Raw genomic sequence first — 72089 nt, 5'->3', positions numbered from 1 at the left:
AAATACGATGCACAACGTCGTAAAAACAACTTATTTGAGATGTCGGACGTTTTTCTTTCTTGTAGATCTCAATCTTCACTTTCTCAATCATAGAATCCCACATCTCATAGACCAAGTGTAAACATGGCTTGTCAGTGTCACAATCTCTAATAATCTCATATATAGGTCGAGTGAAACTAAGAATATATGTTACTTTATCCCACCAATCATCATTCAAAATATATTCTTTCACAGAGTTTGCTTTCTCAATGTCATCTAATCTATAAGAAGACCATTCTTCGCTTATGACCATAGCTTGAAGACCCCTTTTGATAAGTTTCAATCTCTTAAGCATCACAATGATGGAGGCAAAGCGAGTGTCAGCAACAGAAAGCAACCTAAGAGGAGTAAACTTGGTGAAAATCGAGAGCCTCATGTTATGGTTCATGATGAAATTTTTTATTGCAAACGCCTCTTCATGAACTTCTTTTATCCAACGACACTGTTCATATGTTAGTTCATTTGTTTTCACATTCCTTGGTGAACAAATGTTCTTCAAAGCAAGATTAAGTGTATGAACAACACATGGTGTCCAATAGATGTGAGGAAACTGAATCTCTATAATCTCTCCAGCCGCCTTACAATTTGCTGCATTATCGGTAATGATTTGCACAACATTTTCATGACCAATTTCATTGATGACTTTCTTAATCAATTCTGCAATAAAAAATCTATCTTTCACTTCCCCAAAACAATTCACTGCCTTTAGAAACAAAGGACCATTGCCTGAGGTAGCCATGAAGTTAATTAGAGGTTTTCTTGTAGGATCACTCTAGCCATCACTCACAATAGTCACACCTTTTTCTTTCCATGTAGACCTAAGTGGCTCCAATAGCTTGTGAACATTATCTTTTTCTTTTTATAGTAATGTTGTTCTTAGCTTATTATAACTAGGAGGTACATAACCATCAATTTCGTTGTTAGCAGCAAACTGAAAAGCCCTGACATAGTGTGGATTTCTTGCAAGATTAAAAGGTAAACCTCTAGTATAAAACATTCTAGCTATTTCTTGATCCAGTTGGTCCCTAATTTCAACACCAAAAGCTCTTTCAATAGGTGTTGAAATACCTTTTCTTTTCTTAAATCCAACACCAGCTTCACATGGCAACTGTAATTCTTTTGCTTGTGACTCGGTTTTCTTCTTTTCATACTCATCTTCTAATTGTGTCATGTTAAGTTTGTCAGCTGTTGTTGCTTTCTTGCAAATAGAAATCCCGGTACCTATATTAAACAACATAAAAACATTGACATTCTCAATTACACAACATGAAAAAAAAAATAAGATCATCATTAACATTGTAAATTCAATTACATTACATTAATCAAAACAAGAAAGTGAATCAAAACCTCTTATTTCTTTACCATTGTGCATGAATAAATAATTAAATAGTTCTCTTGAATAACATGAATCAATAGTGCAACAAATACATGAATCAAAACAAAAATCACAACCTCTTATTTCATTACAATTGTTAATGAATCAATAGTTCAATACTTCAATACAATAACATGAATCAAAAAATGCAAAAAAATACATGAATCAAAATAAAAATCGCAGCCTCTAATTTTATTTATTTACAATTTTTCATGAATCAATACAATAAGTCAATAACATAAATCAAAAATTGAAAATTACATAGACACACACACACTAATTTGAATAATAGATTACCTTTTATGCCAAGCAAAAGTGCTCTAACTCTAGAATATGATCCTTGTCGGGTTTCACTGCAAAGATTACACTTGAACTTCCAACATCCTCCTGCTCCAGTAAGTTTATCGAGCTTAGTCACAAAGTCCCACAATGGAGGTTGATCAACTGATGTAGATGATCCTTGTGTTTCTTGTTCTTGAGAAGAAGCCATATAATCGAATTAGAGAATAGAGAGTGGTGAATGTGTGAATGAGTTTTGATTCTTTTGAATTTATTTTTTCCTATTCTTGTCTTCTTGATCGATGACAAAAGACTGAAAGAGGCAGTAAATTAAACTAAAAAATCGATCAACAAGGAAAAGTTGGAAAACCCAACAGCGATCGGCAAAGCAATCTGCAATTACCCTTGTAAACTTTAATCGACTAATTATAGGGTTATTGTAGGGTAATACGTAATAGCAAGTAGCAACCAACATGTAAGCCCATTACTCTATCACCAATTCACCACGTAATAAAAGCCCATGCAAAAAAAAAGGAAACGTGAACGATATATACTTGCGAGAAACATTTCTTGGATTGTCGATACTTGCCAGAAACGTTTCCCGGCTGTTTCTCCAGTGTTTCTGTTTCCTGGACTTTTCTGATACGGGAGCGGCTACTTCTTGGGCGTTTCCATACATCGTAGATGAAGATACTGGCTCCGTGGTAATTATTTGGATTTAATTTGAACGAAAAAGAGGTGGAAGGGCTAAATATGTCATAATTAAGATATTGGGGGATAAAGGGGTAACATAGGGAGCTGAATTGTAAAGATTTTATAAGATGGGGTTTGTTTGGTAATTTATGGGACTTAATTTGTAAGGGATTTCCATGGATTGGGTTGAAAGGGTAAATATTGGATTACATTTGAAAAAAAAAGGGCATGGAGGGACTGTTGTTTCCATTATGGCAAACTTCTAAGTGGAGTCGGGTATAAAGATCTAAGGAACCCTAACCCTAAAGAGAAGTTGTAGCCGTCATCTCCATACTTAGGCCTCCCTCACCGGTGCCACCTCTCCACCACTGTTCCCTCCCTAGCCGCCGCTGCAAACCGTTTCATCTTCCTCGCCGACGACGACCAAGTGGGAGATGAAGTTCGTGATGTTCGCCATTCCCTTTCTTCTTCTGTTACAGCCACCACCTTAGAAGCCATCCATGTCGTTGTTCTGATCAAACTAAGCCGCCTAGCGGCCACCTTGGCACTAAAGTGCCGCCACCGCAACCTGTTGCTGGAGACAATGTGCATTATCAGAGAGTCACCGAGATCAGTGAAGCAAACCTTGTTTGTTGTTGTGCGAGTGGGGAAACGATGTTACAACGCTGCTGCTGCCTCTCCGGGTGTTCTGCCGCCGCTGCCGCCACAGGTGGGTGGTTGTGTTACTATTTTGGGCAATGGTTGTAGTGTGTGTTTATTGTAGTGTGTGTGTGTGTGGCTGTATTTCTTTTGTTAGAGTGTTCTTGTTTAGCCGGAAAATCAAGATCAGCCGCCACCACCACCGTGAGGTGGTGGCTGCCGCCACGTGCCACCGTCAGGCACCACTAGGGTGGTCGTGTATGTGTTTATGTTAGTTAGTGTGTGTGTTTAGTTTGTATTAAAGCATTGTAATTGTAATTAGCAAAAGGAATAATGAAAAGAACGAAACCACCACCGTGAGGTGGTGGCCGCCGTCGTGAGCCGCCATTGACCACCACTACCTGAGGTGGTAGTGGGTGGTGCCCCACTAGCAAAACCCTAATTGACCTAATGAAACCCTAATGGGCTTAAAGATTCAGCTTTGGGCCTATTAGGCCATGATTGGGTGGGAAACCCTAATTAGGGTTTAGAAAACCCTAATATTGGATTATGGGCCTTGGACTTATTGGGATCTACATTTGGGCCATTGGAATTTGACTATGTATTAAGCCCAATTACACCATATGATGTGTCTAGTAGATTAGTGGACTTATTGGATTAAGTCCTAAGTGGGTTAAGTGAGAAACACATAACCCTAATTATCATTTTATGTGAAACCGTAATTTTGCTTGGGCCTTAAGTTGGGTGTTGATATTGGGCTTTGGTGATTAGGCTAATAATAGCCCATTCAAGAACAATCATATGGACTGGAATAATTTAATGGGCTTAAGGGTAAGGCCAATGTAAGGAGTTTGGGCCCAATTTGGAAAATTGGGCCATAGATGGGCTATAGTTTGGGCCTTGATGATTGTGACAACCATCAAATTTCGGTCAAGTCAAAGTCAACTAAAGTCAGCAAGTCAAACCGTTTGACTCAATTTGCCCATGAGTACTAAAATTCACACTATGAAACTTCTACATAACTTCTATTCTAATGAGAAATCATAAAGCAAAAAGTGCGAACATCTAGATCTCCTTAACCTAAAACTGTAGTACGTGGTGAGCCAAACCGATAAAACAATGATGCATACTCATCGGGAGTGTGTAAGATCCTTAAACAAGGCTTAACAGGGTTTACGAACCATGCATTGCGATGCCGGACACTCACAATTGTCACACATGGATCCTCTCTCAATCGTTTTCACTCTATCTCTCTCTATGTCAAATCTATCCCAAATCTCTCCAAGTATGTGAAATCTCTCTCAAATATCTCTCTGTATTAGAAATCTCTCCAAGAATGTCGAATCTCTCCCAAATCCCTCTAAGTATGTGAAATCTCTCTCAAATATCTCTCTGTATGAGAAATCTCTCCAAGAATGTCAAATCTCTCCCAAATCTCTCGAAGTATGTGAAAACTCTCGCAAATATCTCTGTGTATGAGAAATCTCTCCAAGAATGTCAAATCTCTCCCAAATCTCTCCAAGTATGTGAAAACTCTCGCAAATATCTCTGTGTATGAGAAATCTCTCCAAGAATGTCAAATCTCTCCCAAATCTCTCTCAAAAGTTTTCCGTAACTTTTTGGAATCATTCGGGTCATTCCGACCCTTAACCGGGTCAAAAACGGCTTAAAACGGGGTAAAAACGAGAAAACGGGACCTTAGGAACCGAAACCCTTCTTAAGGAGCCGAAGCTCCTTAAGGCCGAGACTAAGAACCAAAAAGGGCCTAGGACCGAAGACCGAGCCTCTGTTGGCTAATGCACGCGAGGACCGAGCCTCGGTCTCTGTCGCTTCTCACTTTCTGTTCGCTTCCTCTGTTCGCCTCTCGCTCTGCTTCTTCTCTCCCCTCTGTCTCTACTCCACCGCTCTGTCTCTTCTCTCCTCTCTGTCTCTACTTCGCGCCCCTCTGTTCTCCTCCCTCCTCTCGGTTCCTTCCCTTCTCTCTTCTTCCCTCTCGGTTTCTGCCTCCCTCTCTCTCGGTTCAGCATCAGAAGGCCGAGCCTCGGCTAGAATTCGTAAATTTGTCACTTTTAGCCCATTTTTGATATTTTTAACATTTTAAGCCCGTTTTTCGTGATTTTAAAGCGGGATTTTCTCCAGAAATTATATTTTAACATAATAAACTCTAAATATTCATAATTTAAACATATTTTGATGAAAATCATTATTTAAATAATAAAAATCAAATGGGTGAATTATTAAAGGTGGAGTGTTGACTTTGCCTTATCCAATGTCACAAGCAACCACCCCACACCCACTCTTTGACTAACCACACCTCCCCACCTTACCTAAGTCACTTCAATTTCCCTTACACTCAATTTACACTCATTCCCACGTTTTTAGAGCTGGAACAAACATCCTCTCTCCTCATTTTCTCTTATTTGCCCTCATTTCACTAAGTATCAAACACCACTTTCTCTCAAACTTTTCCCACTCCAATTTCGAGATTCAAGGCTGATTTTCAAGTGTTCTTCCACTCTTAGTAAGTATAATTCATCCTCCTTATGATTATTTCACTTCATTCTACTCAAATCATGAATATCTTACACAAACTCCATCATATTAGCGTTAGAGCTTCGAATCTTCAAGTGTTCTTGGGTTGAACACTTCTCTTCTTCAACACTTATCTACTGAAATCACTCAAGGTGAGTTCATACCCCTACATTTTCATGTTTTCTCAAGTTTTCAAGGGGGGGGGGGGGGGAATACAAGTTAAAACACCAAGAACATAACTAAATTCTTCTAACAGCCTTCATCAGAAAAGTTCAACTCCATTCACGGACTGTTTTGGGCATCTTAAACATTTTTGTTTTCAAAACTGTACAAGGTGAAAATAGTTCAAGTTTGTAGCTTTAAAATGACTACTTGCACATCTCCATACGATTTTTCTACAATTTATGGTGATTTTTACAAAACTGCCTATCATTTCAAACAACAATCCGGACCAGTCTGTGATTATGGACTTTTTCACCCAAGTTAGAGGTCATTAAAAATCGTGATAAAAATTATGAGTAAACTAGACACATTTTGTGAACTCTCAGAATTTACGGATCTAGTTTTCGACTTCGTATGATTTTTCTATGATTTTTCCAAAACAGGGCAGAATGGCTAAATCTAGCCGACAGCATGTAAATATCATAACACTTTGTAATATGTTGAGCAAAGTGTATAATCATAAGTTCTAATTATTGAATGTGTTTCTTTGTTAGTTTACCATCATGAACTGAAACTAAGTCATTCATAATAAATATTATTCATTCATTTTAGAACACGTATATTAAACTGTAAAAAGTATAGTTTGATAAATTCATAACACTAATACATTTCCATAAAAGAGTTTATACATATTACATACATTTTAGATAAACTATAACAGGTATAGTTTATGATACATCACTCAACGCACTCGTACAAAAAGGGTACATTCATACATGAAAGATTTATATTCACACACATTTCACGTAAACTCGTTAACCTATATTGTGAGACTCTCTCTCTCTCTCTCTCTCTCTCTCTCCCCGTACGTCCGAGTGCGGGATATAATTCCTGGTAGTTATAATCAGAATCTCCTTGAGGGAGAACGTGATACTTGTATATAGATCTATATTGGGTTTGACACCCTACACCTTGCTACTAGCTACAGTTGGACCTGCAGGTCTACGGGTGACAAATGTCATTTTATTTTTCGCGACACCTGAGAACGTCGTGGCAGGTTCACATAGTCATAGTATGATTATAGCGACTCACATAGGGATATAGCAATCCATAAGTTTACGGGATTTTATTTTTAAAACCTAAATGAGTTTTATGTCGATTTAAAATCACTTTTTAACTCTATGAGTACAGATATTACTGTACACTTTTGGTTTTGGTAGTTACAACTACACATCATTTGAAACCACATTTATACTTTTAAGTATGGTCAATACTTGTTATTTCTCGGTCCCCTAATTTAGGACTACATATATATAAAGTATTAACGAACATGAGAACATACAGAAATTTCATTTAATTCAAACGCATCCATGTCCATTTAAGTGCATAACATTTTCTATTGATAAGAAAGGTTACTTATACATTTTGGTCTTCAGTCATAAGACTACATTACGCAGATTTTAAAGAAAATATCGGATTTTCTGGATACATATTCTAACGCTTTTACAAGGAAAACGATTTACTTTTCCAACGAAATCTCTTATGAACTCACCAACCTTTGTGTTGACACTTTTCAAAACTACTTGTATTCTCAGGAATTCAGTGAAAACAGGAAATCAACAACGTTTTGAGGATGGGACGATAAATCGTCAAACAGTTCATTTTGTATTATAATGTAATTGATGTGAATCATGTAAACATGTGCTTTGATGTAACGTTTTCAATTATATTTGTGTTGGTTGTATTTACTTTGAGCACTATTATACTCATTGTTGTGATACTCTACATGAAGTCCTCCACCCCCGGACGTTTCCGCCATCCTTGGTTTGGGGGTGTGACAATGATTATGAGATTTTGGACCCTCAGAATGTCAAGTATTGGACCAAGAATAAATGGTTGTGCCTTAGGGCAAGACCATGTAGATACTTGGGCCCAATTGGGAAAATTGGGCTATAGATGGGCTATGGTCGGGCCTTGGTTCATTATTAGGCCTTTGGGATTGGGCCTTGGGCTTGGATCAAGCTAAGATAGGTGTAAAGCACTCTTTTACCCCAAGCATGGACTTATGATTATATGTGATTGAACCCAATTATTTATTGGGTGTTAATTTGATGTTGACAGATTTGGGAATCTGTCATCCAGCAGTTAGGGTTTTGTCAGCGGGACTTCAGCAGTGTGAGGTGAGTTTTCCTCCACTAGGAACGGGTCTAAGGCACCAATGTCGGCCCGTTGAAGTAGTTATAGTACGTCGGGTTAAGTCCGATGTCGGGGTTAGCTCGATGCCGTTTATATGTTTCCGGACTTCGGTCCGATGCCGGGGCGGTCCCGAGAAGTAGTTATGTATGCTTAATGTCTTTGAGATTCATGCATGTTATGTGTTATGTGTTACGGGGCATGCCCGATGTATGTTAGTTTATATGCTATGTGTTATGTGTTTCGGGGCAAGCCCGATGTATGCTAGTTTATATGTTATATGTTATATGTTCCGGGCTTCAGTCCGATGCTGGGGTAAGCCCGATGCAGGTTATGTGATTATGTTATGTGTTTATGATGTATGTTATGCTGTGTATGTGCCAACGTAAGCCCGATGTTGGGGTGAGCCTGATGCCCGATGTGGCCGGATGCCGGGGTGAGCCCAATGCCGGGCAGGAGTCCGATGTCGGGTAAGCCGATGTCGGGTTTGTCCCGATGCAGTTGGGAGTAGTCCCAGAGTTATGCTATTTGTTATATGTTATGTGTATGGTTTGTGGTAGTCTTAGGGAGCTCACTAAGCTGTGTGCTTACAGTTTTCAATTTTTGTTTGAGGTGTTTAAGTTTTCAAAAGAGGAGCTCGGGAAAATTGCATTGCACACACCATTTGTTCAACATGGGATGTTTATACTCTGATATATTTGACAGACGTTATTATGTTCATGAGATATACGATTTATGATTATATATGTTGAAAGATAAATATGGTTTTATTAATGATTTCAAACGAAATTGTTGGACCGTGTTTTTGGGATTTCATCTAACATGAAATAAATGAGTTCATTTTAAATATTATAAGATATCAAATGGTACTTTACTTTCGAATGTGTAAACTGTCAAACGAATCAAACAGCTCAAACTACAACAATGAAATTTTGTATTAAGCAGTTATGAACAAAACAAACATTACAAACTTAGAGTACATGTTCACCTGTTTCCGAAAATATAAAGAACGTTCAAAACAGAGTTTGTATGCAAAAGATACGATAATTTTAAGAAAACAGACAGTAAAACACTATTTTGCTTTAAATGCGTAAAACCGAATCGATCTCTTTAGACACTTCCACACATCTTATGGAAATTTCAAGAGGGTTTTTTGACTCAAGCTATGACCTAATACTTAATTTCATAGTCAAAATATATTTTTAGCGGAAATATTTGCAAAAGTCGAAAAATCGAGCATTACAGACTATTTAGACACAAAACTTTAAACGCGACTTTCCGGAATTACGTAACCCAAAAAATTAATCTGTTCGTCTGGAATCCTTGAATTAAATTATATCATTCACCATCTTGGAAACAATATTATGTGTCGGGATTGTTAGCACACAAATCTAGGTGTGTTTTTGGTCATTTATGAGAAATGTGACATTATTTAAATATTGCGCAGCCACATTTCTTCTTTCCATGACCAACCCCACGTCCACCATACCTCTTCTTTTCTTCTTCCTCTTGAGTGCAAGCCTTCCCTAATAGTACAAGTATGGATGCATTGTGTGTTAGACTAATTTCCAAAGTATGGCTTGCATGGGCATGGGCATGGGCATGGGCATGGGCATGTGAGGAGAGTATTACACTATAAATAAAAGCTTTGGACACTTCAATATTTATCACAATAGCAGCTCACTCTCTTCTCTACTCCTTGTTTTTCTTCTTCTTCAGTTTTCTTTTTTTTTCTTGGCTAGAACAACCACCAAAAACCACCACCTGCTACCTTCATTCTTCCTTGCTACCGAGAGCCACCACCACCACGACCGATTCTTCTTTATTTATTTTTCGTTCATGATCACCCAAAAGGTCAAGAGACCAATTTTTTTTTTTTTTTTTTTTCGTACGATCGGTGACAGAAGGTAATTTCTCAAACTCAAAAAGACACCAAACTTTCATTTGAAATTAATTATTAGGCCCTCTCTTGGATTTTGTCTTACATAACTAGTCCTAATCTTCAAAACTTGATTCAAAACAAATCAAAAGGCCCCTCCCTTGTGATTTGATTGCAAATATAGTCCCATCTCATTTTTTTTTTCCGGTCGTTCGATCTTCTTCCAGAAGGTATTCTCTAACTTCAAGCTTCCGTTCTAAATTAATTCTTTTAACCCTCCTTTGAGATTTATTGACAAATTAAGTCTCCTCGTTTGATATTGCCATACAAAATCAGTCCCCTTTCCATTTGTTTAATTTAGTAAATCAGTCGTATAATTTACTTAAGTTACAAAATAGCCTCACACTTGTTAAACAATACAAAACTCTCCCTTTGGTTAATTAAGTAAAAAAATTAGTTCTGGTGGTTTATTTTAAAGATGTAAAGTCGCAGTTACACTCGTCAAGCTTCTCAAAATAAACCGAACACATAAACTACTTAGCATAAATTAGTTCTGGTGGTTAATTTTTGGGGGAGAATACATGTACTACTTATGCTAGATAATACAAAAATGCACATAAAGTATTATTTATGTAAAAACTATAACTACTCTATAAATTATTGGTTTAATTTTATATGTTACGAACACATAAACTAGTTTTAAAATTCAATTTTCTCATATGTTAAAATAATACCATTTTAAAAATAACATATGCCTTTTATCACAAAACCTTATGATTTTTACGTAATATTGCGTGTCATAAAATGCACGTCATAAAACTTTGTAGTGTTCCTAAGGATCTGAGCTATACATTCATATATACAAAGTTTATACAAGAAACATACTTAGTCTATAAAAGCTAGTGCCTTATACTATATATGCATACCAATTATGCTTGACTTTTATAAACTCTATACGATTCATTATGCCTAGAACTTGTCCACTTTTAAGTTAGGGATATTCATACCTTACTTAAGGGCTTTATAGTGAATCACTATTCATTAGCTAAAGTCTAAACACTTATCATACCCACACCACTACAACCGTTAATCTTTGGAGCGAGATACATATGTATAGATCTAAACTAGGTTGACATCCCCATCTGCGTTTCTAGCTACAACCTCGAACAACCAATCAAAGCGGGTGATAAGTGTCTACAATCATTACTACGGCGTTCAATGAGGCATTGTAGCAGGGTACATTCAGTCACATAGATCGGTTATAGAACTCACCATAAACATGAAATCGAATCTATGTCTCTCTATTTCTCTCTCTCTCTCTCTCTCTCTCTCTCTCTCTATTTCTCTCTTACTACAACTTATAAACTTGATTCTTTCAAAACCATTTAAAAGCATGGATTTATTTAGACCAAGACACCTTTTGTTTTTTTATAGTTTATTTGAATATGGTTTACGTATAAAGAAAATACTTTTGAATGCTTTTAGAAGTATCATTACTACTATTGACAGAAAACCTGTAACTCTCACCAACCTTGTGTTGACCCTCAAAACTACAATTATTCTTAGGGAATCGGTAATCAATCAAATTCAGACGATGGATAGTAATGGATTTCAGGCAATTTAGTTTACTACTTTTTGATATGTCTACCTACCTATTTAAGGCAATTCATATATTATACTATTATCTGTAAGAACCATGTATTCAAACATCAAGATGGAATACAAATGGTGTTTTATTTACTATTGTACTTGTGCTATATATTCAGTTTATATGTGATACATGAAGTTAGTCGCATAACCCGACATGTTTTGCTGCCTCGGCTGGGGGTGTGATAGAGTGGTATCAGAGCTAAATTTGCTATAAAGAACTCGTATCCTCGAAAGAGGAATACAAATATAACAACTAGCTTCTAGTAAAAGTATTATTAATATTAATTAAACTACTTCTCGACTACTTACGGTACGGGGAAACTAGTTTGAAGGGCCGATTTGGTTGCTACATTTAGAATGACTTAATTGCTAAAATGATCCTGCCCTCCAGTGTTTCTTGTCTTGCCCTCGTATTTGCTTAGTAGTCTCGAAGTACAAAACAAAAATTAATAATACTACAAACCTCACCAACACTAATATATAAGAATTTATATATACTCTGACATGCGGTGAGAACACTTAATAAAAATTCGAAACATCCCTTCAACTGAAACTACCAACTCAACCATTTAGGTTAAACGACTCAACTAAGACTAGTACTGTACATAATCCATACCACAAATAAACTTGGAATGCGCACTTATGTTATTTATGGTGAGGCTGGTGCACAACCAACCTTGAGCTAGGAGTTTGACAGACTAGAAATGTTGAAATTTTTAGAGATTCAAGAATGCTCTCAAGATTCATTGCAGATACCTAGTACCTTAGAAACCTTATATCAACACCAAAATAACTTATACATTTTAAAACATAGAAATACTTAAAAACTTAGGATAACATTCAAATTTTCGTAGTTCACCTAAATCCGAAGAACCAATAACTCTGCTACCTTTGTAGTAAACAAACCCATAAGTTATCTGTCAATCATTCAATAGTCTCCAAACTTCTCTGTTCCAAAGATGACAAAAATTTCAATTCTCTTTATTATCTGAAATCATAAGGATTTCAACTCCCTCCCTATCATTTGGAAATCTAGAGGATTTCCGAATGAATCACTTTTCCCTTAGCTTTTCGAAATCGGTAGGATTTTAGGAATCAATCTCACTCTATAATTTGGAAACCTATGTGATTCTAAAAATTATAATAATACATTATCATACAATAAAACTCCTACATACTTGTTTATGATTAAGTAGTATAAACAACTTAAGTGTGTCTTTTTTAAATGTTTACGATAAAAGCCTCTCGAAGGAATCCGCGAGTTCACCCACCACCAACATTTCAAATGGACTCAACACTAATGAAAATCCTGATTGCACAATGGATCGCCACAACCTGTAGCACCTGGTTCCTGGTATGTGAAATTTATCTAAGTGTTTTACATTATTATCCTTGGACTCGGCAAGTTGTAGGCATGACTCGCCGAGTAGGGAAGGGACATGGAGCACGTTTAAGTTGGCGACTCGGCGAGTCCATATTCTGGACTCGGTGAGTCCCTGCTGTCTGATGAAACCCTAATTCCAAGGGTTTGCACCCTATTTAAACCAACCTTATGCGCCCCAACCTAGCTCCCTTCACCCTCAGAGCTCCCAACACCGTCCAAACCCTTATTTCTTGAGAGATTGAAGTGCTTTGGTGTGTTTCTTGAAGATTTTGAGAGAAAAGAAGAGTAGATCAAGAAGAGAAGAAGGAAGCCAGACATCCTTATGTTATTTCAGTGATTTCCTTGAGGTATAACTCAGTTTCCCTCTGTTTTCATGCTTATATTCCTTTGTAGCTCCATTAAAGTCCTTCTTGAGCCATTTCCAAGCTTTTTTTCGAGTTAGGGTTTGAAATAAGTTGATTAACCCTTGGATCTAGGCATGATTGAACTCCAGGAGCTCAGATCTACTGCCTTTATGGAGCCATATTGAATGAAAGCCCTAGATCTACTCTTTTAGTGCATTTTGAACCCTAAAACCTTCATTGGTGTTTATTTACACGTAGAGTTGGAAACTTTACGTGTCAATCAGGCCCTAGAAACCTAGATCTATGTATAACATGAGCTGGATTCAAGCAAAATCGAGTATATAGTTTTTGCATGTGAAAGACTCGGCAAGTCGTTCATCGGATTCGGCGAGTCGAGTCTCGAGTCCCCAAGTTTTCCCCATTTTCGTGTTTGGTGGGTGGAGTAGTGAGTCATGGGATGTGACTCAGTGAGTCGGAAGCCAGACTCACTCATGAAGGAACTCGATGAGTTAATGCCCTGACTCGGCGAGTTCAAGGCAATCTTCTTACCTCATGCACAGACTCGGCAAGTTGTTCATACAACTCGGCGAGTCTCAGCATAGAATGTTCTTCGGATGAAGATGAACTCGACGAGTTGTTCATACAACTCGGCGAGTAGTATGAAGGACTATTAGGCATCCGTTTAGAAGAAAAACTCGTCGGGTCAATGCCTAAATCAACGAGTAGAGACGGGATTATGGTCAATCGAATGGGTAGGGACTCGACGAGTTGGCGAGCCAACTCGGCGAGTTAAGTTTGACTTTGACTCCTGGTTTGGTTAGGGGTAAATGGTCATTTTACCCTAAGGTCGGTTAGCAGTATTTGACTGAGTGTTTGGTGGGAATTACAGCCGGAGGATTTCTGGAGCAGCAGCAGCATACAGACCGTTCCCACGCAGATCAGCAGCTACTACGAGGTGAGTTACCTTCCAGTAACGGTGGGTCTATGGCCACAATGTCGGCCCACCAGTAGGAGTTGTATGTTAGATGATTGTCTTTGTGATATCATCTAGGTTTGCTACTACCTGATATGTTTATATGTTGGCATGATATGTATATGTGATAGTAGTAGAGTTCGGTTGTTAGGACCGAAGGGTAGGTCAGACACCCCAAATATGTCTGACAGTATGCGATGATATGTTTATCTGCTGGCATGATATGTTATATGTGATAGTGGTAGTAGGAGGGGAATAGTCCCCAAGTTCGGTCCTTAGGACCGAAGGGTAGATCGGACACCCCAGATATGTCTTATAATGTGTTATGTTATGATATATGTGATAGTAGCAGTAGGGGTGAAATAGTCCCCGAGGATCGGTTGTTTGGACCGATGGGTAGTCAGCACCCCAGACATGGGTAGTCGCACCCCAAAACGGCTTGACACGGGTAGGTCGGCACCCCAGAATGGTCGTACCGGGTAGGTCAGGCACCCAAGAATTGCCTGGCAGTATGTATGATATGTGATTGTATGGTATGTGGTATGATGGGGGAACTCACTAAGCTTTGTGCTTACAGTTTTCGGTTTTGGTTTCAGGTACCTTTTCTTCGAAGGGGAAGGAGCTGGTGTGGTAGCGGCACATCACATACACGCTTTGTATTCCACATTATGAGATCTTCCTGGGGATTTGTACTCTAACATTATTATGTTTTAATAAACCGGTTTCCAGACACGCGACATCTTTTATGAAATGATATGATCGGTGAATGGTTTATTCTAATGTTTTGCTAAGTATATGTTTTAAAAATGAAATTTTTGGCTTGTATTTTTGGGACGTTACAAGTTGGTATCCGAGCCCTGGTTTGAGGGATTCGGACACACCTTCGGGGGTGTCTGAACTCAAATTGAGGGATTAAAAGATTTTTAAAAAGAAGAATATTTTCTAAAAGGTTAAGTAAAGAGTTTTAAGAAGGAATAAAGTGTGTGATATGCGCGACCAGTCGAGCTCAAGTAAGTATTCCCCAATGTACCCATACAAGTTTATATATGTTTATCAGTTCCAGTAGAACAGCATGCTAGAATAGGACTAAGGATCTAGGAGTGATGCCTTATGTGCCTGCTTTATGTGCTTCAGTATATGAAAATTGCATGCTAGGATTGAGTAGATAGCAGTAGGATAGCCTGTTTAGGTTATGCCTAATAGCATGCGCTTAGCATTGTATGCTAGTACAGTTTCCCATTATGAGGATAGAATTGCTTGAGTAGTCTCCTATGTCTGAATGTTGCTTGATTTGTGCTTTTTGGGACTGTAAGTAATGGGAGTTAGCCATTAGGTGAATGAGTCACGTCACATGCAAACAGGGTTGAATAATCTCAGAGTGCTAGACTTGGCCCTATTGCGCAGCTCTTGTCTGAGTCTAACCGTTGTAGGGACGAGTCTTTTACTTGAAAGATTATTTGAGCCTCGCCACATGTGATGGTATTCAGGTGATGGCTACTTGGCATCACAAGGAGGCTTTCAGCAGCTGAGTACTGGATCGGGTATAGTTATAGGATTCCCTAGGGCAAGCCTAGGATGAGTATAGCAGTGATCAGCGGTAGTGAAAGGGACCTGGTGGATTCAAGGTAGTCCTTGGAGAAGCTACGGATAGATGTGGAAGGTAGTATGGGCCCGTACTACTGAAAGCAGTGGATCCGTACCCGAACCGAGGAAGGCCAAGATAAGACCAGGGAACTTGTAGTTGGTGTGATCCCTCCAGAGGTATCAGTATTGCTAATGATATTGTTTATGCATTTCATAATGGTGGTACTATGCTCGAGGCCAGCAGTTGGCAGTTCAGGAGAGGGATCGGGTTCGAGATCAGGTTCCGAGCTAGTAGATGAGGGGCTACGCAAGTTCATCGCGTCAGAGATCACCAGAGGCATCCTTGAGTCAACCCCCATTATCTTGGGGTCAATCAAGGAAGGGATAGTTGAGCTGATGGAGGAGTGCCTTAGGGCATTCAGGAGAGACATGGCATCTGGCCAGTCGGGATCTCGCACACTATCCTTTAAGGACTTTAGGGGCAGTGGTGCGCCGGATTTTCATGGGGCGAAGGACCCCATAGCTTCCAGGTGATGGATTGCAGACATTGAGTCTCCACAGTTGACTAGCTTTTTCCCTGAGGGGTCGAAGGTGAGATTTGCAGCAGGATGTTTGAGAGATCGACTAGGGATTGGTGGGAGTCCGTTGGTGACTCATTGGGAGCCTCGACTTTCGAGGCTATGACCTGGTCGGACTTTGTGACTAGGTTCAGGGTAGAGTTTGTGCCGGCTGTCGAGCTTCAGCAGCTGGCCAGGGAGTTCTTGGATACGAGGCAAACGACGGAGAATGTGGTGGAGATCACCACTAAGTTCCGGGAGAGGGCATTGTTGGTGCCCCAGTATGCGGGTGATGAGGACATGAGGAGGACCCGCTACCATGACATGCTCCGAGCTGATATTCGAGAGCATGTTAGTTTTTCAGCTTGCCTTACTCTGGACTCTATGATTGTCAGGGCGAGGGAGAGGGAGATAGATCTGGAGCACATCCGGAAGAGGAAGACAAAGGAGGGACGGGTAGGATGGGCTTCGGGGAAGAAGCCCAAAGGACTAGATGGTAGGCCGAAAGGCCGGTCAGGACTGAGCGGCTGCAAGAAATGCGGCAGGCCTCATGAGGGGGCATGTAGGCTGGGATCGTCGGGCTGCTATAAGTGCGGCAAGAAGGGGAATTTCAGAAGGGATTGTAACACCTCTGCACCTGTGATACAGATGTCTGAGTTCCTGTGTTTCCACTACAACCAGAGGGGCCACAAGAAGGCCAATTGCCCCCAGTTGACAGCATCAGTGCTGGTTAAGGCGCCAGCTCCAGCTACCCTGCGGATTACAGATGGCCGGCAGGGCAAGGCAGAGGCTCCAGTGGTGAGGAGCCGAGCATTTCAGCTGACTACCGAGGAGGCACGCACCGCACCCGATGTGGTGACGGGTATGATTCTTTCCCTCTATTTTATTTTTATGATGTTATGATATTTATATGTGCTCTATGTAAACGCGTTAGGATCGTTCCATGTGAACGGTATGCCTGTTCAGGTGTTGTTTGACTCAGGTGCCACCCGATCATTTGTTTCCCTTGTGCTTAGCAAGAGGTTTACTGAGTCATCGGGCGTGTTGGATTGCTCTTTAGAGGTAGAAATTGCGGATGATCGATCGGTGTGAGCGTCCGCAGTATTCAGGGATTGTGTTCTAAAGTTATTTGAACATCGCTATTTGGTGGATTTGGTTCCCATCCCTTTGCGGGGGAACAATGTGATTATAGGAATGGATTGGTTGAGCCCTAATAGGGCGGTGATAGATTGCGCACAGCAGCTAGTGCGGATCAGGACCCTAATTGGGGGAGAGTTGGTGGTCCACGGCGAGAGGCCACAGCGTGGACCCACATTATGTTCAACAGCAAGAGCTAGGCACTACCTTCAGCAGGGTTGTGCGGGATATGTCGCATACGTTATGGATACCCAGGAGGCGGGTAAGACGACGGTGAGCGAGGTTCCAGTGGTGCGAGACTACACTGATGTTGTAACGCCCGTAGATCCGGCTAGTCAATTAGAGACGTTAAGCGTCAAAAATGACTTTTTGATGGAAGACTATTTTGAAGTAATAATCTTAATTAAGTTATATTATATGTTACACAGTTTCCGTGCATATAAGGAACACTGAAATCCGAGTTATAACGAAGAAGTTATGACCTGTCGAAGTTTCGCGACAGAACCGGTGCGACCCAGCGCGACATAAATAGTGAATTTAAGGTAGATAGATATCTATCCTTAGTGATCTAAACGAGAAATGAATATCTCATCGATATTAGTGCAACGACGGAAAGACGGACGGAATCGGAGTTCAGATGAAGGAGTTATGAATTTCGAACGGAGTGTTCCTGTCCCGGCCTACTAAAAATAATATATAAGTAATATACTTATAATATATGAAAAATAAAGTCAAAACTAGCCAATGGAGTCTAAACGAGAGTTGTAGAGCATAATCTCACCTCCGCGGCAATATAAAGAACGTCGAAAACGGAGTTCGTATGCGGAAGTTATGAATTTCTGAAGTTCGGGGCGCGAAACCCCAAAACTGTCAGAGACCACGACGTGGCAAGTGTCCTGACACCTCCGGGAGGCCCCCAGATGCAACTTGGGATGAGGCATGCAGTGACGATCAAGCCCACGACATGGCAAAAGGATCCCACGACGTGGCAAGGGCCAAATTTGCCCTATAAATAGATTTGAAGGGCCAGCCGTTTAGGGTTGCTATTCTCTCTCTTCTCTCTCCTGTTTTACATCGATTTGCGTGCCAAAAGTGCCCCGAAGCCCCGGTAATATTCCCGAGTCCCGAAGCAAGTCCCGAGATCCCGAAGATCCCGAGAAGTGCGGTTTCCGAGCCGAAGCTCTGCCCGTGAGAAGTTCGATTTTTGTAGAGATCTTCCAGATCTGCTGAAGAATACTACTTCTACAAGGCGTAGTGTTGTCCGATCATCTTCTGATCAAGTGAGTGTATAATCCCTTTCATAAACACGATTATAATACAAGTATTGTTTGAATGTATTAAGTATATGTTTTGGGTGAGTGTGTGGTCACATTCTTCTAATACATAAATATTAAGTATTTGTTATGAAATACGTGCTATGTGTTTATATATTGTTTGTTTATTTGAGATTGAGTATGGAATGGATGAACTATATAGGGTTTAATGAGTTAAACTGTATGTATATTTTCTATCTACGAATATGTTGGGTAGGACATGAGTAGATGAGATCCGTGAGTATGGATCAGATCAAGAGGTTAGTTTTAGATCCGTGAGTATGGATTTGATAAAGAGATTGGATTTAGATCCGAGAGTATGGAATAGGAAAAGAGATAAACTTGTTATTAATCCGGGAGTATGGATTAAGACATAGTAAATTGTCCCTAGTCCGGGAGTATGGATTGGGCACAGTTTAGATCCGGGAGTATGGATCAGAACAGGATTTAGGTATAGTAAATTGTCCCTAGTTTGGGAGTATGGATTAGGCACAGTTTTAGATCCGGGAGTATGGATCAGACCAATAGGTAAATTTGTCATTAATCCGGGAGTATGGATTAAGACATAGTAAATTGTCCCTAGTCCGGGAGTATGGATTGGGCACAGTTTTAGATCCGGGAGTATGGATCAAACCAAGAGATTAGTTTAGATCTGGGAGTATGGATCAGACCAAGAGATTAGTTTAGATCCGGGAGTATGGATTAGACCAAGAGGTTAGTTTTAGGTCCAAGAGTATGGATCAGGTGGAGAGATTAGTTTAGATCCGTGAGTAGGGATCAGATAAAGAGGAAAAGTTTAGATACGAGAGTTTAGATCGTGGCGTTGTGAGGATCGTTGGGGTGGGATAAGAGTTGCTTTTATATGGTGAAATTATATAATTTTGGTTGTTCTGTATATATTTATATGATATAACATTGTGGGATGAAAACCCTATATGCTCACCAAGCTCCCAAGCCTGACCCACTCAATTTAATTGTATCACAGGTATCGATACGAAGCTGCTTTGCACTGAGAGATTAAAGGAGATGTAAATCACTAGAGTAAATGAATGTATGTTCTGTTTATGCTTATGTGTCTGTATCGGAACATGACATCCCGAGGTTTTATTATTTAATGAAAATACATTCTCTTTGAGAAATGTTTTGATAAGTTTTTATCATATCTTGTTTTGGGAACAAATTCCGCAACCGTTTTCTTTAAACGATTACTCTGGTTTATAAAACAAAGCATAAACAAATCGGTCTTTTCTGGCCGAGAAATTGGGGATGTCACAGATGTGTTCCCGGAGGAGCTTCCTGGAATACCTCCGGAGTGTCAGGTAGAGTTCAAGATCGACCTAGTTCCTAGTGCGGCTCCGATAGCCAGGGCACCCTATCGTTTGGCTCCTCCTGAGATGCAGGAGTTGTCTACGCAACGGCAGGAGCTGCTAGACAAGGGATTTATTCGACCGAGCAGTTCACCCTGGGGAGCCCCGATCCTGTTTGTGAAGAAGAAGGACGAGTCGCATCGGATGTGTATACATTACCGGGAGCTGAATAAGGTAACGGTGAAGAACCATTACCCACTCCCAAGGATTGATGACCTCTTTGATCAGTTACAGGGAGCATCTTGGTTCTCCAAGATCGATTTGCATTCAGGTTATCATCAGATGAGGGTCAGAGAGGAGGATGTACAGAAGACCACGTTTCGAACGCGATATGGCCATTATGAGTTCGTGGTGATGCCGTTTGGGCTCACCAATGCTCCTGCCACGTTCATGGACCTCATGAACCACGTGTGTAGACCGATGCTGGATCGGTCTATGATAGTTTTCATTGGTGACATCTTGGTTTATTCCAAGATGCAGGAGGAGCACGAGGAGCATCTGAGAGTGGTTTTGGAGACCTTAAGGAGGGAGAGCTTGTATGCCAAGTTCTCCAAATGTGAGTTTTGGTTATGCGAGGTGCAGTTTCTTGGGCACCTCGTCAACCAGAATGGGATTTCAGTAGTCCCGGCCAAGGTGGAGTCCGTGATGAGATGGGAGGTTCCGAAGTCTCCAACCGAGATTTGGAGACTCCTAGGATTAGCAGGCTACTATCGGAGATTCATTCAGGATTTCTCCAAGATAGTCGTACCCCTGACACGGTTGACTAGGAAAGCTGTGGTCTTTCAATGGGGGCCTAAGCAGCAGGCAGCGTTCGAGATTCTGAGGCGGAGATTGTGCGAGGCGCCAATCTTAGCCTGCCCGAGGGCGTAGAGGATTTTGTAGTATACTGTGATGCGTCTATCTCAGGCTTAGGCGTAGTATTGATGTAGAGGGGGCATGTCGTTGCTTATGCCTCGAGGCAGCTGAAGCCTCACGAGGTGAACTACCCGACGCATGATTCAGAGTTGGGGGCGGTGGTCTTCGCCCTCAACATTTGGCGGTATTACCTCTATGGGGTTCGATGTACCATTTACACAGACCACAAGAGTTTGAGGTACCTCATGGACCAGCCGAATCTAAACATGAGGCAGTGTCGGTGGTTGGACGTGGTGAAGGATTATGATTGTGAGATCCTTTATCACCCGGGGAAGGCCAATGTGGTGGCCGATGTGCTTAGCCGTAAGGCAGCACCGATCAGGGATGTATGTATGAGGATGACGGTGGTGACTCCACTGTTAGAGCAGATTCAGGAAGCTCAGCAGGAGGCTATGAAGGAGGAACATTGGAAGAGCGAGTGAATAGTGGGTCAAGTCACCTCCTTCGATTATGATAGCCGAGGATTATTGACACTACACTGTAGGGTGTGGGTGCCGTATCATGGAGGTGTGCACCAGATCTTGATGGAGGAGGCGCACAAATTCCGATTCTCCATTCATCCAGGGGCGACGAAGATGTATAGGGATCTTCGTCTAGATTATTGGTGACCTTGCATGAAGCGGGATGCAGATTGGTACATCGAGCGATGCTTGACCTTCAGGAAGGTCAAGGCCGAGCACTAGAGACCGCACGACAAGATGCAGCCGTTGGATATTCCATTGTGGAAATGGGAGGATATTACGATGGATTTTATCACAAAGCTTCCCTGGATGGCGCGAGGAGTAGATTCAATTTGGGTCATTGTGGATCGGTTGACCAAGAGCGCCCATTTTATTCCGATACAGGAGAGTATCTCGGCCGAAAAGTTGGTCGATATCTATATCAGGGAGATAGTGTCGTGGCATGGGGTGCTGGTGTCAGTGATATCAGACCGAGATGTGCAGTTCACTTCTAGGTTTTGGAAGAAGTTTCATGATGAATTGGGCACTCGTCTGCATTTTAGCACCGCCTTTCGCCCGCAAACGGAGGGTCAGAGTGAGTAGACCATCCAGACGTTGGAGGATATGTTGCGGGCATGCGTGCTAGACTTTGGTGGTAGTTGGGATACCTATCTTCCCTTGGCTGAGTTCTCGTACAACAACAGCTACCACGCGAGTATCAACCACCCTCCATTCAAGATGTTGTACGGATGGAGGTGCAGGACCACGATATGTTGGGGGTGAAGTTGGCCAGAGGGTCATGGGGAGCACTGAGGTGGTGCTCAAGATGACCGAGAGAATCCAGCAGGTTCGAAGCAGGCTGCAGACTGTGCAGAGTCGGCAGAAAAGTTACACCGACAAGCGTCGGTCAGACGTGGAGTTCCAAGTCGGGGATATGGTTCTCCTGAAGGTGTCGCCTTGGAAGGGCGTCATTCGATTCAGGAAGCAGGACAAGTTGGGCCTGAGATACATTGGTCCGTTCAGGGTTGTAGCCCGGGTGGGCAAGGTAGCATATAGGCTGGATCTGCCATCCGAACTCAGTCAGATCCCCAGGACCTTCCATGTCTCCTAGTTGTAGAAGTGCCTAGTGGATGATTCAGCGGAGGTGCCACTAAAGGATATACAGGTTGATGACAGCCTGAATTACATTGAGCACCCAGTCGCAATCCTCGACCGGAAGTTGAAGGATCTGAGGAACAAGAGCGTGGAATTAATAAAGGTGCAGTGGCAGCACCGAAAGGGTTCAGAATGGACTTGGGAGCTAGTGGAAGAAATGATGGAGCATTACCCCGAGATGTTTCAGGATCGAGCAGCAGACTTCGAGTACGAAGTCTAAAATAAGTGGGGGAGATTTGTAGCACCTGGTTCCTGGTATGTGAAATTTGTCTAAGTGTTTCGCATTATTAGCCTTGGACTCGGCGAATTGTAGGCTCGACTCGCCGAGTAGGGACGGGACATGGAGCACGTTTAAGTTGGCGACTCGGCAAGTCCATATTCTGGACTCGACGATTCCCCGCTCTCTGATGAAACCCTAATTCCAAGGGTTTGCACCCTATTTAAACCAACCTTATGCGCCCCAACCTAGCCCCCTTCACCCTCAGAGCTCCCAACACCGTCCAAACCCTTATTTCTTGAAAGATTGAAGTGCTTTGGTGTGTTTCTTGAAGATTTTGAGAGAAAAGAAGACTAGATCAAGAAGAGAAGATGGAGGCTAGACATCCTTGTGTTATTTCAGTGATTTCCTTGAGGTATAACTCAGTTTCCCTCTGTTTTCATGCTTATATTCCTTTGTAGCTCCATTAAAGTCCTTCTTGAGCCATTTCCAAGCTTTTTTTCGAGTTAGGGTTTGAAATAAGTTGATTAACCCTTGGATCTAGGCATGATTGAACTCCAGGAGCTCAGATCTACTGCCTTTATGGAGCCATATTGAATGAAGGCCCTAGATCTACTCTTTTAGTGCATTTTGAACCCTAAAACCTTCATTGGTGTTTATTTACACGTAAAGTTGGAAACTTTACGTGTCAATCAGGCCCTAGAAACCCAGATCTATGTATGGCATGAGCTGGATTCAAGAAAAATCGAGTATATAGTTTTTGCATGTGAAAGACTCGGCGAGTCGTTCATCGGACTCGGCGAGTCGAGTCGCGAGTCCCCAAATTTTCCCCCTTTTCGTGTTTGCTGGGTGGAGTAGTGAGTCATAGGATGTGACTCAGTGAGTCGGAATCCAGACTCACTCTTGAAGGAACTCGGCGAGTCAATGCCCTGACTCGGCGAGTTCAAGGCAATCTTCTTGCCTCAAGAACAGGCTCGGCAAGTTGTTCATACAACTCGGCGAGTCTCAGCATAGAATGTTCTTCGGATGAAGATGAACTCGATGAGTTGTTCATACAACTCGGCGAGTAGTATGAAGGACTATTAGGCATCCGTTTAGAAGAAAAACTTGCCGGGTCAATGCCTAAATCAACGAGTAGAGACGGGATTATGGTCAATCGAATGGGTAGGGACTCGACGAGTTGGCGAGCCAACTCGGCGAGTCGGGTCAACTGGAAGTTAAGTTTGACTTTGACTCTTGGTTTGGTTAGGGGTAAATGGTCATTTTACCCTAAGGTCGGTTAGCAGTATTTGACTGAGTGTTTGGTGGGAATTGCAGCCGGAGGATTTCCGAAACAGCAGCAGCAGACAGACCGTTCCCACGCAGATCAGCAGCTACTAAGAGGTGAGTTACCTTCCAGTAGCGGTGGGTCTATGGCCACAATGTCAGCCCACTAGTAGGATTTGTATGTTAGATGATTGTCTTTGTGATATCATCTAGGTTTGCTACTACCTGATATGTTTATATGCTGGCATGATATGTATATGTGAGAGTAGTAGAGTTCGGTTGTTAGGACCGAAGGGTAGGTCATACACCCCAGATATGTCTGACAGTATGCGATGATATGTTTATCTGCTGGCATGATATGTTATATGTGATAGTGGTAGTAGGAGGGGAATAGTCCCCAAGTTCGGTCCTTAGGACCGAAGGGTAGATCGGACACCCCAGATATGTCTTATAATGTGTTATGTTATGATATATGTGATAGTAGCAGTAGGGGTGAAATAGTCCCCGAGGATCGGTTGTTTGGACCGATGGGTAGTCAGCACTCCAGAATGGCTTGACATGGGTAGTCGCACCCCAAAATGGCTTGACACGGGTAGGTCGGCACCCCAGAATGGTCGTACCGGCTAGGTCGGGCACCCAAGAATTGCATGGCAGTATGTATGATATGTGATTGTATGGTATGTGGTATGATTGGGGAACTCACTAAGCTTCGTGCTTACAGTTTTCGGTTTTGGTTTCAGGTACCTCTTCTTTGAAGGGGAAGGAGCTGGCGCGGTAGCGACACATCACATACACACTTTGTATTCCGCATTATGAGATCTTCCTGGGGATTTGTACTCTGACATTATTATGTTTTTATAAACCGGTTTCCAGACACGCGACATCTTTTATGAAATGTTATGATCAGTGAATGTTTTATTCTAATGTTTTGCTAAGTATATGTTTTAAAAATGAAATTTTTGGCTCGTATTTTTGGGACGTTACACAACCTTAGCGACATATGAGGCTTACGGGAACGAATCTTCTGTGAATAGTGGAAATGATGGCAGTATTCCAGTATTTAACAAAAACTACCCCAGATCCTATTCATACATGGATTTCTTAACTTACCAACCCAAATCCTTCTTCGGTACGGAAGGAGACATTGGTCTATCTCGTTGGATAGAGTTGATTGAGGCAATGTTCCGCATCAGGTCTTGTACTAATGACTGCCTTGTTAAGTATGCCACTTGTACGCTAATGGATTCTACCATGACTATGTAGAATAACCATACCAAGTTTATAGGAATCTATACAGCCAGTGCTATTTCTTGAGAATCCCTGAAATAGATGTTGATCGATGAGTATTGTCCTCGACAATAATTTCAGGCCCTAAAAAAAGAACTGTTGAACCTTACTATGAAAGAGTCGGAGGTGACTGCTTACACATCCCGACTTAACTACCTCGCCAACTTCTGCCTGGGTATAGCGAACTCGAAATACAAAAATATTGAAAGGTATATTTGGGTGCTAACTCCCCAATTCAAGGTCTGGTTATTGCATTCAGACCCACTACCTTCGATAGTGCTTGACAATTGGCCTATCATTTGACTGAACAATATCTCCGTCCGAGTACCAGAACCCAACAGACGGAGTAGAAATGGGCGAAGGATATGAAACGAAAGTACCACGAGAAATTTATAGGGAACTTCAAACTCCTCCAGCCCAAATAAGAACCTATGTTTGTCTATGTATAAAACTCCCACTCCATAGAAGTCCTACTCTGGGAATTTACCCCATTGTACCAAGTGCAATTATCACCATGTTGGGAATTCCATGGGCTGCAACAATTGTAACTTAGGAAGTCACACCACTAAGTTCTACAAAAACACCTTGACCACAGCTTCAAGACAAATGTGTAACTACTTCAAGCGCAACCAACTAGGACAGTTCAAGAAGGATTTCCCTAAGCTAAAGGATCAGGGTGGCAAAGGAACAACATAATGATTGATGCAGGAGATGCTCACCAGGAACCAGCTATGGTTACTAGTACGTTTCATATTAACAATATTTATACTTTCGTATGATTTGATACTGATAAATATATAAGAATTATTGACCATAATTTTAGAAACACGATGAAACATAAATTCTGCTAAGTATATAAAACTTACATAATAGAAATGGAAATCAGCCCAATTAGAAAACACTTTAAAAATACTCACCAATTTCCTTCTTGATAGATTATTTTATTTTCTCATTTTTATTAGTTTATGAACAAATTACTGAGATCGTCCCTGTGGTTTTATGAAAATTACGTGTTTGGTCCTAACTTTTTTTTTTTGCACTCAGACGATCCCAACAATTTTAGTTTGTTGCGTTCTTCATCCCTTACCAAGGTGAAAAGACTCTTTTTCCCTTTCTAATATATTTTACCTTATTATTATTATTATTATTGATTGTATGTTTATTAATAATAAAAACAATAATTAGGTCCACTTTATAACCCAAACCCCCCCCCCCCCCCCCCTAACCAGTTAACCCCACCTACTTCTTTCATCACCAACAACTATTACCGACAACCTCCAATCGCCGGACAGCATCTCCGACCACTTCTTTTTTCCGATCATCACCATCATTCCCACCGTCACCCACCATACATGAAGATGAACAACTCCAATCGTCGGACACAATCTCCGACCACCTCTTCTTTCCGATCATCACCATCATTCTTTCCGATCATAACCAAAACTTACAACTCTTTTGGAGTCCATTTATCAAGAAAGAGAATCCATATACTGATAGAAGAAATCGATTTCATGAAGAGTATATAGAGACGTGAAACTGTAAGGAAAGAAAAAAATGGAAAAGGGTGTGTGGGGGTTGGTTTTGGTAGTGTTAGCTCCGGTGGATGGCGACGTAGATGGGTGAGGTCACCGGCATAGGGAAACGAGAGGAACGATGGTGCAGAGGGAGGAGCAAGGAGGGAGGAGATGCAATCGATGGTCAGACCTCTCGATGGATCAGATGGGGGCGACGAGAAGAAAATGGACTGATTAACTAGATATCCTTCCGTCTTCATCCCTAAACCTCTGTAACTCATCTTCTTCCATCTACCACATCTTCTTCACCCACTGACTTTAAGAAACATTTCCTTCAGGCAGATCTACGCCATCTCCACCGTTTCCATGAAATGCTTCTGATCTGCTTGTTCTCTGGACCACAACAACAATGGTGGTGACTGCTGAAGGATTCAAACTGGTGGGGAGTACCAGATCCAGATCTGAAACCCCCTGGTCTTTTCTCCGCTGCAACAACAGTGACGGTTGCAGATGCTAGCCGGAAGTAGAACCAAATCTAGATCTGTTGGTGGTGTTCAATTGTGGTTTTCGATGCCAATATAAATTGAAACATGTGGTGGTGGAAGTCCAGTTTCTAAAGATCGTTGGTGGTGGATTTGATTTTTCTAGATATGAGTCTCGGTGGTTGTTGGTGGTCTCCGGTGACTAGTGGTGGTGCCGGGTGGCATTCATAGTGGTGGGAGTGAGAGGAGACTAGGTCCCACATATCTATAAATTGTTTAATTAGTTTTTTTTTTAATTTATAAATGACAAACAAAAAATTAATAAAGAAAATACAAAGGGCAATATGGTCTTTTTATTTCTATGAAGGACGAAAAATGCAATAAAATCATAACCTAGGGACGGTCTGAGTGAAAAAAAAAAAAAAAAAAAAAACTTAAAAAAAAAAAAACTTAGGGATCTAACTAGTAGTTTTGACCAAACCATAGGGACGATTTCAGTAATTTGTTCTTAGTTTATTTTAGTATTTTTAGCTCTTTTTATTAATATTGCATTGTATATTATTTATTTTCTTTATCATTGATCGTGTCGTGTACTTTCTATTTTGCATGAGATATTTTGTAGGGTTTTGGAGCTCATTGCGGTTGCAGTTTGACTGAAGTTGGGCTTGGTGCACTTTTCGATACATTATTGGGCTTTACGGATCCATCAATGGAGATTTGGGTTTAAAAAGTTGAAGATTTGAATGAAGTGAGCTTTTGAAGATAGGTCATCGATTCTTATTTTGTGCATGAACTATCCATATTTAAAGCGTGAAGGTGATTGGCCAAATTCAAATCTTGTGAGTCATGGAGGGGACCAAGGAAATATTGGGTAGTGGGGTGTGTGGTGGAGAAAAATGAGGCAATAGCATTCTAGCAATATCTGTGAGGGTGGAATCTCAGTTGCGCAACACTTGTGCGAGGACCCGTGCAACTGCACATTTTTGGACATTTTGGTCATTTTGTTTACCAATTAGCTTGGGGTGTTGGATCATTCAGATACACTTCAATTTTCCACCATTAAAGACCTGGATAAGCAATTTTTAGAGCTTGATACTCATTTCTTCTCATCTTTCTAAGTAACTGGTAGTTTCTTGATGCAATTATACTTTTGTGGTTATTATTTTGTTGCCATGAGTAGCTAGTTTATCTATTTTGGTTAACTTCAGCTGAAAACCCTTGGATCTTTTTGGGTTTTGAAGGATTCATGCTTAATTGTCATTTATATTATGTTTATGATCCTAGTTCACATATCTTATGCTTGTTTAATGCTTTGATTATGAGCTTGGTACTTGAATGAGCAATTGTTGCTTTATTTCTTTTGCTTAGCATTGAATCATTGAATTTACATATAACAAGTGCTTTATGATGGTATAAATCATCTCTGGCTTATGAATCATAACTCATTTATGGATGTGTAAGCATTAACATCCTCTAGGAATTTGAGATTCCTTCATTCTTAAGGCTAATCAACTTCTTGGGTTTAATTGCTTCGATTGAATCCTTGATTTTGATTAAGAAGGTGTGTTATGGGCTTCCCCAACCTCCATACTATCTATGACGAATCTTGGCATATCATGCTTCATGATTGTTATGACCATTTTGGGATGAATGATAAGCTTCAAATTGAATCCTAATGATAGACACAAAAATGTTCATTGTGTTGAATTGCCTTGGTTAACCAATTCTCTCCAATATTTGAGCATCTCACCATCTTGCTTAATTGCAAGCTTTTTAGTAATTCAAGTATTTTATTTTTCAAGCAATCACAACACCCCCTTTTAGTTTAATTATAGTTAGTTAGTTTATTTACACTAGTTCTATTGGAATTCATTGGTGATTCAATTCAACAATTTCCCAGAGGATCGATACTCCTTTTTACCATTATATTACGTTTTATTTGCAAACAAAGGGTGTAATTTTATTGGTGGACTTGACATCCCACCAAGTTTTGGGGCTGTTGCCGGGGAAATTGGTTATTGTTATTTGATTGTTTATGCCTAGGTCTACAAGAACCGATGAACTACTCTACATTCCGGAGATTGAAAAAAAGAATCAAAAAGGTTGAAAAAGTTAGCCAAACAAGCAAAGCAACAACAAACCGTTCAAGCTTCTTCCTCTTATCCACTAATCAACATAGAAGATCAAGTTCATACTTTAAGTGATATTGACACCGAACAAAGTTCTCCAATTGTTGGTCATTCCTTTAAAGAAATTCCGTTTGAAAACTACATAGCCATGAATCACACTCCACCTCACCATCCCAAACCGAATCCAAACAATCAAGATGCCAATACCTTACCCCAACAACCAAGACAACAACACCAAGAACCTCTCATAGATATGACACCTTGGAATCAACCCCCTCTTCACCCAAATCAACCCAATTATCAACAACCTCTACCACAAAACCACAAGTTCTACCAAAACAACCAACCTCAACACAATGTTTTTCAAGTTCAACAACAACAAGCACATCACCCACTGCAACCGTATTACCAACAAACTCCAATATACCAACACCAAATGTACCCACAACAACCACCTTATAATCAATATCTGTGACATCCCCAAAATCACGGCCAGAAAAGACCGGTTTTGTTTATACTTTATTTCAAAATCAGAGTTATCTTTTAATAAAAGGGTTGCGGAATTTGTCCCAAAACAACAATATGATAAAGATTTATCAAAAGCATTTCCATAGAAATGTATTTCATTAAAAGACTCGGGATGTCATGTTCGTACAGATCAAAAGTATAAACAGTACAATATAAGCCTTACTACATTATTTCATATCTACAGGCCTATATCCGTAATCCCTCGTCCAAAACATCACACCTATGCTCATGCGCCACTACCTGTAATACATAAAGCTGAGTGGGTCAGGCTTGGGAGCCTGGTGAGCACATAGGGTTTTCAACCCACAATAAATAAGTTTATTAATTTCATCAATCAACAATAACCCGATTACCCGTTCCCGTTATCCTCACTTTACATCCCTAAACACCTATCATAAGGGACCTAGCCTAAGGATCATCATCGGGACGGACACTACTGCTAAGGGGATTCCTCAGCAATAAATGTCCTAATAGGCAACCATGTGGGGGATGGAGTACACCGGTGAACACATCGTTCACAACACCTACAGGTTGCGAGCCTGCTAGTGTTCCACTGGACTGTCTAGAAGAGTCCGTGGTCGTCATCTATACTCCGCTAGATGACTGGATCAACAACAACAACATCGAGGCCTCTCATCATTTTATCACACATCACCTATTACATCTACCCATGTTTTACCCCAACATTTTCGTAGATATAAAATACATATACAGTTTAAATCATTGAAAACATGTATAACAACGTTCATCTAGCATAGATAGCAAGTATTCAGATAATATGCACACATAACACGCAATTTATATAAAATACTTCATATCTATGTGTAAGTTGAAAGTAACTATGCACTCACTTGAAAAGGTGGTGATTCCGAACTCAGACAACGATTCGCTTCTTAAATAGAATTTTCTTCGACGAAACCTAGTATTATTACCACTAGAGTTTAGTCTATTATTCGCCGAGACTAATTAATAGTCTAGCTATTATTATTATTATTATATAAGCGTAAAAAAAATACTTATATAACCCATAATAATAGCCCAAGTATTTATTATAAGTTCATAATAACAATACTAATTTTAAATATAAGCTATATTAAAATAAGGTAAGCATAACTTACTTACAAGGGGGTTTTAGCTAGGAGTCGGGCTCTGCAGGGACAGAACTTCGTCGTTGAATCTTTCTAAGAAAGATTCGTGCAGCGCTTCAGCGCTCACCTTACTATACTAAACTACAGAAAGAGAAGTCGAATCACGAGGGACCGAAATGCTCGGGGGATAAGGAGAGAAAAACTCTTGAATCAAGAGAATGGTGCAAGAAATATGAGAGCCCAAGGCTCTTATTTACACTAATTGAATTTTCAAAAACTACCCTCCATAATTACTTAATGACCTTTTAGTTATATAAACAACTAAACACCCCTCTATAATACTATTTTAAATGGATTTAATGATATTTGTACTAAACTAATGTCGAAAGAACTCAATATTAGTCTTATAATGACCGCATCATCGATACCTTTCTAATGATATATACATATGTATATATATGTGTCCGTATACATGATTTATACTTTATTTTAATACGTAAATATGCTATTATAATTTGTAACTCGTTCATACGAACTCAGTTTTTGACGTTATTTATATCCACGCGTAGGTGGAGACGTACTCTACAACTTTCGTTTAGACTCCGTCGGCTAATTTTGACTTTATTTTTAAAGTTATATTTTTAACAGGCCGGGACAGGATTGGTCTGTTTAAAATCTCATAACTTCTTCATACGAAGTCAGATTTGGGCGTTCTTTTTATCGATGTTCTTAGTTTAACATATTCTACGACTTTTGTTTAGATCGCTAAGGCTAAATCTCGCTCTATCGTAAATTCACTATTCACGCTTCCCGGTATCGTGCCGGTTCTGTCGTGAAACTTCGACGGGTCATAACTTCTTCGTTATAACTCGGATTTCGGCGTTCCTTATATGCACGGAAACCTTGAGACATACTCTACAACTTTATGTAGAGATATCGGGATTATCTCACACTTTAATTTTGACGCTCAGTTTTATTCTTTATTAATTATACATTTATAATTAAATAATAAACACATAAACACACATAATTCACATAATACTCAAATATTTCATCTTTATTACTTCAAAAAGAGTTACAAGAGTTGACCTAGACTATTACATTGACAAAAATGCTTAGCCCTAAAACCCGGGCATTTCAATTCTCTCCCCCTTAGGATGATTCCGTCCCGGAATCATGCATCAACAAACAGATGTGGATAACGACTCATCATGTCATCCTCTGTTTCCCAAGTGAGATTCGGCCCATTCGAATGTTTCCATCGGACTAGCACTAAGTCGACCATCTTGCGTCGTAACTTCTTAGTCTTACAGTCAACAATTGCCTCAGGCTCTTCGATCAGCCTTTTATTTTCATCCATCCTTAACTTTGAGATTGGAATTATGTCGGGAACATCTCCCGTGAATTTCCTCAAATAACACACATGGAAGGTGTTATGAATACCATTGAGTTCTTCGGGAAATTCCAGCTTGTAAGCTTGGCTCCCAATCTTCTGAAGAACTTTGAACGGTCCAATAAACCTTGGACTCAACTTTCCTCGTTTCCCAAATCGTATAAGTCCCTTCCACGGTGAGACTTTAAGCAAAACGGAATCCCCAACTTCGAAAGTTATCGGTCGTCTTTTCTTGTCAGCATAGCTCTTCTGACGATCCTGTGCTGCTAACATCCTTTCCCTAATCACCTTCAACTTCTCAGCAGTCTCATGGACCATCTCGGGGCCCATAAACTGCTTCTCTCCGGCTTCAAGCCAACAAGACGGCGTACGACACTTCTATCCATACAAGGCTTGATAAGGAGCCATCTTGATGCTCGAGTGATAACTATTGTTGTAGGAAAATTCTACCAGAGGTAAGTAGTACTTAAACACAGCATATCTTCCAGCGTCTGAATCGTTCTTTCGCTCTGACCATCAGTTTGCGGATGGTAAGCAGTACTTAAACACAACTTTGTACCCAACTCCTCTTGTAGACTCCTCCAAAACCGTGATGTGAAACGACTATCACGATCTGATACAATCGTAAGAGGGACACCGTGAAGTCTTACAATTTCCTTCACGTAAGCATTTGCGAGCTTATCCATAGACCACTTCTCGTTGGCTGCTATGAAGTGTGCACTTTTGGTGAGACGATCCACCACTACCCAAATCATGTCGTGTCCGCTCTTCATCCTGGGTAGTTTAGTCACAAAATCCATGGTGATGTCTTCCCATTTACCCATGGGTACAGGTAAAGGTTCTAAACTCCCATACGGTTTCTGATGTTGTGCCTTAACCCTCGCACATGCTACGCACTCAGCCACATACTTCGCAACATCGAGCTTCATCGTCGGCCACTAGTAGTAGGGTTTTAGGTCCCTATACATTTTAGTGCTACCAGGATGAATCAAGTACATGGTCTTGTGTGCTTCTTCCATTAGAAGATCTCTTATTCCTCCCGTCTTAGGTACCCAAATTCGATCTTGGAATACCTTCAGTCCTCGACTGTTCGTACCGAACACTAACGTTTTTCCCAAACGTTCTTCCTTTCGGTCATTCTTTTCTAAGGCTTCTTCTTGAGCTTTCCTAATACTTTCCACAATCCTCGAGACGACTTCAATTCTTAACGCTCTTGGCCTTTTTCTTTCAAGATTGACTTTCCGACTGAGAGCATCAGCAACAATATTTGCTTTACCTGGGTGGTAAAGTATCTCACAGTCGTAGTCCTTGAGAAGTTCTAGCCAGCGTCATTGCCTCATGTTCAACTCCTTCTGATTAAAGAGATATTGGAGGCTCTTATGATCAGTGAAGAGCTTGCACTTCCTGCCGTAGAGGTAATGCCTCCATATCTTTAAGGCAAATACTACCGCTGCCAACTCCAGATCATGAGTGGGGTAGTTCTTTTCGTGCTCTTTCAATTGTCGAGATGCGTATGCTATGACCTTTTCTCTTTGGGTCAGAACACAACCCAACCCGACTCCAGATGCATCACTATAAACTGCAAAATCTTCGACTCCATCGGGTAGAGAAAGTATCGGTGCTTCACATAACTTCTTCTTTAGCTTCTCGAACGCCTCATCGTGTTTCTCACTCCATGTATACGTAGATCCTTTATGGGTCAAAGCTGTTAACGGAGCAGCTATCGAAGAAAAGCCTTGGATAAATCGTCGGTAATATCCGGCTAATCCTAGAAAGCTTCAAATCTCCGTGGGACTCTTCGGACGTTCCCACTTCATTACAGCCTCGATCTTGGCGGGGTCAACCATTATTCCTTCTTGGTTAACAACATGACCCAAGAATTGGACTTCCCGTATCCAAAAGTCGCATTTGGAGAACTTTGCAAAAAGCTTCTCCTTCTTTAACACCTCCAACACTTCTCGTAGATGCTTGCCATGCTCTTCCTGGCTTTTCGAGTAGATGAGAATGTCGTCGATGAACACTATCACCGATTTATCGAGGAATGGTTTACAAACCCTATTCATCAAATCCATGAATGCTGCAGGAGCATTGGTTAGTCCGAATGACATAACCAAGAACTCGTAGTGTCCGTATCTTGTTCTGAATGCAGTCTTCTCAATATCCTGCTCTCTCACCTTCAACTGATGATATCCTGACCTAAGATCGATCTTTGAGAAGTAGCTCGAACCTTGCAGCTGATCGAATAGGTCATCAATCCTCAGCAATGGATACTTGTTCTTCACCGTTGCCTTATTCAGCTCTCGGTAGTCTATGCACATCCTCATGCTTCCGTCCTTCTTCTTCACGAATAATACCGGAGCTCCCCAGGGTGATGAACTAGGTCGAATGAAACCGCTGTCCAACAGCTCCTGAAGTTGCGTCATGAGCTCCTTCATCTCCGTCGGTGCTAATCGGTAAGGTGCCTTTGCTATCGGTGTTGTTCCTGGTAATAAGTCTATACGAAACTCCACTTGCCTATCAGGTGGTAATCCGGGAAGATCTTCGGGAAAGACTTCCGGATAATCGCACACAACCGGTATATTCTGCACCTCTTTCTTTTCCTTCTTAGCATCGATTACGAATGCCAAGTACGATGCACATCCCTTGGACAAACATTTCCTGGCTTTCATCAGGGAGATGATTCCAGAATTCACTATGCGTTTGTCCCCGTACACCATATATGATTCCTTTCCGGGTGGGTTTATCCTAACTATCTTCTTTCGACATAATATCTCGGCATCGTTGGCGCTAAGCCAATCCATACCCAAAACGATGTCAAAACCGTTTAACTCTATGGGTAATAGTTCCTCATGGAATTCGTTTTCGTTTAAGTCAATGACGATGTTCCTAATACGATTACTAACAGGTACGAATTTGCCACTGGCAACTTCTACAATTAGGGCGCTATCAAGTTTTTCTACAGGTAATGCTAATTTCGCACTAAATTTATGCGACACAAAGGAGTAGTTGGCTCCGGAATCAAACAGTATATTTGCAGGAAAACCATTTACAAGAAAGGTACCTGAAGCGACGTCTGCTGCCTCCTTTGCAGCCTCGAGCGTCATCTGGAAGGCTCTCGCCTTCGGCTTTGGTGGTATGTTGGGTCTTCCTGCCTCCTTCTTCTTTGGGCAGTCCTTCAAAATGTGCCCTTCTTCATTACATCCATAACAGGCCTTCTGGTTAAGGGTGCATTCATTGGCATAGTGCCCAGGCTTTCCGCATTTGTAACAAGTGACCCCTCCATCACACTTCCCAAAGTGCTTCTTCTTGCACTTGTCACACCACTTTGCTTCTGATCCTCCTCCTCTCGAACCAGGTTTCGAGAATCTACTCTTCTTGTTGGACTTCGAGGATCCATCGAACTTCCGTTTCTCACCGATCTCAGCCCTTTCCAGACCTCTTTCCTTTTGTTGGGTCTCCACATTCTTAGCTGCTCGAACAACTGATTTCAGAGTGGTTGCCATCTTGACTGTTGGGCCAAAGTCAGCCGGAATTCGTTTCCGTTTAAGTCAACGATGATGTTCCTAATACGATTACTAACAGGTACGAATTTGCCACTGGCAACTTCTACAATTAGGGCGCTATCAAGTTTTTCTACAGGTAATGCTAATTTCGCACTAAATTTATGTGACACAAAGGAGTAGTTGGCTCCGGAATCAAACAGTATATTTGCAGGCAAACCATTTACAAGAAAGGTACCTGAAGCGACGTCTGCTGCCTCCTTTTCAGCCTCGAGCGTCATCTGGAAGGCTCTCGCCTTCGGCTTTGGTGGTATGTTGGGTCTTCCTGCCTCCTTCTTCTTTGGGCAGTCCTTCAAAATGTTCCCTTCTTCATTACACCCATAACAGGCCTTCTGGTTAAGGGTGCATTCATTGGCATAGTGCCCAGGCTTTCCGCATTTGTAACAAGTGACCCCTCCATCACACTTCCCAAAGTGCTTCTTCTTGCACTTGTCACACCACTTTGCTTCTGATCCTCCTCCTCTCGAACCAGGTTTCGAGAATCTACTCTTCTTGTTGGACTTCGAGGATCCATCGAACTTCCGTTTCTCACCGATCTCAGCCCTTTCCAGACCTCTTTCCTTTTGTTGGGTCTCCACATTCTTAGCTGCTCGAACAGCTGATTTCAAAGTGGTTGCCATCTTGACTGTTGGGCCAAAGTCAGCCGGCAGTCCGTTTGCGAATTTCTCAATTTTAGAAAGTTCGGTTGGCACTAGGTATGGAAACAACTTCATCTTTTCCATAAATGCAGCAGCATAGTAATCGATGCTCATTCTCCCCTTCTTCAAATTTTGGAACTCATTGTTCAAATCAATCAGGTCTATCTCTGAACAGTACTGCGCCTTTAGTTGTTCCAAGAACTCATCCCATGACATTTTCAGGGCTTCTCCTCGTGGCATCGTATCTGCCAATAGCTTCCACCAACTCAAGACTCCAGTTTTCAATTGTCTCACAGTGAAGACAGTCTTCTGCTTTTCGTTGCAGTCGCAGCTCTCAAACACCATCTCCATCTCGGAGATCCAGTCCATAATCTCAACAGGCTTTGGGCTTCCTGAGAGACTTGGTGGTTTTGCACCCAAGAAATTTTTGTACATCCGCCCATCCTTGTTGTTTCTCCCTTCTGGGCCATCCCTTTGTTCACCTTGAGTCCCTATTTGACTCACTTGACGGCTATAGTTCCCTTCCTCAGATGGATCGGGAACTGGCTCCGTCGGTTCAACATGTATGGTAGGTTCATCCCTATTCTCGCGGAGCATCCGTCTCATTTCTTCCCATTGTTCAGCTAGCATAGCCTGAATCATGGCTTGAACTCCAGCCATGGTAACTGGCTCAGGTGCAACTTCTTCAACAATAGGTATTTGCTGAACCACTGGGGGTTGGTTCCTACCTCCATTCGCGTTCACGTTTCCGCTACGGGTCCTTGCCATCTTGATCTATACACCGAATAAGGTGAATTTAGATCTTTATTTAGGAGAGACGTTTTAAATCGTCCTTATCACTCCGAAACGTTTACATGCTAGTTCTAATATCGTAGTCGTACATTTAGAATCCTAAACACATAAGTTTTCCAGATCCGGTCGGCAACAGACCATAGATCCGAACAAAATAACGGCATATCATGCATAAAGCATTTAGCACATAAAAGCATTTTAGGCACAATTCCTAAAATAAGCTAGTGCTCACATCTCACAATCATCGCTTAGCATTCTAAGTTTAAGTCTAGAAATCCTACAAATTCCTAGTTCGCTTAAACTAATGCTCTGATACCAACTGTGACATCCCCAAAATCACGGCCAGAAAAGACCGGTTTTGTTTATACTTTATTTCAAAATCAGAGTTATCTTTTAATAAAAGGGTTGCGGAATTTGTCCCAAAACAACAATATGATAAAGATTTATCAAAAGCATTTCCATAGAAATGTATTTCATTAAAAGACTCGGGATGTCATGTTCGTACAGATCAAAAGTATAAACAGTACAATATAAGCCTTACTACATTATTTCATATCTACAGGCCTATATCCGTAATCCCTCGTCCAAAACATCACACCTATGCTCATGCGCCACTACCTGTAATACATAAAGCTGAGTGGGTCAGGCTTGGGAGCCTGGTGAGCACATAGGGTTTTCAACCCACAATAAATAAGTTTATTAATTTCATCAATCAACAATAACCCGATTACCCGTTCCCGTTATCCTCACTTTACATCCCTAAACACCTATCATAAGGGACCTAGCCTAAGGATCATCATCGGGACGGACACTACTGCTAAGGGGATTCCTCAGCAATAAATGTCCTAATAGGCAACCATGTGGGGGATGGAGTACACCGGTGAACACATCGTTCACAACACCTACAGGTTGCGAGCCTGCTAGTGTTCCACTGGACTGTCTAGAAGAGTCCGTGGTCTTCATCTATACTCCGCTAGATGACTGGATCAACAACAACAACATCGAGGCCTCTCATCATTTTATCACACATCACCTATTACATCTACCCATGTTTTACCCCAACATTTTCGTAGATATAAAATACATATACAGTTTAAATCATTGAAAACATGTATAACAACGTTCATCTAGCATAGATAGCAAGTATTCAGATAATATGCACACATAACACGCAATTTATATAAAATACTTCATATCTATGTGTAAGTTGAAAGTAACTATGCACTCACTTGAAAAGGTGGTGATTCCGAACTCAGACAGCGATTCGCTTCTTAAATAGAATTTTCTTCGACGAAACCTAGTATTATTACCACTAGAGTTTAGTCTATTATTCGCCGAGACTAATTAATAGTCTAGCTATTATTATTATTATTATATAAGCGTAAAAAAAATACTTATATAACCCATAATAATAGCCCAAGTATTTATTATAAGTTCATAATAACAATACTAATTTTAAATATAAGCTATATTAAAATAAGGTAAGCATAACTTACTTACAAGGGGGTTTTAGCTAGGAGTCGGGCTCTGCAGGGACAGAACTTCGTCGTTGAATCTTTCTAAGAAAGATTCGTGCAGCGCTTCAGCGCTCACCTTACTATACTAAACTACAGAAAGAGAAGTCGAATCACGAGGGACCGAAATGCTCGGGGGATAAGGAGAGAAAAACTCTTGAATCAAGAGAATGGTGCAAGAAATATGAGAGCCCAAGGCTCTTATTTACACTAATTGAATTTTCAAAAACTACCCTCCATAATTACTTAATGACCTTTTAGTTATATAAACAACTAAACACCCCTCTATAATACTATTTTAAATGGATTTAATGATATTTGTACTAAACTAATGTCGAAAGAACTCAATATTAGTCTTATAATGACCGCATCATCGATACCTTTCTAATGATATATACATATGTATATATATGTGTCCGTATACATGATTTATACTTTATTTTAATACGTAAATATGCTATTATAATTTGTAACTCGTTCATACGAACTCAGTTTTTGACGTTCTTTATATCCACGCGTAGGTGGAGACGTACTCTACAACTTTCGTTTAGACTCCGTCGGCTAATTTTGACTTTATTTTTAAAGTTATATTTTTAACAGGCCGGGACAGGATTGGTCTGTTTAAAATCTCATAACTTCTTCATACGAAGTCAGATTTGGGCGTTCTTTTTATCGATGTTCTTAGTTTAACATATTCTACGACTTTTGTTTAGATCGCTAAGGCTAAATCTCGCTCTATCGTAAATTCACTATTCACGCTTCCCGGTATCGTGCCGGTTCTGTCGTGAAACTTCGACGGGTCATAACTTCTTCGTTATAACTCGGATTTCGGCGTTCCTTATATGCACGGAAACCTTGAGACATACTCTAAAACTTTATGTAGAGATATCGGGATTATCTCACACTTTAACTTTGACGCTCAGTTTTATTCTTTATTAATTATACATTTATAATTAAATAATAAACACATAAACACACATAATTCACATAATACTCAAATATTTCATCTTTATTACTTCAAAAAGAGTTACAAGAGCTGACCTAGACTATTACATTGACAAAAATGCTTAGCCCTAAAACCCGGGCGTTACAATATCCTAACTACCAACCTTATCCACCACAAATGTACAATCACCAACAATACCCATACCCACCATACCAACAACCTCCCAATTACATGCAACAATATCCCAATAACCCCAATCCACCCAATCTCCCTCAAGAGTTGACACTTAGACAAATGATGGAGATGGATGTTACTCACATACCTCTTGGTATTATTTATCCTGCAAACCGCCGAGGAGTTGAATTCAAGTCAAGTTTCGTACATCAACTCGCCAAGTTCCATGGTTTGGATAGAGAAGATCCTTAAAAGCATTTAAAGTCCTTTCATATGACATGTGTTAGCATGTTGCCCGAACATGTGACATTGGATGATTTCAAGTTAACCGCCTTCCCGCTCCCCTTAGAAGATAAAGCTAGAGAGTGGTTATTCAACTTACCACCGAGATCTATTCATATATATGAAGAGTTACTCAAAGACTTCGATAGAAAGTTCTATCCCACTCCCTAGATAACAAGTCAAAGAAGTGACATTTTGGGGATTCATCAAGGGGAGAATGAGACTTTTCATGATTTTTGGGATTGATTCAACAACTTGTGTACAAGTTGCCCGCAACACAATATACCCGAAAAATTACTTCTTCAAAAATTTTATGAGGGTATGAATGAAAATATCAAAGGATGATTGATGCTTCAAGTGGTGGTGACATATTCAACAAGACACCTCACGAGATACACTCACTTTTTGGAACCATTTGTCAAAATCAAAGAAACTTTGGGACTCGAAATGAAATGAAGAGAAATTCCCCACAAGTTGTTGGTGAAGTTACCAAAACCCAACACTTGGAATCAAAGTTCTTGGATTTGACTAATGTGTTAAGTCAAATGGTGGTGGGAAGTGGTCAGCAATTGATGGTGTGTGGTATTTGTGCAAATACGAGGAATTATATAAATAAGTGTCCCACACTTGGAAGTGAACATGAGGATTTTAACGAAATGGGAGGATATCAAGGTCAACCAAGACCCATGGGATTTCAAAACACATACAACCCAAAAAGGAGGAACAACCCCAATAACCCATACCGACCAAAGAAAAACCCACCAAATGTTATGATGAGACCTTAATTTTCCCAATACCCATCCCAAAAACCTCCATATCCACAACTTACCCAACCACAATATGCAACTCCACCAACATCTCACCTCCCTCCAAATTATCAACAACCTCAAAAACATAGCCAATCAAGTGGTAACCATCAAATGAATCTTCAAGAACTTCTTACTTCTCTTGATCAAAGCCAAAGCCAATTTCAACAAGAGACCAAGAACATCTTCTCCAACATTCAAGCACAAATTGGAGACTTGGCCACTGCTCTCAACAAGATGGAACAAAGAGGTAAACTTCCATCTCAAACCAAGATGTATCCCAATGTGAATGCAATAACCTTGAAAAGTTGGAAAACACTTGGAGAAAGCTATCCAAAAAGAATTTCAAGAGAAGAAGAAGATGATGAGGTTATTATTGTTGAACCTTCAATGGTTGTAGTTCCTCCAAAGGAACCAGTTGTGCTAAACATTGATCAACCTGAATCTTCCAACAAGACCATCAAGCCATTGGTCATACCTCCAACCTTCCCTTCCCGATTAGTCGCTTCAAAGAAAAAAGAGGAAGAAAATGAATTCTATGAGACTTTCCGCAAGGTCCAAATGAACATTCCACTACTGAATGTTATTAAGCAAATTCCAAGTTATGCAAAATTCCTCAAGGATTTTTTGCACTAAGAAGAGGAAATTCAAGGCAAATGAAAAGATTCAAGTCAATGAAACGTGTATGTAATTATCCAAAAGAAGCTACATCCCAAATGCAAGGATCCAGGAATATTTGCTATACCTTGTACCATTGTTAATTTGCCTACAGAAAGTTCCATGTTAGATGTTGAAGCCTCGATCAATGTGATGCCATATTCGGTTTTTCAATCTCTTAATGTTTGACCTTTGGAAGAAACGGGAGTAATCATTCAATTAGCGGACAAGTCAAGTGTGTCTTTAAGAGGAGTGTTGGAGGATGTGTTAGTACAAGTTAATCAACTTGTTTTTCCCGCAGGTTTTTATGTCATTGATCTTGAAGAGAAGACTCCTTCCAAATCATCTATGATCCTCCTTGGAAGACCTTTCATGAGTATCGCTCACACGATTATTGACGTCCATAATGGGAAGATCACCTTGGAGTTTGATGGAGAGACCATTCACTTCAACATCTTTGAAGCAATGAGGTACCCTAGCAATATTTCTCCATTGTATCGGGTTGATGTAATTGAGCCAATAACCAAAATGTGTTTGATTTGTCTCATGGGGATACTTTGGAGATGATACTCAACATGAACCTTGATTGTGAAAGTTTGAAGAAAACACTAGAAATGTTTACATTGGACTCCGAAGTTGAACAGATTGTGAAGACTATGGAAGTAACAAAGTCAACAAGGAAATATGTCTCTCAAGTTGCATTATTTCATTCTCCAAACAAGATTCCCCATTCCATAATCCACCCACCTACACATCCTCCAATGATAGAAGTGGTCAAGAAGAAGATAATTAAAATGTTTAAAAGGTGCAAAGAGAAGAAAAAGGCACTTCATGACAAGCACATAACCGAAAAACACTTTACTCCGAGTCAAAAAGTTCTTCTTTATCATTCACAACTAAAGTTATTCCCGGGAAAATTGCGATCTCGACGACACAGACCTTTCATTGTTATAAAAGTGTTTGATCATTGTGCGGTTGAAATCAAGAGTTTGGAAACGAATCAAATATTCAAAGTGAATGGACACCATTTGAAACCATTTTATAAAGGATTTGAAATGGGAGAATTCGACAACATAACATTGGAAACTCCGATTTATGAAGGTTGAAGGAAGCGGGACTTTGTCTTGGCAAAAACGTTAAATAATTGCATTGTGAATAAATAATCTCCACTTGAAGTTTGGATTTTCTAGGCTTGAAGTTGGTCAAAAATAAGCATTTTGAGTTTTACCAATGATCTTGGTAAAGTATGGAAGAAAATTGGAGCTTGTGGAGCGAAAAATTACAAACAGTGTCAAAAATCTGCAACTTGTGCGGGTACCCGCGCAAACGTTGCGGGACCTAGCCCCAGTAGTGCAAATCCGAGCTCAAAAAATTCCTCCAACATGAGATGTAATCTGATGTGCATGCGAGTCCAGAACCCCACCCACACAACGATCTGCGAGACAACCACTTAACTGCATAGAGATCTGCTAAGGTATATGCCACTTCATCAGAAAATTTCGAGTCATTTCATATGCTTCCTTTGTGTGACCAAGCTTTCATTCATGTGTATTTAGGCGGCCAAGACCTCCACCCACACATCATTTTACGACCCATGTGTTGCTTCCGTACCGTCCTCGCAAGCCTCCTCTACCATGATCCTGGTATGATCATTCCTTATTCTCATCCTAAGCATTGAGGAAAATGCTTATTTTTGTTTAACTTTGGCTGAAAACCATTGGATATTTGTGGGATTTGAAGGATTCATGCTTAATTGTCATTTATCTTATGTTTATGATTCTAGTTCGTATTTCTTATGCTTGTAAAATCCTGTTTCGGATTGTTTTGCAATTCAAAGCTTGTGGGTCGTAATCTGAGTATGAGAAGGTTTTGAGATTTTGAAGGAAAAGGTATAGGCCTTCTTGGATATGGATAAGGTGGATTGTGTGAGAAAAGGGTTCAAGTTGTGCTTTAGATCCGAAGGGTATAGACAAAGGTGTTGGTTTGGGCTTTTCATGTATTTTGGATCCGATTTCAAGTGGGCTTTAGGATAAATAAAGTTGATAGAAGTGTAGAGCTTCTCGTTACCTTTCCGCAGATATAAGGATCGTTGGAAAAATATTTATAACGAAGAAGTTATGGTCTTCGGAAGTTTTGTGGTTTCTGGCTTAGCCGAGTACGTTGGGCGTACACAAAGCGTACGTTGGGCGTACACAAAGCGTATGCTGGGCGTAATAGTGAAGAAGGTAGTACGATGGGTGTACTGACCAAGATGGTAGTGAATGTTCTTCAGAGTACACTGGGCATACCATACGTACGCTGGGCGTATGCCAATCAGACCAAAACCCTATTTTATGGTTGTAGACACTATTTAAGCTCCTTATCTCATAACCTAACCCTAGTATCTTTAGCCTCCATCCTTCTAAACCATAGAAATCGACTCTTAGCCTCCATTATAGTGATTCTTGAGCTTTTTGGTGATTTAGTGAGTTTTTGGTGCATATTGTGGAAGAAGGAGTTCCTTGACGAAGCGTTGCTTGGCTTGGAGCTTAAGGATCCAAGCCCTAATCATATGGATCTAGCTCCAAAAATCATAAAGGTTGAATCTTGGTGGCTTTCTCATGTGGATCTAGTGTAGTGGTGATAGTTCTTGTTTTGGGTCCATTTTTAGAGTTTTATGTCCCAAGCTTGAAGCTTTATGAGTTTGATGAACTCCAAAGTTTAATACCTATTCTTTTAGGGGTTTTTAGTCGTTTGGATTCATAAAAATGAGATCTTGGTCGTCAAGATCTCTCCATGTATGAGATATGTGGACTTTTGTGAGTAAAGGATTAGAGTTTATGAGTTTTAGACTTGTCCAGCCATGCAAAGGCTTAAAGTTACTGACTTTATGGGGTAAGAGCCTTTAGGGAGTCCAGATCTGTGATATGAGCCAAGGTCTTAACTGATTAAGACCAAAAGAGTAGAAAGAGTAAAACTGGACGCACGCTGAGGGTAAACCTAGTACGCCCCACGTACTAGGTTGGTGTCCCCGGTCAGGATTCGTGTACGCTAGTGTACGCTTAGCATACCCAGGGAGGTACGCCCCGCGTAACCCCACTAATGACTTTTTGGGCTAAGTCTTATTTTGGGCCTTAAGTGTTGGGCCTGGAGTTTGGGCTTGTTGTGCTAGAGATTTGGACTAGAGGAATATGTATATGTGCCTTGGGCCCTTGTGTTGGGCTTGCCTCTTGGACTTGAGAGTTGGGCCTAGAGAGAGATTGTTTATTATTGGGTCGTGGTGGGCCCAATGGGTTTTGAGTTATTCATGGGCTAGTTAGTGGACTACCTTTAGACCTAAAGAGTGAGAATTTGGACTTAGATATTAATGGGGTAATTGTCGATTTAGGTCCAGTGTTAAAGGCCGAAGCAGCAACATCATCTATAGGAGCTGTTCATCATGCGAGGTGAGTCTTCTCACTATATATACCTAGAGTGATAACCAGAGTAGTGTGACCAGAGGGTCTTATGTTTTTATTTGAGTACTGTGATATTTTGCATTATGTCTATGTGATTTATGCTATGTATTATTAAGATTTTACAGAGTTAGGATCGAAAGGTCCACAGAGTTAGGACCGGAAGGTCCATTAGAGTTTCAAGGGCCAATATATTTTTTTTGGGCTAGGCATTAATGCATGGATGGTTTAGGGTTGTTATTAATGTGTTTTGGACATCTTTTGTGCTTGTTTGACTTTTCGGTCAGGCTTTGACCGAAAACCTGTTTTCAGTCTGATGTGTGTTACTATATATTGTTGTCAGGTTGTCAGAGGTAGTGGTCACTTCCAGTAGGTTTTCGGTCCATCCAAGTGGTATCCGACATTTCATAGTTCAATTGTATGCAAGATTGGTTGTTTAATCTGCTTCTTATTCATTTCTATTACAGTTGACTGATCATTAGATAGATCCCACATATTTGGGACTTGACAATTCGTATCAGAGCACTTCTAGTGTCAATCAATTGTGTTTTCTGTTTTCAGCTCATCAACAATCTCATGATCTTCATTTTCGGTTCATTGGCAAGTTCGAATCTACTCGAGTTTGAAGACAGGATCGTTGTTTGCTTTATCAAAATCAAGATTTGCATCAGATTTAAGTTTGTGATGGAACTCTAATAGTTATCGGTTGTATCTACACACACCGAAAACTCTTTGTCATTTTTGTTCTGTTCTGATCTGTGTATTTGGGAGCATTTTTGGAAGTTATGGCTGTGTGAAAAATAGTAATCGGATCAAGAATCAACGTTTTCACTGAAAAATCTTTAGTTTTCGATTCATCTTCAGAAACCGAAAACTATTTTTTTGTTGTTCATTCTTCAGAAACCCAAAATCCAAGCATATTCAGAAACCGAAAACTCTTCATCAACCTTAGGAAACCGAAAAATCACTGGATCCTAGTTTTCGGTCTAACTTTTCCACCGAAAACCTGTCTTTGATCATTTTTATTTTCTTTCTTTCAATTTAATTTTCTTAAAAATAAAAAAAATAAATAAATAAATAATAAAAAATAAAAAAAACAAATGGATTCTCAAAGCATGACAGTACATCAGGAACTTGACACCATCATGGGAACAACTTCTCGGATTTCCCGACTCTTAAATGTCGAAGGCTTTCCAGAATGGAAATACTGGATCAAGAAGTTTATTAAAATGAAAGACTTCAAGATTTGGCACAGTATACTTAGGGGACCAATTCGAATTACTACTATAGTGGATGACACAATTGTCGACAAATGGGTTGAAAATTATACGGATGAGGATTTTGAAAAAGTCGAAGACTAGGAGAAAGCCTTTGCTACGCTTACAATGGCATTATCTCCAGAAATCACTCAGGGTTTCCGTGAGTATACATCTGCAAAAGCACTTTGGGAAGTATTAATAGAAGCTTATGAGGGTAATGAGGATATGAAGCAGAGTCGTCAGGACATGCTTCGAAAAAAGTTCAACATGTTCAACGATGTCCTGGGCGAAACTCTTGAGAACCAGCTCCAGAGGTTTATTACTCTCACTACAGAAATGAGTTTTGCAGGTGTTTCGGTAACAAGATCAGAAATCAACAAGATGTTGTTAAACTCCCTTCCAAAATCCTGGGATATGAATGTCTCAGTGATCAACAAAACAAAAGACGTAAACAGGCTGAGTCTGGCACAAACTATGGCTATCATCAAGGCTTATGATCTTGATGACAAGCAGAGGGAGATTAATCATGTTAATTCTTATTCCACTGCAAATCTAGGGATCCAAGCCACAAACAACAATTCTTTTTCAAGCTTCACTGTTGCGCAAGCTCCTCAAGTTACCCCAACTCCACATGTTCCACAAGTTCAACCTTTCATGACTCATCAATCGATTCAAACTACATCCTATGTTATCCCTTCCATGCAACAAGTTCAAGTCTCTCAACCTCAGATTATTTCTCAACAAGTTAATCCCAATGTTGGCTCATCTAATGTTGTACCTCCTAAGTCTCATGGTTTCAGTTCTCAGATGTCAACCATGAAAGAAAAATAAGAAAATATGGCTCTTGCCACGGGTTTGGTAAATTGCTACAATACTTTTGTGGCTGGAGAACTCTCCCCACAACTTTTGTTTGCCGACCTTGATCAGATTCATCCTGAAGATGTAGAAGAGATGGATATAGCCTGGCAAATGTCCATGGTTGTGTTCAGGGCAAAGCAGTTTTCTAAGAAAACTGGCAAAAACAACTTGAGTGTGAATTCTGACAAAAAGGTCGGATTCAACAAAGGCAAACTTCGCTACTACAATAGCCATGAGCCAGGGCACTTTTCTAGGGAATGTACAAAGCCTGACAGAAGGGAAAATGCTAATCGAAACGTGGTGCCAGTTACCTATGTCCACAGCAACAGCAGAGGATCCTCATCAACCAATCAACCTGCGAATGTGGAAATGGTGGCTCAATCCTTTGATTGGGAAGATCAAATTCAGGCCCTGAATATTTCAAGACCTGAAAATATTTATTTGGCACAGATCGAGGATTGCAACGAGAAAGAGGCAGAGGTAGATTCCGAAGAAGATATGGTGAACCTTCAGTTTTCCTTCATGGTGCAAACCACTTCTGAGCCATCTAAGCCCGAGGTAAGTGAATCTGGTTGCTCTCCATCTTGTGCTAAAACTATGAAATGTTTGCGAGAATCAATAGATTCAATCAAGAGAGAGAACAATGACTTAAAATATGAGGGATACACACTTAGGAAAAACCAAAAGCCCTTAAAGACTCAACTAGAAAATAAAATAAAGGACTTTAGGAAATTACAAGAGGATTACAGCAACAAATGTGAGAACTATGACCATATCAAACGAAAATTTGAAGTTGTGACCGATGAACTTGACTCATTGAAAACACGTTTTGAAAATGATGAATTCAACTTTAAAAAATTTGATGGGTCAAGCGAAGTTATTGCGAAAATAATAGAAAATAAAATGCAGTGGAAGGATGTCACTTGTGGAAACCAAAAGAAAGTAGGACTAGGTTTTGAGAGTGTCCCTCCTCCTTATAATCACAATTATACCGCTATTCCATTATCTCAGGAAGAAATAGATCAAGAACCTTTTCTTGTATATGGAAAACCTGGTTCTGAACAAGTTACATGTTCAAACGATAAAGTTTTGGATACTAACGTTTCAAATTTGAGTGCAGATTAGTCCATAGCTCAGGGGGAGCAGAGAGATGAAAAGCCTGATGTTCTTAATTCTAATAATGATGATGTGTCAAAGTTTGGTGTCAATCTATGTAATGAGTCTGCATTAAATTCGAATTTAAACAATTTTGTGTCTGGTGGTATTGTTTTTTCTGATGATAAGATTGCAACTGGTAATGCTTTATTTGATAATGTATCTTTGTCTGATTCAAGTGCTTCTACACCTTCCGCATTTGCTTCAAAATCCTGTGATTGTTCTTGCAAATGTGAAAATGTTAGAAATAAAAATAAAAGAAAGAAATTTGTCAAAAGAAGTGACAAAACCAATGATAATAAACAAACCTATTTTAACTGTGGCACTGCTGGACACATTGCAAGAAACTATTTAAATCGGATATTTATATCTCAGACATCAAAAAGAGGAGAGAATGAACTTCGGGGATGATCTTTAACTAGAAAATCCCCCAGAATTCGTTCTCGGGATGGTGACTTGAACATAAATCCAAACAAGAAAATGACCAATTTTCAAAAGAATAAAAAGTTTTTCTATAAATTCAGTAATAGTTTGCCAAAATCAACTCAGGCTAAGCCTAAGTCGATTTTGTCAAAGGGCAGGACCGGATCTACAAACTCTTTGAGTAGAAAATCCACCAGCTCGAAGCAAACTAACAAAGTTTCAAAACCTAACTTTAAGTGGGTACCAAAATAGAATTCAGATTAGTCACCATTAACCTCTAAACCCAATGAAAGGAAAGAATTAAATGAAAAATCTATGAAAGTGAAGGGTAAACCCATGATTTTGATGACTTGGGTTCCCAAATCTGAATAAATCCGGTCCTTGTGCAGGGATAGTCGCGAAGGAGTATCGTTAGACCTTGGTATGTCGATAGTGGCTACTCCCAGGACATGATAGGAGATATCTCCCAACTGCATGACATTCAAACATTTAATGGGGGCTATGTCTCGTTTGCGGGCGGTGAAGGTGGAAAAATAACTCAGAAAGGAACAGTGACGAACAGAGTGCTTAGTTTTGAAAATATCAACTATGCTCCTGAATTGAAGCACAGTCTGTTCAGTGTCTCTCAGATTTCCGACAAAGGGTATTCGATGCACTTTACCGACAAAGAATGTCTTATTTTAAAGTCGGGCATTATCATTCCGGAAAAGTGGATTGTTGTAAAATCTAAGCGGGATGGGAGTGCCTACATCATAGACATGAACAACAATATTCCCAACGAAGTCACTTGCCTATTCTCCAAAGTCTCAGAAAAAAATGCAATGTTGTGACATCGTCGTCTCGGTCATGCTAATGCAAAGAATCTGAATCGGCTTGCAAAGAATGAAATGGTCTGAGGTTTTCCTGTTAGAGATTTCATTACGTTTGAAAAGTGTGTTTCATGTGGTCAAGGAAAACATCATCGAAAACCACACTTTCCAAAGCAGGGTAACTCCATCAGTCAAGTGCTCCAGTTGTTACATATGGATTTATTTGGTCCGGTTAACGTTCTCAGTATCAACCGCAATTCACACTGCCTCGTTGTGATAGACGATTACTCTCGTTTCACTTGGTTTTTCTTTCTGTCCAACAAAGTTCGGATCATTGACCTCATCAAGAAGTTCATTGTGATGATAGAGAATCAGACCAACAACCGAGTGAAAGCGTTGCATACTGGCAATGGAACGGAGTTCAAGAACGCTGTTATAGACCATTTTTGCGCTGAGAAAGGGATTGTACGTCAATTCAGTTCTATTCGCACACCACAATAAAACGGTGTTGCCGAACGGAGGAATCGAACTCTTAAATACGCCGCAAGGATGATGTTGTGTGACTCCAAACTTCCTGTGTTCTTTTGGGCGGAGGCAATTAACACGACGTGCTATGTTCAGAATCGCGTGCTGATCAGCAAAGCCAAAATGAAAACACCGTACGAAATTCTATACTGACACAAGCCATCTGTCATCCATTTTAGAGTATTTGGCTTCCCTTGCACTCCTCTCCACTTGGAATCCAACCCCAAATTCAATGCAAAAGCCGATGACTGCTATTTTGTTGGATACGCTGCCCATACTGCATACAGGGTTTATAACAAGAGGACGAAACTAATTGTGGACTCTTTCGATGTTTGGTGGCTTGAAGAGAATGAGATAGACGCTAGAGTGGGGCCAGATTGGATATTTGATTACACATCTCTTTTCAAATCATTCAATGTCTTGTCGGATAATCAAGCAGGGTCTTCGTCTAGTTCGAAAATCATTACTGAAGACGAAGAGGAAGAAGTTGTCTACAGACCACCATTGGTTTCTTTTGATCCTCCGGGGTTGTCTTCTGTTCAAACTGATTCTTCTGATTCCTCCCTTCAACAACCTTTTCCTGATGCTAATGCTACTCCTCTAACTCCGGTGGAAAGATAGTTCATGAACCAAGAGACTTTCGTTGTAACTTCAAATCTGATGGAACTTCTCTTTCCGGAAAGAATCGCGGATGAGTTTGTAGCAGATACGACAAACGAACCTAGTTCATCTACCGTGGATCATTCAACAAATGAAGGAGTGGTTAACATCCATAATCTTCCAGTCTCTATCAATGACATCAGCCACAAAATCCATGCTCGCATTCAGCATGACCATCATATAGAGAACGTCATTGGCTAGCTGGGCGACGATGTTCAAACACGAAGTCGGAGTGGAGACGTTAATACGTATCTCTACTCCTGCTTTATTTCTCAGATAGATCCCAAGAATGTCGAAATGGCTTTGAATGAGCCCAGCTGGGTTGACGCCATGAATGACGAACTTAATCAATTTGAGAAGCTCGGGGTTTGGAAGTTGGTGGAGCTGCCCAAAGGAAAGAAATCTCTTGATACCAGATGGGTCTTTCGGAACAAGCAAGACGACTCAAGTGTCATCGTGCATAACAAGGCGAGATTAGTGGTTCACAGGTTTCAGCAAATTAAGGGTCTTGATTATACGGAGGTTTATGCTCTGGTGTCGTGCTTGGAGGTTATTCGTATCTTCCTCGCATATGCTTCCTATATATGAACTTCACAATATACCAGATGGACGTCAAGACGGCTCTCTTGTATGGCAAGGTCAAAGAGGAGATTTATTTTGACCAACCTCTCGGTTTCGTTAACTCAAAGCTTTCCAACCAAGTCTACAAGTTAGACAAAGCTTTGTATGGGCTGCATCAAGCTCCTAGAGCTTGGTATGCCACCCTAACTCAGCTTTTGCTCGATCACGGCTATTCCCGAGGCACCATTGATCAGACGTTATTTATCAAACATGTCGGTCTGGATCAAATTCTTGTTCAAATCTATGTGGACGAAATTATATCCAGGTCGACAAGACAACAAATTTGCAAAGAATTCGAAGACGTGATGAAGAAGCGGTTCGAGATGAGTTCGCTTGGGGAGATGACCACGTTTTTGGGGCTCCAGGTTAAACAATCTTCAATCGGAATCCTTATTCACCAAGTAAAGTATGTGGATGATATGTTGGAGAAGTTTGAGTTTCGAGACGTGAAACCTGCTCTTACACCCATGGTGGAGAGACCTTTACTGGCTCCTAATCTGGAATGCAAATCCGTAGATCAGACGTACTATCGATCAATGATCAGATCGCTCATGTATCCGATTGCTAGTCGCCCAGATGTAATGTTTGCGATCTGTCAATGTGCACACTACCAGGATAATCCTAAACTTTCTTATCTTATTTTTATTAAACAGATTTTTCGGTACCTCAAATGTTGCCCAAAACTGGGTCTTTGGTATCCGAAAAATCCCGAATTTGACCTTTATGCTTTTGCAGACATCAACTATGGCGGGTGCGAGCTTGATAGAAAATCCACTTCAGGAGGATGCCAATTTCTGGGAGATAGACTGGTCTCATGGCAGTGCAAGAAGCAATATACAATCTCAACCTCAACAGCAGAAGCGGAGTATGTCGCTGCGTATGCTTGTTGTTCTCAAATTATATGGATCCAACATCAACTGTTGGACTACGGTTTGAATTTTCAAGAAACCCCTATATTTTTTGATAATGAGGTTGCGATCCAAATCGCTAAAAATCCGGTCCAACACTCAAAGACCAAGCACATTGATATCAAAGTGCATTTTATCCGAGATTGTTATGAGCACTCGCTCATTCGGCTAGAACAGGTCCCACTGCTAATAATGTGGCGGATCTGCTCACCAATCCGTTTAACAAAGCTCGATTCGATGTGCTGGTCAACTTTTTGAAAATGATTCACTTTGAGGATTAATTTTTTATTGTTTAGTTTGGTTTATTTGTGCATTTTATTTTTATTTTCTTCTATGAACAAATTTAGGGGGAGAAATAACCAAAAATCCAAAAACTATAGAAAATCAGAAAATCGAAAAACATTAGAAAAATAGAAAAATCAAAAATATTTGTGAGCAATGATGTGTAATGGGAAGTGATATCAAAAGGTGATAACATGCACTCTGGATCTGTGTAAGGTACCAAAGCTGAATTGGCTAGGCTCTGTGTTCGATGCGCCGGTAGGCACGAAAAGTTTAATGGACTTGACTAGGTGCAGTTGAACTTAAGGAATTAAATGACTTAATAATTCTTAACCTAGATAGTTCCGTTTAGCCTGACAATATGATGCTTGGGTAGGTTGAGTAGGGAGATATACATGAGAATCCACCAGTCACATTAATAGAACCCGTATCTAGAACTGTGGTTTTAACTTTTCCTCGATGTACGAACTCTATCCTTAATTCTGGTATTGATGGGGCGACTAGGGAATTCCGATAAAGTAGGTCTGTAGAAAATTGTTTTCTTTCTTTCTTACTGTTTGTCATATGTTGCCTCCTATGTGATCGAAAGATCCGACCTGGACTGCAACATATGCAACTATGTCTCTATGAATCTTATATATGCTATTCTTCTTGTCTGTTAGCCATATGTTGTCTCCTTTGCATGATTCATAATCCGACCTGGTTCGCAGCGTATGCAACCTTCTAATTCTCAATCCCTCTAAATCTCTAATTAATAATATGTATGACAAATCTATCCTCTCTCTTAATAATTGTCTGCTCACCTAAAGTAAGGAGTATCTTGGAAGTTCTTGATTATTAGGGTATATCAGGAAGCGGGAAACACGTTCTAGTACACTAAAATTGAACTATTATAGATTATCTGTAGATCTCGCTGCTCAACTTAGGTGGACAACAATATCCTTGGTCATCGTCATATGAATGGTCCTTAGGAAGTTTATCTAGGAACATAGGATCAACTTGTCTTGTCATCTATAGCAAGTCCATAATTTATCATAATTTTTCGTGTTTAAGTGGACCACAATACTGGTGATCGACCAGATCTATTCATGAAAGGAGAGGTACTGATAAATGGCAAATGATTGTCTAACAACTATGATCCCAACGTCATGAAAATTATTAATTTTAGTTAAAGACTTAATTTTAGGTTTGAATTAAAATTTTAGCATTTAAAATTTTATTTCAATTTTTATTTTATTTTATTTTTAATTTTTAGGATTTATAAATCTTAGGTAATTTTATTTCATTTTATTTTATTTTTCTGAATTAATCCTCAGAGAGTATTATTTTTAATAAAGTGTTGGGTATTGGACCATTTATTTTTAAATAATTTTTTTTGCAGCCCATTAGTGTTTGGAAATTGGGTTTGGGATCCGAGGTTTGGACCGGATCTTGAACCGGATATATAAAGGAAAATGGAATCAGTTTTCGGTTCCTTTTCTCTCACAGAATACCGAAACCTCTTTTCTCCTCTCTAAGTCTTGAAACTTTGTTGTGTTCTTTTGTTCAGTCGACCTCAAAACATCAATGGTATTGAAATTCCGACCACTGCTATGCATTTTTATTCGTAAATCGACCGTGAAATCAATGGGAAATCGCGAAAATGTGAACTGTCGGCGTTTTTGGTCCGGACGGCTTTCGGTCCCAGCCGAGCCGTTTTCGATCAAGCCAGCTCCGACGACATTCGGTTCAACTGAGAATTGCCCTTCTTGGCTTTCGGTCTAGCTCATTTTTGGTGTGAAATCTGATTTTCGGTCTTGACTTGTGTGCTGGTCTTTAGGTTCTTGGTTTGACTTTCTTGACCGAGAACCTAATCTTTGACTTATAAATTTAATTAAAATGGCCAAACTAAAAGAATTATATTAAGAAATAAAAATCAATGCATTTTAATCAAAAGATTTCTCATCTGGTGTGTTTTGTGCAGATAAAATGGCAAGTTTCAAGGTTGCAGAAAGTCACAATGTTTCCATTTCGCTTGATGATCGTCCTATGGTGCACAGTGAATTCAAGTCAATAATGTTCAGGTTGCGTGAATGCTGCATTTTTTAGCACTCACTTAGAACCCCATAATCTACTTGGATTTAATCAACGAATTTTGGAGTTCAGCTAGCATCAGAATTGAAAGCAACGAAGCACAGACAATCAAAGCAACTGCCAAAGGACGTAAAATTGTCATCGCTGAGCAGTTTATCAGAGACACATTAAAGATTGATGATAAGGTTACTTATCCTACCGGCATTGATCTGCGAGTTGTTGATGATTACCTTGAAAAGATGGGATATGAAGGCGTTTTCCCACCGACACTCAAGAAGTTGCTACCTCCATACTAGAGGTTTCTGGCTCATGTGTTTGTTAACTGTATATCAGGGCGTAAGGGTGGAGCGGACGAGATCTATTCAAGGAATACACAAGCTATTATTGCACTGGCAGTAGGAATCAACTTCAACTTCTCAAGATTTATCTTAGAAGAAATGGTCACTAATCTCAAAAGGAAGGCGAAGGACCAATTCCTGCTTTACCCTCCATTCATCCAGATTTTTCTCAACTGCCTTTTTCCAGACCTTGCTAAGACGGGAGAGATTCTCGACATGTGGACCAAACACAATCAGTCTGATGAAGCAAAATCGAAAAGGGAAAATCATGTTCCAAGGGAAGTACACTTTAGAAAAATCTGGAAAATTTGTCGAGCTGACTGACTCTTCTGAATCCCATGGGTCACCTAAGCAGACTTCAATTGGTCATGCATCATCAGATTATGAAAATATAAATGATGATATAATCGATGTTTCAGACCATGAGGAAGAAACTGTTGCTGCTCTAACTGTCAGTGTGGCTGAGGTGCATAATTTCACAAATGTGACACTTCAAAGTGATTTTGATGGAGGTTCCACAGAAGAATTCACCGAAACTGAGGAAGGAGAAGAGAATGAAAGAGTTGATCTGTCCGGCTATGACAGAGATTATACTGCTGTACAATTCACTGGACTTGAGTACACCTTGTCAAATGAAGATCTCGACGACATCTTTAATGATATCGATGATGGTGCCAATCCAACACTGAAGATAAGGAAAAATGTTGATAATCAAGAAGTTGAGCATCCTGTTCCCGTTCAAGCGGATGATTCTTCAATTCAAATGGACACCTCTTCAGGTATTCCTCCCCTTAAAAGGGTGATTTCTACATCTGAGCCAATTGTGAGTGAAGCCCAGACAGACTTGACCTCCCAGTCCCCGATGAAAAGACAAAGAACCATAGAGTCTCCTCCACTCATAACTGCTGCCTCTTCTTCATCCACGCCCATTTAGGAAGGCCCCAGCTCGATTCATGAAGTTGGTGGCTCATCTTATGGCTTGAGTTTGTCTCCTCCAAGGCCTTATCATGATGTTGCCTCTGAAAGACTTGCCATGCATTTTGGCTCAAAAATTAAGTCCAACACACTCCTCACGCGAAAAAGGTATATCCTTTGAGGAGAATATATCTGGAGATGGTGACGCCTCACTGCCTGATTTGAGAAAGGAGATTAGTGTGCTAAACCAGAAAAATATCGAGCTTGATATCAAAGTTGCAGATCTTCAAACTGCGAACGTCAAGCTCAATAATCAAGTTGCTGATCTTCTTAAGGAAAATGATCAGAAAACAAAGCAGATCACCGATCTTCAGACGCATTTTGGTCTATTGACCACCAGCTATTATGATCTAAAGAAGAAGCTGGAAGAAGAATTTGGTGGCATGTTTAAATCATCCTTCAGTGAGCCCAGAATCTATCTTCCTAATCAAGACGCTCCTGTAGTTCCACCTCCTACAAAATCAACCATGGTTGTCAAACTTTTTGAAAAAGAACCAGTGCAGGCTCCACATATTGTGGCTTTAAAACGTGGTAAACTAGCTAAAGCTGCTGAGAAGGGTCAACTGTTGTTCAAGAAGAACTTAGATCAGAATGCTCCCATGAATCAACCAAAGATCACCGTTACTAACCTTGGAGAAAATCGCTTCAGAGATATTTATGGTGATAGGTCTGGGATCATCTCATGGGGATTCCATTACCCTTTGAAAATGTGGATTGTTAACAGGAAGAGTGGAAGTACCAAACTGTATAAAGATGCTCACGATTTCAATTCTTGGACCAGGGTTGATCTTATGGAATCGTCTAAAGCCTCGTTTTAGGGGTAGAGTTGCCTGATTTGTGATGCCTTAGCCTAGGAGTTGTTGCTATCTATTATGTGATGAGTAAGAGTATCTAGCAGGAATCACTTAGAGAGGGAGTCTAAATCGAGAGATAATCTAGGAGAGATAGCTAGATGAGAAATTGAGGAATCTACTGAGAGAGTAGTGAGATACCCACGAGAGGAAGGGTTGCTTAAGTTCGTTAATGCCTTTTAGAGTCGCGCATAGAGTGAGTGGAGTTGTGTGCCAAGTGGTTTTATGTGGTGGTGGAAGTGATTCAATGCCCGAATTCTTCTTGCTTTGTGCTTTGTGGAAATCTTGATGATGGGAGATAACTACTAAGTGAATATGATGATATTCAGTAGGTAGATGACTAGCATCATGAGGAGTTATTCAACAGCTGATGGCAGAGAAGTGTGAGAACCTAGGAAGAGCCTAGGGAGTGAACTTAGTCAGATGAGTATGCTGATAGAGGAGAGTATTCGCTGTAGAGCCAACACGCATGACGGGATTGGTGATCGAAAAGGTTGAGAAACTACTTAGAAAACTTGGACGATCCATGCGGAAAGTATGGGTAGATGTGGCAGGTAGTATGGGCCCGTACTACTGAAAGTAGAGGACCCATACTCGAAATAGGGAGAATTCCAGAGGTTCTAAGTAGCAGATTAAGAAGAGATAACATGGTTTAAGTACCATGATAAGTAGCAGATTGAGAAGAGATAACATGGTTCGGGTGCCATGATTCGTAGCAGATAGTGCTTTGGACTTTATCATTGGCCCTGTTGTGATTGTTTAGACCTGGAACTGATATGATAGACTGTGGGGCCAAAGGGCCATGCTGAGCAAGCTTCAATTATAGCGTACCTTGAGTGGGAAATTGAGTTAGTTTCCGAGATATTTTACTGGTGAGATGGAAGTTGGAGTCGCAAGACCCAGGGATGAGTAGAGACGGTGCTTTATGGAGAATTGTGGTCTGAGTTGAGCAATCAGCCGATAGTTGAGATGTCACTTTTGATGACCAGAGTTGCGCTATTTCCGTTTCCTATGAGAAGCCGAAGAGATATTGATCTTCCAGTTTCCGAGTTTGGAGGCAAACCCGTGGGGTAGCATATGGTTGCGACCTTTTCACCAAAGTATTTAGGCAGTATGTCTGCTGCGAGGAATTTCTTATACCATGAGAGAGTTACCATTAGGGACTGAAATGGATGAGGACAAGGGTATACCTATGTTGAGTATAGTAAGGTATAATCAGTAGCAGTTCTAGGTTCAAGGGGAACGTATCAGGACGGTAGCCCTCGTGGGTTATATCGGACGTCGAGCATGGGAGTGATGTCTCTTGCTTCCATGATAATTCTCATGATGGAATGTTGGTTGAGGAGTTGAATATGAGGAGTGTGATAGTTCATCATTTTCAGACTGAGAGTCATGGCTACTACAGGACAGTTGAGGTGTCCGATAGTGTGCCGATATGAGATTTTGGGTGATTGGGGGCACTCACATTGGGATGTTTCCGAGGATGCCATCAGAGATTTGCGACATTGGACATTGGGATGTTTCCGGGAATGCTGGTTGGCTCGACGCTGAACCAGAAGATGATGCTACGGTTCCCATAAAATAGGACTTTGAAGAAGACTTTCCCGAAGATGATGATTCAGGATCAGAAGCTTACAATCCGCCTCAAGTTGCTCAGAACCCTAACCCTTATTGGAACTTTCAAGGCTCGACGCCTCTGTGGGCCATAAACCTACATAGGTGGAGTGACGAACAAGGTCAGAATCACCCTTACCAAGGAGACCAAAGCTTCTATAATCCGTAAGCAGGACGTTCAGCAGATAGATCCCTTCCCATGCTGGTTCGTCGTTTTGCGCGTAACACTAAACAAGGAAGAGCTGAGTTGTATCTTGTAATGTCACACCTTATGATCTGATGAGTTAAACTCTCTACACAATATCTATCAGCATCATCATCTACACTACCATCAACGTTACCATATCAAGTCTATCAGAGCCAACATGATAGTTATTCTATGTAATAATTTGTATATTAGGTAATGATACAGATAAGTATAGAATAGATAACAGGTCCGATGTCTTTGTTATGAAGATCAGTTCTTAGTATCGATTAGATACAATCCCTTCAATCAAGGGATATATTTGTATAGATTAGTATATGTTCAACTAAATATGCACAAAGCTACGATCCGATCTGATCCGGTTTGATGACATCAAACAGAAACTAGTTTCCTTGTAAATCTAATCCGGTTTCAAACCGGTTTCGACCAGTTTTTCCTTCCGCTAATCTAAATCGGTTTAATCCGATCTAGTTTGATCCGATCTGTAATTTATAATATTAAAAAAAACATTTTTAGGACCTCATATATAACTGAAAATGCAACATAGTTTCTTTAAAATACTTCAAAACATACATCAAACGTCAAAATATAAAATTTTTAGAAACTAGTTAACTAATAATAATAATAATAATAATAATAAAGTGGCATTATAACATTTTGCCACGTAGAAAAAGTTTGTGTGGTCTACTAATCTATGTCGCCTTCACTAAAATGCTCTGCAACTGCCACGCAAATGGTAAGGGTCTCTTCAATACTATCTTCTTCATCTTCATCTTTGTCTTCATCGTCATCATCTTCGTTTAATTTCGGAGGTGTTGATAAGCCTTGCTTATATTCTTCTTCCATTATCTATGGTTCAACATTTTGTAGTAGTAGGGATTCTAGTGATACCAAGTGTTGTATACGTTCCACTGAATCCAAATGTGATTCCTTTTCTCTCCACCAAGCCAAAAGATCCAAAATTTTAAATTGTGGTGCACTCATGAGTTTTAAAAGGTTTGACCGCATAAAAATTCCAAGTTTGCTATTAGGGGTTAATGTGCATGCTCTTTTGTTTCATTCCTCCAAAAGGCACTAATAAAATTTGATATGAAAATCCGTTCGACCCCCACTACTACCCAATGAACCACTAGTAGAGTCGGTTACACATACAAAAGTGTTTGACATATTACCATATTTTGTAGGGTAAATGTCAAACAAATTAGTAAAAGTGTTCTTAAAATTGTTGATTTGGTTACAGATGTAGTTTGAGTTATCTTTTTCCAAATTTATAGAGATGGAAATTTTGGTAATCAAAGCCTCTACACCCCTAACATTGATATATAGGTTTAATGCCGCGTCGCAAGTAAAAAGTGGTGACATTTCTTTGAAATATCTGACTTATTTTTCTCTCATTGATTTCGTAACCAAAACAAATATTTCACTTCTTTGCTCAAAATTCTCCAATTGTGTGGACATCAATCATAAATCATTTAGTAACAAAGGACTTGTAGGATAATACACACCTGATAAAAAGGTGGTTGATTGTTTAAAAACTTTTAACATTTTGACAAACTCGTCCATCAAATCCCAATCAAAATCTGAAACCGGGTTTTTTCCTTTTGAATTAGTGATGTAAAATAATTCCAAAGCGATTCTTTGACGTGTCAAACTTTCAAACATCATTCACGTTGAACTCCATCTAGTGTCAACATCCCAATGAGGACTATATGGAGTTACATTAACAGAAACGACAAACTTTCGAAAATTTTCCATTGTAGCTTTATTTTTTTCAAAAACTCTAGTTAACACATTTTTTAATTTTTCAATCGTAGAATATATCATTTTTAAACCATCTTGTACCGCTAGATTAATAATGTGACAAACACATCGAGTATGGAAAAACGAGCCATCCAAAATAGATCTATATTTTGCAATTAATCATTTTGCGGCGGCGATATTGTTACTTGCATTGTCAAACAAAATAGAGTACATTTTGTCTCCTAAATTATAACTCTTTATAATGCTTACTAAAATTGCAAATAATCGTGCCACCATTTGAGTATGCACAAAAAGTTCAAAAACAATAACTCGTTTGTTCATTACCCAAGTAAAGGGGTCTATCAAATATGTCGTGAAAGCAAGATAGCTTTTGGAAACACTTCTGGTGGAGGACAAAACATCACAAGTTAAAACAATCAGTTTTTAAATTTAAAAATCCTAATTGTATATCTTTTTTGGCTATACCCCGATACGTTATAGCATCACGTCTAAGAGTAGTGTGACTTACTTCCCGGTATTGAGGTCGCATTTTTCCCGTAAAATTTGTGTCAATCGTGGGTTGTCGAAGTGGTTGAATGGAAATCCCTCTTGAATCACGAACTTGCAAAAGCTTTCATGAACATCTTCATTTTTGTAAACAAACATCGCCCCATCGGGAGTAATATTAGGTTGACTCGGACCGCGTTGACCTTTTACAACTGGACAAGTTTTAGTTGCATGACTCATTAACATACTATTGCCATCTTTACTCATTAACAACCCGCGCTTCTTGCATCGATCTTTTTGATTCCAGTTCAGCAATAGCACCATATCAAAATGTTCTCACACTACTTTATTCCGACCAGTTAGTAAGATTTTCAACATCTTTGCATCTGAGTCTTGAGCACCGGTGGCATTAGAATCCCTCGAGCTTAATTTTTTGAAATGTTAACAAAACTAGAAGATGTGAAAAATATGTGTGTATATTAAAAACTTGAAATCCGGCCAAATACATACTATTTATAAGTGTTAAGGGGGCAAAAAAGACAAAAGACAAAAAAAAAAAAAAAAAAAAAAAAAAGAGTTATAGCCGTTTATACCCGTTTTTTAACAGCTAGAAAAAAACAGAAAAAAAAAACGATTTTTCCAAAAAAAAAAATTATTTTTAACGGTAACATCCAAAATTCGGTTTCAAACCAGTTTTCAATCCGGTTCGATGCAAAACCGGTTCGTGATTCGGGGTCATATCTAGTCCGAAAATCAAATCTGGTTCAAATCCTGTTACCGGATTCAATCTGAACCGGTTCGGTCAAAACCGGTTTTGACCATATCCGGTTTTCGGATCAGATCTGATCTTATGCCTCAAACTGGTTTTTTGTGCATCTCTATATTCAAAATTAGGGTGAAACCCTAATGTAATCCTATGTCTTGGTGTCGTAATCACCTTGGTGACGTGGTATTTGTGACAACCCCTTTTTTTGGTGAAAGACAATTTGCTGAATTGTCTATGTTATTTACTTTTCTTTTTCTTTAATCGCTTAATAAATTTGTTCTTGTTTGTTATACTTGAAGTGTATTCGATCTACACAAACCTTAAATTGGTATTAGATCGGTTTTTCAATACACTCAAGTAATCATGACAACTTCCAACAATCTCAAATCCTTAGGTCTTAACAATATTATTCCATTCGATGAGCACAACTTCGCCATGTGGAAAAATAAGGTCGTGGTTATTCTTGAAACCATGGACTATGAGATGTGCAATATCGTTGAAAAGGTTCCTTATGTTCCTATGTATCAACCTATGGTCAATAATGCTCCCATTGGCTCTTTAAAGCAAAAGCCAGATAAGAGTTATGACGACGATGACAAGAAGTTGCTTAGTCTTGATGTGAAAGATAGGGTTGCGATAGGAAAGTTTCTTCCCTATCACGTGTATCATCTTGTACATAATTGTGATTCAGCTCAAGAGATGGATAAGCTGACAGTAGCTTATGAAGGCACTGTGGAAGTCCAGGCCACATCCATAAACAACCTCAGTTGATTATATGAGCATTTATTTGATCAACAAGGTAAGTCACGTACCCAAACCTTCAATAGGTTTAACTGCATGGTTAAGGATATGTGAAGGCTGGGAATCATCAAGCATTCATCTCAGTTGCTTCTGAAGTTTCTCGAATCTCTTGGGAAAAGCTAGGATCATCACGCTAATGTCCTTAAGAATAGTCAAAAGATCAATGCCATGGATCTGACCTCATTGTTTGGAAATTTGTGAAATTACAAAGAGATTAATGCACTTCATAAATCAATCATGAACAACTCAAGCAAGCAAAATTTTGTATCCTTGGTTTCTTGAAAGATAGCAATAAAGCACATCAACGACTCATATATCTCAAATCAGGGTGATGATGATGATGAGGATCTCACTAATGAACTTGTTACCAGCATGGCACTTATTGTTAAGCGCTATGAAGAAAGTAGGTCAAATTGTCACACCCCAAAACCAAGAACCGCGGAAACGTTCTGGGGCGGAGGAAATCATGTAAAGTATCATAACAATGCAAAGTAGTAAACAAGCAACAACATCATCCATTGCATTAATAGTAAAGTTTTAATACATGTGTGTTCTTTGTAATGTAATAGACACCAAAAATGAATGATTCAAAATAAAAGACGAGTCTTGTCTGTGCTCCGTCTTTTCAAAACTTGTCATCGGTACCTGTCTACTAAGGACCTGTGAATACAAGTTATTTTGAAAGCGTAGATCAGCATTTAATCTGGTGAATTCATAAGTATTTTAGTGTCTTTGATTTGTAAAACTGTAAAGAAAGACTTGTAAATGTTTGATGAAAAGTTCGTATAAGTATGAAAAGCCTAGAAAATCCCATATTTCCTACTAGTATAAAATGTAGTCTTCTACCAAGACCCGATAGTTTTGGAGGTTTGCTTCTCCGTATGAATGAAGGTTTTCCCCATGTAGAACTATTATTATCAAAATATAGTCTACCTCATCGTTTATGTGAATGTGTCACAATATAAAAGTAATAGGGAAAATTATATAATCATTGAAATCTTATCCTTTTGTACTAGGATAAACACGGCGTGGCAACTTGCCGAACCGAACAACCGTAGACATCCTTCGATGTGCAGTTTCCCACTGTAGCTAACAGCTGGGTGTAGAATGGTAAGTCTCGTATAGTATGTAGAAGTATCTCTTCATATAGTATGTAATAGTATCTCTTCATATAGTATGTATTAGTATCTCTTCATATAGTATGTATTAGTATCTCTTCATATGTAATAGTATTTCTTCATATAGTATGTAGTATATTTGTATAGACTCGTGAATAAACTGACTGTTTTATGTTCCCTTTGTACTAGGAATAGCAAGTAGTATCTCCTAAACTATACCTATTATAGTTTACTAGTAATGTAGCTTGAAAATTCCATGTATTTTTATACACTTTTGTTACACAAAAGTGTTGGAGCTGAAGTCACAACTATCTTATCAATACATATGTATATACTTACAACATAAGTGTATAGATATGGTTTTTAACAGTACATAAGTTGAAAAGAGGCTTTGTAATACATTTAAAGGGTTTGAACAATAAATAATCATGACTTGATGTTAGTTTATAAAACGATTTAAAAGTAGTTTGTTTGATAAGACAGCTTGAAAGTATAGCAATTCCATATGTTTGATAGTTATAAATCACATGTGATTGATATAATAACTATGATGTTCAACTTGTATCCCCCCACCCCCCTAAAAACATTTAAAAGCATGTACAAGCATTTAAAAGGTTGTTTAAGGGGGTATGAACTCACCTGTAGTGAGTGGATTGTACGGAAGTGTTGGACAAGGTGTTTGGTATCAAGTGAAGACTTGAACACACACAATGATCCTATATACATATAATAACATATATATGTATCCAATTAGTCATTTAACAACTAATTAACTAAGTTAAGACACCCTAGGATATGAAAACACTTTAATTCAAGTGCTATAGGTACCAAAGGGTTGCATCTAAAGGTTGCATGGCATGGCATTGGAGTTTATGGCCCAAGGACCACTCCTTATGGAGTTTACGGCCTAAGGTCATTTCCCCCCATGATTTTACGTCCGTATACTCATGGTACTAATGGCCATTGGGTGTTTTGAGGTCTTATAAGTCAAGATTGAGCATCCATTGGTCAATTTCAAGCCTTAGGAAGCATTAGGGGCACAATATCACCTCTTTATAGAGTTTACGGCCTAAGGACCATTTCCTTATGAGTTTATGGTCTTAAAATCTATGTGGACTTGTTTTCTTTGATGTTTAAGGTCCTTAACACTTCAAGGAAGTGATCTATACTAGTATCCAAGGCCAAGGAAGGGACTAGGGTGCACTTTGCTCCACTTATAAGGGTTTACGGCCCAAGAACATGCCTTGGCCATAAAGACCTTTGATCTTATGATTTCTTGTTTTTTTCTAAGTGTAAACAAGTTCAATCAAGTACATAACAAGCTAGGACAAGTGTACTTACAAGATAGAAGCTTGATTGGGTGTTTAAGGTCCAAGAACACTAGTGTGTGTTCTTGGTGTTCTTGAAGAACACTTGATTATCGATCAAATAAAGAGATTTCACAGATGAAATCATACACATACACTAGATAATGAAGTTTATCAACTAATTACGGAAGATAACACTTACTAAGTTGAAGATCTAGTGAAGAACTTGGATGATACTTCAGAGAAAAGAGTTCTAGGCTTTGAAAATGGAAATAATGACATAAAATGACCTAGTGTCATATTTACCCTAGAGTTTACGGCCGTAAACTCCATGTTATGGCCGTAAAGTCCAAACTCTTGGAGCGTTGGAACTTAAATGTTGTGCAATTAACCCTAGAGTATCCTCTCTCCACTATCTCTTGCAGTACTAGGCTTTAGAACACTCAAACTGACTCCAAAACTGCTAAAATTTAGCAATTGAAAGTTTGAATTTGATTGAATGCAGGGTTTGTTATAAGATAGAAATTTCGAGTTGTCACACAAATGGAAGTTGAAGAGCTCAATTCAAGGGAGGCAATTCAGCGAGAAGATCCACTTTAAAAAAGAAAAACTCAGGTAACTGCTTTAACTATGGAAACCCTGATCATTTTTCCAGGGACTGCAAAGAGAAGAAAGAAGCTCAAATCCCTAAGAACTAAGAAGTCTTGTATAAAAAGATGTTGGATCATATGAAGAAGGAAAACATCTCTCTACCTAAATCTTTCATTGCAAAAGAAGAGGATCGTGAAGAACGGGTGGAAGAAGAGGAGACATCTGAAGATGAGGGGATGAATGTTAAGGGTTTAATGGCTCTTATCAAGGATTCCTTTAATGGTTATCTCAACATGTATGATGCTGGCAATTCTCATGTTGTTGAAGGATCAAGTATAAATCTAGGATATACTTTGTTCCTAGACAGTGGGTGCTCTAGACAGATGACCTGTCCCAAGTCCCACCTAAAAGGGTTTGTAGAGAAGGATGGTCCAATTGTGGTTTTCATTGAAAATAGTGGAAGAGTTGTTGTGGGTGTTGGAACATCTGAGAGCAGGACAGTCAAGCTAAAGGATGTGTGTTATGTTGAGGATCCAAAAGGCATTTTTATCTCCATCGGTCAACTTTGTAACTCTGGTTATAAAGTTCTTTTCAATTGCCATGAAGTAAAGGTGTTTGATTCTAAGAACAAAATTTTCCTTGTTGGACTCAGGGTCAACAACATTTATATGGTTTGATTTTGTTTGTTAGACATTGCTACTTTATTTGTTTCTCATTTATGCTTTGCTACTTTTAAATTTTTGAACATAACTTTCTACAGTTTTAGTTTACTTTGATTTTGTTCTTCAAACTTTCTTTTTACCAAAGAAGTATACATTGTACGTTGTTCTACTAATGTTGCTTATACATATTATTCTCTATCAATAGTGACCTTAAACGGATCAGCGTGTTATTCCTTGAATATACCACCTTCCTAGTAGAACTAATTGAAGCTAGCTCAGCATCTTTTCTTCAGCACTAACCACTCTCTACCGAATGCTGATGCCCATGTTGATTGACTAGTTGCATCATGTTGATGAGAGCATATATGAGATAACTGTGCTAAAATAGGTTCTTCTGGGCACATATCTCTTCCGTCTTGAACTACCTATTTCTGTTGAGTGGGATGAAGTGAAACTGGTGACATAGCACGTCTTATTCCTAGAGATGCTCTCACAGCAACACTGACTCCCCTTAGAAAATAAAAAGTGCCTTCAACAAGGCAGATGTCCCACGTTTTCTTCCTTCACATATCAAAAAGAGTGGAACTTTCGAGGTTTGTCTTGGTGACTTTCATAACTCGAAGGTTACAAAGATTAGATCCTCTTAACTCGTTGGTTTCAAAGACTGGTTCATGCCCTTTTCTTGTTCTTGGTGAACATGAAGCTTGGAATCAATATGTAATATCTCAATGATTAATGACATTCTCTCTTTTTGGTTACTATGAATTGTGTTTTTGTTTGATTTGGTTGATCTTAGTTGCTCTTTTTTATAGACAGTGTCGATGGGTAGATATCTCGGGAAATGGAATTTCATTTATGGACATTCAATTCAAACGATTTGATGGATTGAGTCTTTATCAGGCTTCTGAAAAAGCCGCAAAATTATTGCTTTTAGAATATTTTCTTGTTTGACTAACTCTTTTTTTGTATTCTTATATTATTTATTAACTTATCTTGTACCATTCTTAAGGATTTGATAGTGGCATTTCGATAGACAAGCATGTAACTTTTAACAATTAATTGTCCCTAGAAGCATGTTGTTGTATTTGTCAAAATCTCTCTAAGTATCTCATTACTGAGACAATCTACTGAAAACATTGAGTCACCCCCTCACGCTGATTGTCTAGCATTGTATAAACCTTCAATGTAAGACTGCCTAGTCCAAATCAAAAGAATTATTATAAGGCTTGGATGTTTATTTTCTTGGTTAATCATCTCTTACCTGACTTCGTCCCTGGAAGCATGCTTGTCGTATGCATCAAGTCTCATGTTCTGTTGAAACATTGAGCATAACCCAATGGCTTCCCTGATTGCATAGTCATCAACATAAGATTTACTTGTTTGGTCCTCAAATTACAAAGGGTTGTTCATGTCCTTAACCTCCTAGATTAAGGTATGACATGGTCCCAATATGAATTGACACTGAATCTTTGTTTCTAGACTGCAACTAACTCTATGATGTAAGGATTAAGCCACTTCTTACTGATGGGTTATTACCGTTTATGATTCATGCCAATTCCACATCAGTGTGACTGAAACACTCTATTCTCGCATATTCTTTAAAGTTCTATGATTCAACGTATACCATATTCTGATGAGAACACGGAAAATCTATGCTGGTGATTAAGCTAAAACACCACAACTTATCACATACATCAATCCATTATATCCATATATTCTTCTTTGGAATTCCATGATTCAGATCATGAAGCCAAGCGCTGATAAGAATTTGAAAACTTTGTGTCGTTGGGTGTATCATGTACCGTGATATATTACATAAACCTACCCACTCTCCTCCCTTATTCTTCTAATAAAAATGATTGATGAGTTAGCATATGAAACCACATGTTGATGAGATCTCACAATATTATGCCAGTAAATGGTAGCTTAAGCCCACACTATCAAGAGACATCACAAACTTATTGGATGACCATCACAAGCCACTCGCTGATCACTTACGTTGATGTTCATTACTGCTGATGTATGTCTCACTGATGTAACTTCCTTATCTTAATGGTAGCTTTTAGATAATGATTAAAAGATCCTTCAATATCTTGGGATACGAGAATTTTACGATGATGATCTTTTCAATCATGATTACGTAAAAAGGAAGAAATTTTCTGGTATAAATTGGAAATTCTCTGTCCAAATCACTTTTACAAGCTTTTCAAGCAATTAGCTCTCTTACCCTTTAAAAAAGACTCTGTCAACCATCATCTTTCTCAAGCTTTCACCATGTCAACGCGTCTATACGAGTTTTCCCCTAGCACTAATATCGTCAAAGGTCCTCATGCCCCTGATTCTTCCATCATCATTCTAGAAGACAATGTGGCATTCTTCGATGACATCCTAAAGTAGTTTGCAATCACAGTAATCGAAGGCTTCGTCGAATATATCAAGAGCTATCCTCTTCGATATACATCATGCGACTTCCCCAATCCATTCTACCCTAAACAAGTATGTGAGTTCTATTATTCATGCTCAGTTTATTCTGATGCTCAAACCATTACTGAAACCATTGGAGATGGTCAATATAGGATTACTATTGATGTGGAATCTTTTCGAACGGCTCTTCCTCGTCCTCGATTAGAAAATTATTATTAAACTCCTTCGACAGAAAAGTGCAAGTCCATTTGCCATTCCATGTATATATAAGCCTAGAATATCGTATAAGATTAAATTTAGAATAAGATGACATTCATATTTTTTGTGATTAGGTTAACTATAATTGCAATTTGCACTCTTTCAGGGAAAACATGAAAAATTGAAGAAACAGTGACAAGAAGAAAAGGAAAAGTTATAGTTAACATGAAAGATATGTTTTAATTGCTGATTTGTTGCGATTTATAAGGAAAGGGATTTAATTTTAACTGATTTTATGGGATGATGAGATAGTATTAGAATAAACCATTGGGCGGAAAAACAAATTTTTGGATGAATGACACATGGCATCAACTAAGCAAAAAGAACGACAACTGACATCATTAACTATTTTTTTATTATATTAGATTGCTGCCACTACAAATTATGAAATCAAAACATATGATTGGCTAGGGCTCCTAACAAACTTTATTCTTCTCCTAAGTAAAATCTTCCTTTCTAGACATAATCATCGAATTTGGACGGAGCCTTCTTTTCGCTGTTGGGCCTCTTCTTTTCTATGGGCTGCTCATAACTATCCCCGATTGGGTAATTTTAATAATAATATTAAATTTTTTTAGTTTTTAAATTTTTTTTTTCTACAAAAGTTAGATATGAAGTGCCCCCTGTCTTTGTGTACAGTCTGATACAACAAATTAAATGGAGGTTATAAAGCTTTATATTCAACGTCCTGTTGTTTGTGTGACCTATTTTGGCAAATTTATCACTATTTTCAGTTGATTGTATCCTTGTAAACTCTAACATTTCAATCACCAAATGTATTTCTAAAGTTTTCTAAGTTGCAATTGACCTTTCGTTTTATAACATATACATAACATTTTGCCAAAACACACACACAACACCATTCCCATAGTTTCAATAAAGAACCACATAACATAGAAGGTAACATTGCAGTTACAATCAACACAAAACTACATGATTTAAAATTGGAGGGTGTTGATTGTAATTAACGAAAGTAGAGGGGCTAGTTAGTACACTTTCACTTCTCATGTATTGTCTGTGAAATTGTATCCACAGTTTGGGCAATTATAAAACATGGTTTGGCCTTCATCAGCAGATCTCGTCTGTTCAATCATAAAAAATAAAAATAAAAAAATAAAAAATAATTAAAAGCATAGTTTGTTACAGTTGTATTTATACCTGTTGTGTGTGATAGTATACCCCTTTGTTGGAGCATTTTGGACATCTTACATTATAATCCTGTTGCCAAACAGAAACCCACAAAATAATATTTTTAAATAATTTGGGTATTTTTAAAATTATATATTTATGTAATGAAAAAAAAAAAAAAAAGACTCACCATTGATCGTGTTCTTTCACCAGACACCTCGATTGATGACAAACCAAGCTCTCTTCTAATTTGCTGCATTGAAAAAACAATATTTCAACCAATTAAACCAATTTGATGAATAAATTGAGATAAAAATGAGAAAAGTTGTTACATAAAAAAAAACATTTAACCCTTTTTACAATTGTATATTTGTGTGTATGTAGACATTGGCACACATAAATATCATGTTTCTAGGTTATATATTGCTTAAATTAATCAAAATGTAAATTAATTGTTATTTGTGGGTAAAAATAAAGTATGTTGCTTAATTTTGTAAAAACAATTATAAAAAGAGTTTTTGAAGCAAAACAGCTTAATGCATACCTCTTCGCTCACTGTGTATTTTATTTCTTTTCCAGCGATTTCTGAAAAATACAAAAAAGTTAGGGTTCATGAAATTAGATAACATAACTTATGGAAAAAAAATGTGAATAATTGTTGAAATGATGGAGAGATGATGAAATTTCACCTATGGTTTTCTTCTTGAAATTACAAAGTGGGCATCGAACATACTTTCTGGAATCGAAGGAAAGCATCGTTCCACAAATCTCACAGAACATGAAATCACTCTGGTGTATGTTATCTATATGAGTGCCCATGATTCCTGATAAAAATTCCTGTTATTCGTTCAAAAGATATGTGTGAGTGTTAGTAGAAATAGAACTCACTCGAAAAGATACAGAGCTTGAGTTATCTCGGTTGCGGAATGAGCAGAAAGAGGTGAGGCTTACGGCGGATGCGGCGGCGCCGAGGGAGCGGTTGGGAGGGACGATTGATGTGATACGGCCTGAGTATCCCCGAAGGTTAAACCTAATTTCAGTGGCCGCAGCTTTTATTCATATGGGCAAATTTCAAGTATTTGGAATGAATACTCGATTAGTCGATTTGTATAATATTTTTGATTAAACGAATGGGCGCATGTTTAAAAAAAAAAAAAAAAAAATTATGGTTTTTTAAAATATCAAATTTAATCCTTAAGTTCAAAAAACATTACAGATGGTCCATATAGTTTCAAAACTTTTAACAAATGGTCATTTTCGCTAACTTGGTTAACTTTTAGCAGTAAAGGGCATTTCCATCAATTCACAAAAGAGGGACCATTTATGAAGTTTTTTGTTATTTAAAAAAAATAAAAATGTATAATTATTTAACAAAGGGTTCTCTCTCTCTCTCTCTCTCTCTCACACACACACACACACACCCACCTATCTTAAACGGGATCTTCAATTCATCGATGAGCTCATCTTCCGCCATATCAATCGAAGAAGACTTACCTCCTTTCATCATCAAAACCTTCGCCTCGGGTAAACCCGAAACTCGACTCCACCACCTCTGTCATTTCTAGAAATCCAAAGAGGTTGAGATCGAAGAAGTCTGCAAGGTCCATTATCAGGACTTCATAATGGCTTTCGATGACCTCTATTCTCTTCTTTCAGGCGTCGAATCGCTTAAACCATCCATCTCCAATTCAAACTACCAGTTACAGTCTGTTGCCGACCCTCTCTTAACATATCTCGGTTCTTTCATAAAAGCAAGAGGGTTTCCACTTCTGCTTAGAATTCACGATCGACTTGACCAATTTCATCAGGCAACCATTTAATAGGGACTTTTCGGCCGTCTGCAAGGGTGGTTTTGAAGACGAGACCAAATCCTCCACATCTAATTATTTTTTCTTGATCGAAACTGTTGGTTGA

General features: G+C 39.4%; 3 protein-coding genes and 1 long non-coding RNA gene across 5 annotated transcripts in view; 2 read left to right on the top strand and 2 right to left on the bottom strand.

Annotated features, from left to right (window-relative positions):
* The window catches only part of LOC145029582 (uncharacterized), a 1469-nt gene extending 691 nt beyond the window's left edge, over positions 1-778 (bottom strand). Inside the window, exon 1 of the mRNA XM_078978082.1 lies at positions 1-778. This exon is cut by the window's left edge and continues 64 nt beyond it. Coding sequence (XP_078834208.1) covers positions 1-778 — 778 coding nt within the window.
* Positions 779-26610: 25832 nt separating this feature from the next.
* Positions 26611-28668, top strand: LOC145030751 (uncharacterized). Its single transcript, XR_013676700.1, has 2 exons — positions 26611-27166; positions 27237-28668. It is a non-coding gene; the product is annotated as an uncharacterized LOC145030751 (long non-coding RNA).
* Positions 28669-41340: 12672 nt separating this feature from the next.
* Positions 41341-42989, top strand: LOC145029581 (uncharacterized). Its single transcript, XM_078978081.1, has 3 exons — positions 41341-41827; positions 42185-42390; positions 42486-42989. Exons 1-3 carry the CDS (start codon positions 41341-41343, stop codon positions 42987-42989), a joined length of 1197 nt encoding a protein of 398 aa, XP_078834207.1.
* A 26893-nt stretch (positions 42990-69882) lies between these two features.
* LOC145028798 (DNA-directed RNA polymerase I subunit RPA12-like) lies at positions 69883-71272 on the bottom strand. 2 transcript variants are annotated; one of them, XM_078977532.1, is made up of 6 exons: positions 71127-71272; positions 70865-71012; positions 70720-70760; positions 70366-70428; positions 70206-70265; positions 69883-70129 (listed from the first exon to the last, which is right to left on the bottom strand). In XM_078977532.1, the coding sequence occupies exons 2-6, from the start codon at positions 70992-70994 to the stop codon at positions 70052-70054; spliced, it is 372 nt and encodes a 123-aa protein (XP_078833658.1). In that variant the 5' UTR covers positions 70995-71012; positions 71127-71272; the 3' UTR covers positions 69883-70051. The 2 variants fall into 2 exon arrangements, with proteins under 2 accessions (XP_078833658.1, XP_078833659.1); XM_078977533.1 differs by having other exon boundaries at positions 70865-70999; positions 71064-71260.
* Positions 71273-72089: the final 817 nt, after the last annotated feature.

This window comes from Lactuca saligna, chromosome 2 (genome assembly GCF_052625555.1).
Source record: "Lactuca saligna cultivar CGN05327 chromosome 2, ASM5262555v1, whole genome shotgun sequence".
In the NCBI taxonomy this organism is placed as follows: Eukaryota; Viridiplantae; Streptophyta; class Magnoliopsida; order Asterales; family Asteraceae; genus Lactuca; species Lactuca saligna.
The sequence above is the reverse complement of the archived record's forward strand: the minus strand, read 5'-3'. Positions and strand labels throughout refer to the sequence as shown.

What these genes read in the sequence shown, in the direction of transcription:
- LOC145029581 (XM_078978081.1), top strand. Translation starts at nt 41,341, where the DNA reads ATGAATCTTCAAGAACTTCTTACTTCTCTTGATCAAAGCCAAAGCCAA. An exon ending in TGTTATTAAGCAAATTCCAA is followed by an intron (nt 41,828 to 42,184) that starts GTTATGCAAAAT and finishes TTTTTCCCGCAG; the next exon opens with GTTTTTATGTCATTGATCTT. An exon ending in CTCCATTGTATCGGGTTGAT is followed by an intron (nt 42,391 to 42,485) that starts GTAATTGAGCCA and finishes GAAAGTTTGAAG; the next exon opens with AAAACACTAGAAATGTTTAC.
- LOC145028798 (XM_078977532.1), bottom strand. Translation starts at nt 70,994, where the DNA reads ATGGGCACTCATATAGATAACATACACCAGAGTGATTTCATGTTCTGT. An exon ending in TTTCAAGAAGAAAACCATAG is followed by an intron (nt 70,761 to 70,864) that starts GTGAAATTTCAT and finishes TGTATTTTTCAG; the next exon opens with AAATCGCTGGAAAAGAAATA. An exon ending in AATACACAGTGAGCGAAGAG is followed by an intron (nt 70,429 to 70,719) that starts GTATGCATTAAG and finishes TTTTCAATGCAG; the next exon opens with CAAATTAGAAGAGAGCTTGG.